General features: G+C 40.4%; 1 protein-coding gene and 1 pseudogene across 4 annotated transcripts; one reads left to right on the top strand and one right to left on the bottom strand.

The window, feature by feature from the left end:
* Positions 1-8,366: 8,366 nt before the first annotated feature.
* On the bottom strand, positions 8,367-9,050 carry LOC123394276 (annotated as a pseudogene).
* A 12,680-nt stretch (positions 9,051-21,730) lies between these two features.
* RAB23 (RAB23, member RAS oncogene family) lies at positions 21,731-60,267 on the top strand. 4 transcript variants are annotated; one of them, XR_006608998.1, is made up of 8 exons: positions 21,731-21,863; positions 28,216-28,430; positions 35,911-35,996; positions 49,181-49,337; positions 51,049-51,131; positions 52,939-53,031; positions 56,872-57,081; positions 57,167-60,267. XR_006608998.1 is itself a non-coding variant. In XM_045088030.1 (7 exons), exons 2-7 carry the CDS (start codon positions 28,276-28,278, stop codon positions 57,225-57,227), a joined length of 693 nt encoding a protein of 230 aa, XP_044943965.1. In that variant the 5' UTR covers positions 21,731-21,863; positions 28,216-28,275; the 3' UTR covers positions 57,228-60,267. The 4 variants fall into 4 exon arrangements, 3 of the variants coding, with proteins under 3 accessions (XP_044943965.1, XP_044943964.1, XP_012901341.2); XM_045088030.1 differs by lacking the exon at positions 56,872-57,081 and having other exon boundaries at positions 57,109-60,267; XM_045088029.1 differs by having other exon boundaries at positions 56,872-60,267.
* Positions 60,268-71,981: the final 11,714 nt, after the last annotated feature.

Genomic DNA, 71,981 nt, shown 5'->3' with positions numbered 1-71,981 from the left:
AAATCTTTACATTCTGAAGAATGGCATTTTATCTTTGCTATGAGATGAAAAAGGTATACATAAAAATGTATATGAGAAGTTCCATAAAAGATTGAAATCTGTTTTTCACAGGGGAATCAACAATGGAACATCCACCTGGCCCAAAGTTCGAGTATTGGGGGAAAACAAAAACACAAAAACAAACAAGGACACAAAAAAACAAAAAAAAACCACAACAAGCACCTCAAAAATGTTCACATCTAATGAGTTCTGTATTGGCAACCTCATTTAATGGCGCAAAAAGATGTCTTCGCTTCTATTGAGTAGACTTATTTTTTTCCCTAGCAGGTCGGCCCCTTTTTCAAACCAATTTTCTTGTTAACAACCTCCCCCTATGAACCTTTAGTGGTTTTCCTAATAACATGTAAAATGAATAGCCTTCCTTTTTTTGAATAATATTTCAGATTCTCTATATGGTGTACCATTTGAGTACAAACTCTAAACTGACTATGAAGTCTTGAAAAATTCATCGCTTTCTTTCAGCATCCCTAACAGTGCATTTACCAATCACATGATTCATCTCTTTGTCATTTAAACACTAGAGTCCTGGTGTGGTTCATATCTAGTGCCAAACTCAGGTCTCTCTCCTCTTTGAGTCCACCATTAGTACTTGGGGGCCCCCCCCCTATCACTTTATCATGTCATGAAGAGTTCTGTGAACTGTTAAACTGTATATCCAGCACATAACTGAATATGGTGCTGGATCAGGTGGGCCTGCCTGCCTGAAAAATTTTGTGCGTGTTTATAACTAGAGGACGACGTTCGGGTGGGTGGCCATCAGTCTATTAGGCGTTCCTGCCTCAGCTCGGGTCTTGGTTCCAGGGTCCTGGTAGATGAGAGCCCCACGTCAGGCTCCCTGTTCACCTCTGGGTTAGGAGTCTGCTTCTCCTTCAACCCCACACTCCCCCTGGCTTATGTTCTCTCTCTCTCTCGGGTCACTGTCTGTCTCTTTCTGTCAAATGTAAATAGATAAAAATATTAAAAAAAAAAAAAAAGATTTTTTTTCTTGTTTTTCCAGCCACATTTGTCCATGCAAGAATCTTAACCAGCTCTTTGCTTTTACTAGCCTCTTATAAACACAAGAGTTCAACATATATTTAGTATCTTGATAAAATAGAGAACACGCTAGTAACTATAAAAAAAATTTGTGACTCTCAGTACTATTTGGGGTTTCTTTATTAACAGGTGGATGGCTGTTGGGGAAAAGGCAAAAAATGTGTGGTTGGGATGGATAGGGTTGCCTTAAATGGAATGGACATGTGATCAAACATTAGTAAAGTTGCTCCTTCCGTGCCCCACTTAGAGCAGCAGTCAAGGATTAGATCCCCTTCCATTTCTGATCTCATGTTTCTTTTTTTTTTTTTTTTTAAGATTTTATTTATTTATTTGTGAGAGACAGAGGGAGGTGAGAGAGCGAGCGAGCACAGGCAAACAAAGAGGCAGGCAGAGGCAGAGCCAGAGGAAGAAGAAGCAGGCCTCCCTGCCTCGAGCAAGGAGAGTCCGATGTGGGACTCGATCCCAGGACCCTGGGATCATGACCTGAGCCCGAAGGCAGCTGCTTAACTGAGGCAACTGAGCCACCCAGGGCATCCCTGATCTCGTGGTTTCTACGGCCGTATCTCAACACTGAGAATAAGTCTGTCACTGTTCATTTTGCAAAAGTTGGCAAACTTATATATGGGTAATGTATAACAAGAAGTGCCCCTGAAACTAACCAGCACTTGGCAAATATACAGGATTTTCTTTTTTCTTCCTCTCCTGATTCCACAGACTTTTCTTTAGTGACTGGGGCATGATCATGTGAATGTGTAGTAAGTGCATGGGTGTGTTGTACACTTCGGGGAATTAGGGGAAAGTTGGTGCTTCTGTAGTTTGATATGGGCTTTATACCACAAACCTAAACTCATATAAACCTACAGAGATGTTTCCTTTAAATTCAGGAAAAAAAAAAGATCTTCTGTTTAATAAAGTAAAGCGGACTTTAGTCAATATAATACGAAGAAAGAGATTAAAGCTCAGCTCTAATTTTGTATAGATGATACAATCATCAGTCTAGAAGAATCAGGGACACCTGGGTGGCGCAGTAGGTTTAAGCATCTGCCTTCAGCTTGGGGATGATGATCCCAGGGTCTGAAATGGATGTGGTTTCACATTGGGCTCCTTACTCAGCGGGGAGTAAGACATAAATACGAGAGGGTAAAGCAATAAAGTTAATAGGAAGAAGGGTAGGAAAACACCTATGAGCTAGGATGGGAAAAACCTGAAGTAAAAACTTCGAAACAGCATAAACTGTAAGGCAAAATAAAACCAAGTAAAGATTAATCTGATCACTTCAAAGTAAGGATTATCTATTCAGTGAAGGATATCCTGAACAAAATTCATATTTGATAGGATGGAAGAAGATGATTATAATGTCTATAAACTAACATGGGATTAATTCCTTGAGTACGCAAGCCAACAAGAGGACAATAACCCCTGTTTTGGAGAAGGGGAAAACAAAAACAGGAAAAGGCTATGAACAGGTTAACAAAAATACGAAGAGACATCCAAAATTATTAGTATCGAGAGACACATGCAAATTAAGTATGAACATATCACTGTGTACTTTAGTAGACTGGCAACAAATAGGAAGTTGGAAAAATGCTGAGTGTTGGTCGGGCGTGTGAGGACACAGGGGATCCTGTGCTTTGCTGCTGGGGAATATTGCGAAGGAGCACAGGATAGCCGCCCCCCCCCCCCCGCCCCCGCCCCCCTGCCGCCGAATGTGGCCCTTTGCCGTGTAGGTTTATTTAGAGCTGAAGGCACTTGAGAGCCTGCAGACTCCCAAGAAATTTTCCGCCCCGCCCCTGAACCACACAGAAGAATCTAAGTTAGGGGTCTTTCCCAGGATAGAATAAAGGTTATAAGCAGAGATAAATTTTATCTGAGTGGCTCATCTGTGTGGCGGGGCAAACATCTAATTACCCAAACATCTGCTCTTATCACCCTGTGAAATGTAACCCTAACCGTAACCCTCACCTGTACCCCCTTCTCCTTCATTTTAAATAACATATACCTCATTTTGCCTGTCTTTGGAATTTCCATGTCTATGTGAATTCCCTGTATGTACACTATTAAATTTTGTTTTCTCCCCTGTTAATTTGTCTCATATCAATTTGCTTCTTAGTCCAGCTAAGGGGACTTGAAGGAGGAGGGTAAGAATGCTTGCTTGCTTCCTGACAATGGTCTAGTCTAGCCATTCTGGAAAGCCGTGGTAGCACTGAGTTAAATTGAAATTGAGGGTTGCACTTACGTTGTGTCTTAGCACTTCTGCCCTGGGGGTCTATTGCAAGGAGATTCTTTTTGAAGTCCATGTATTTGCTGAAAGCGTTTTGTTTTGTTTTGTTTTTTGTGGTGATGAAAAATGAGGAGACAAAGTGAGTGTTTCCACTGGGAGAGCAGAGGTAAAATCAGGTGGATGTACATGGAAGGCTATGCAGTAATCAGAAGTGACTGATTAGATCTTTAGGTAGGAAGCTGGATGGTTCCTAACAAAATAATGTTGAGTGAAGAAAGAAACAATGAGATATCGTAAATTGAAAATAGATGAAAAACGCAAATATATATATTGTGTTAAGAACAAATACAAAATAGAGAAACACTGATAGAATGATTGCCATACGAGTGGGGAGGAAGGGTGGGAGTGGGGTCGGGGGATTTAAAAAAAAAAAACAGAGGGTTTTTGCGCCTCGGTGGCTCAGTGGGGTTAAAAGCCTCTGCCTTCAGCTCAGGTCATGATCTCAAGGTCCTGGGATCGAGCCCCACATCGGGCTCTCTGCTCTGCGGGGAGCCTACTCCTCCCCCCCTGCCTGTTTCCTTTCTGCCTGTCAAATAAATAAATAAATAAATATCTTTTAAAAAAATAAAATAAAACAACAGAATGTTTTTTTTTTTTTAAATTTTAAAGAGGGATAAAGAATTTTTGGGAAGTATTCCTAGTGATCTTTAAACTGTTGGAGCAAATGAGATGAGGAAAAGTTAAACTTCCATGTGGTAACTTTTGTTTTCCCAATTCATATAGGGTGGAAGCTTTGAGAGAGAAGCAGCAACTGCTGTTGAGCAAGAGAAAGAAATTCTCCTGGAAATGATCCACAGCATCCAAAATAGCCAGGACATGAGGCAGATCAGCGACGGTGTGAGAGCATTTCCACAGAGGGGAGCTCATCTTTTCCATTCCTTTATGGGGTTTAGGTCCATTTTCGTTTAAACTTGAGGAATTTGTACAGTTGGCTTCAGAATCTCCCATGAGCGTGGACAGCAGCTGCAGCTGTCGGCTTATTACAGGAGCCACTTACCCAAAGGGCACCTTCTGGCCTGCCCCCCCTCCCTCAAGGGCATGGTTGGAGATAGTCAAAAAGGCCTCCAAGCTCTGGGAGAGGTGGTCCCAAGCAGTAAAAGGCGATGGCCTTTGATGTCAGGTTCACATTCCTAACTTCAGTTCCTCAGAAGTTACTGGACGGTAGAAGCTTCGTAAAAGCAGAGAAGACAAAAAAGAGAGGGCTTGGAGTGTAATTTAAGGAGAGGGAAGGAGAGAGAATGCAGAGGAAAGAAATTATGGGCCCAGTAAAAACCCCATTAATATAAAAACATGCTATCATTTCTATATTAAAAGCATGACTGCCTGTGGAGGAACAGGGCACTTGTGGTTTCCTCTCACTGGCAGTGTGTTCTTGCCAACCTGGTTGCTCTGGTGCCTCCCAAGACAAGCTGAGGGGCCAGCGGCTGGTGCCATGAGTGTGCCGTTCGTCTAACTCCAGGCCCTGAACTCTTAGACATACACAGCAGGGTCAAGATCTAGCCAGTCTGTTCACCGTCCTGGCCAAAGAGTGATGAATTAGGAAGAGAGTTACAGAACCAGGACAAAGAGGAGGTTGCTGACTTTTTCATATAAATAATGAAACGTGGATCCCTTTTCCCACATTGCCTCTCTGTGCTGGTCAAGACTTAAACCACTGGTCTGCTTAAATTTCCCTGGCAAGGATGAAGTCAGTGCCTAATTCTGAGGCCAGCTGTTTCTCCACTATCATGGCTAAGTTTGCTCAGCCAAAATTGTGGCGTTGTATTTGATTCACATGCAAAATATGCCACCCCAAAGTATGGTTTCTTTGGCATAAGAATTATTTCAAGCTGATTATTTTTTGAGAAGCTGCCAGACGCAGGAGAAGCTCTGGAAACAGAGTAGAAGTTATTCTTTTATAAGGGAAGTTCAAATGTATAAAGGATATTTCCATTTGTAAATGTGCCTCCCTCTGTGTACCAGGAAGAGAAGGATGACTGTAAATCCAAGAAACTCTTATCTCTGCAGAGGGCCCACCTCCTGAATCTGCAAAACAACCTTAACCCTGGTTTATCCTGCTTTTCCCCAGTAACCTCACTCAGGAGGGGAGGGCCTTCCTCAACGTCTTAGTCCTTAGATGAACATGGTTTTTAGAAAGGTAGTGGCTTGGGCCATCTGTCTCAGGGAGGTGGGCCATCTCAGGGTCCTTGAAAATCTCCCATGTATATGTGAAATACACACATCCGTAAGCTTCTGGTTTTCTTCTTGTTAATCTTTTTATTACAGGGTTTCTCAACCAAGAACTCAGAAAGGTACAGGGGAAAGGAAATATTTTTCCTCCCCTACATGCACCTTCTTAGGATACATACATCATGTCTGATGTCTTCTCTAAGCAGCACAAAAACCCTGGTCAGGTGCACTATTCACTCTGTTAAGACTTAAACTCCATTCAAGTTACACATGCACACCTGCCCAAACTTTTTCAAATGTGACTACTAGAGAAGTCATCTGGTATCCCATGCATAAAGACTTAGGGAAGGGTCCCAGGTGGCTCAGTCGGTTAAGCATCCAACTCTTGATTTTGGCTCAGGTCACGATCTCAGGGTTGTGAGATCAGTCCCCATGTCAGCCTCACAGGCTGAACATGAAGCCTGCTTGAGATTCTCTCCCTCTGCCCCCTCCCCTACCTGCATGAAGATGTGCATATTCCCTCCTCTCCCCTCTCTCTCTTCTTTCTCTCTTTCTCTCAAAATAAATAAATAAATAAATAAAAGAAGAAAGACCTTCAGGGAAAGGTATTCTGCAACCTCTCTCTGTAATATAATACGGTTCATCAGTTAATCTTATGTGATATCATTTTGACTTTTACCTTTAAAAATTTCATAGCCAAGGCACTTACAGAAAATAGCTTTAGCCACAAATAAGTGCCTTTAGTGTTCTCAACATTGGTAAGTTTATGACTTATACTGATGGCTGTTTCAAACTTTCTACGTTTAGGAGAAAGAGAAGAATTAAAATCTGACGGCCAACCCGTTTGATGGGACACATCGACGAACCCTCACCGTTGAAGTTTCAGTAGAAAAACAATTAGGAACCCCAGCAGCAAGCAAGAATCCCTAAAGCATGCCACCAGGATCATTGATGAGGTGGTCAGTAAGTTTCTGGATGATCTGGGAAATGCCAAGAGTCACTTGATGTCACTATACAGTGCGTGTTTCTTCCGAGGTGCCACCTGGGCCTGTTGACCAGAAGTTTCAGTCCATAGTAATCGGCTGTGCTCTTGAAGATCAGAAGAAAATTAAGAGAAGATTAGAGACTCTGCTTAGAAATATTGAAAACTCTGACAAGGCCATCAAGCTGTTAGAGCATTCCAAAGGAGCTGGTTCCAAAACTCTGCAACAAAATGCAGAAGGCAAATTTAATTAGTTTTGAAACAGAGGAGCACTCACAAATAATGACATGAAAATGATTAAACATTAGTTCTTTGTGTTAGTTGTAACATTTGATACCGATTGTTGTTTCACATGAGGAAAAAATACTCCAGTGTCATCAGTTTTGTGAAAAACACAATTAAACTAGAAATATTTTAATTATCTTTCTAGAAGTTTTTAGATTGAATTCTTGTCTTATATTAGGCTCTAGCACCTAATATATATAATATATATTTTTTACTGTACTGTGGATGAATATTTACTATATAGGAGAGAGTAACTGCTCAGCCAGGGCCAAAAGCATTCTTGTTCTTTCCTGGGCTTTGTCTGGCAAGGAGACACTTGGGCACATGGGGCATTTGGATAACTAGAAATTCTTGACCTTAAGCAGCATGCAAACTTAACCACTATTAACCTCTACTATTAGCTAAGTAGTGTGTTCAGAAGGACGAAAGGAATCACAAAATAAGAGTCTTTCCCAACATCAACCTTTTCATAAAGTACTTTTTTTGGATATTGTTATCAAATTATTTTGAATTTCAGATTTATGCATCTGATAATATGAATATATTTCTTGATATATATGAAAACATGACACAAAATGTGAGAGAATTCACATCTAATGTTATCACTGTGAACAACTATATGTCCACTTCATCTTTTTCCAAATACATAATTTCTCTAAATTTTTAATCATTATGGAAATACAATGTTGTAATTTGCCTTTTTTTTTAAAATGCTGCCTATAAAGTCTACTTGTCAACTTTAAAAACCTCTATTCTGTATAGTTGTATAATTTACTTCCCCACTCCCCTTGCTAGACATTTAGGTTGTTTCCAATTTGTTGCTTATTCCTATAACATATTTTATATACAGAGACTTTTTTCCTTCTTTCTTTTTTTGTTTTTGATTTTCTTTTCGTGTATAAATTCCCAGTAGTGGGATTTACAGGGTCAAAGGTTATATTCATTTTCATGGCCTGACATATATCCAAATTTTTTTGTATGAGTTATGTCAATTTGTACTGTCTTTAGTAATTAAAATGTAGCTGTTTCACTAGAAGCTTTCCAGAGTTGAGCATTATTTTTTCTAACATTAGATATGAAACACTTTAATTTTGTTTGCATTTTATTTCCTAGCAAGATTGACCAATGTAGGGCCCCTGGGTGGCTCAGTTGGTTAAGCGACTGCCTTTAGCTCAGGTCATGATCCCAGAGTCCTGGGATCGAGTCCCGCATCAGGCACCCAACAACATGGGGAGTCTGCTTCTTCCCTCTGACCTCCCCTCTCATGCTCTCTCTCACTGTCTCTCTCTCTCTCTCAAAATAAATAAAATCTTAAAAAAAAAAAAGATTGAACAATGTATGGATTATTCTTTTATCTGTGATACATGAAGCAACTATAGAACACTTTCATTTGTTTGAAGTAACTAATGTTGTTGATACACAGAAACCTCAACTGCTCCTCAAATACTACTTCAAAATGAAATATATCAAATTCAGTCTGCATGAGAATGTAGGTATTCTTTCACTGGGGGGAAAAAAGTCAAGATCCAGATTGGCTTTATATATTTAGATCTCTCAATGCAAACAATATTGAGCTTCATTTTCTGGGCAAAATGTCAAATTAGTCTCTCTTCATAAAAAGCAATTACAATCTGAGAACATTATGGTTTTGATTACCCTAAGTCTGCCTCATCTAAATCTTTCCATTTCGTGGGAAATAGTCATTCTCATTGATAACTGTGGTAAAGCCTCTTAAGACATTTGTCAGTTGACTCCCATTTGCTATCTTCAGGTTCACTGTCAGATAAAGGTTTTCTTTTTGTGCCATCTTTATCAGCTTCTTGAAAATTAAGAAGCAACAATTAAGTTTTCTTCAGGTTCTCAAGGACTGTCAGCATCTTTAAATCCCTTCCACCCTGAGAAATACTCCCCTCTCCCATTCACTCTGTGTCAGCCTAGGACATTTTCTTTCTTCCGTTTTTTTTTTTCTAAGATTTTATTTAATTATTATTACAATTATTATTTAATTATTATTACAGCAGACTCCCTGTGGAACCGGGAGCCCAACATGGGGCTCCATCCCAGGACCCTGGGATCATGACCTGAGCCCAAGGCAGCTGCTTAGCCGACTGACCCACCCAGGCACCCCAGTCTAGGACATTTTCTACCACAAACTATTTGGGCTCTACCTCCTCAACGTTTGTACTCTTCACATTGTTCTTCTCCCATTTTTTGCAATGGAGTTTTATTGGAGGCCATTCATTCTCACTGACCTGAAGAGCTGTGATCTACCATCTCCAAGCTGCCTCAGTCCCTAGCCTACAGCCAAGGGGATCAAGGAGCAGGGACCTGAATGTGTTGATTCTTTTTTTTTTTTTTTTAAAGATTTTATTTTATTTGACAGACAGAGATTACAAGTAGGCAGAGAGGCAGGCAGAGAGATAGAGAGAGGAGGAAGCAGGCTCCCTGCTGAGCAGAGAGCCCAATGCTGGACTCGATCCCAGGACCCTGAGATCATGACCTGAGCCGAAGGCAGCGGCTTAACCCACTGAGCCACCCAGTGGCTGTTGATTCTTAACATTTTTATTTATTATAAGAATGGAAGTAGGCCCCCTGGGTGGCTCAGACAGTTGAGCATACGAATCTTCTTTTCTTTTTTAAAGATTTTATTTATTTATTTATTTGACAGACAGAGATCACAAGTAGGCAGAGAGGCAGGCAGAGAGATAGAGAGAGGAGGAAGCAGGCTCCCTGCCAAGCAGAGAGCCTGATGCTGGGCTCCATCCCAGGACCCTGGGATCATGACCAGAGCCAAAGGCAGAAGTTTTAACCCACTGAGCCACCCAGGCGCCCCCAAATCTTTTTTTCAGACCAGGTCATGACCTCAGAGTCATGAGATGGAGCCCCACCTTGGCTCTGAGCTCAGCACTGTCTGCTTGAGGTTCTCTCTCCCTCTCCCTCTGCCCCTTCCCTGCTCAGTTTCTTTACACCCATCCCTCAGATAAATAAATACTTAAAAAAAAAAAAAGGGGGAAATTTAATTGCTTTTTAAATGATGGAACTACCAAGAGTCACACTTTACTTTCATCTGTCTTCTTTTAGATAGATAATAGTTTGGGACTATAATGGAATTCGGAGTATATTTGTCTTTTAGTCATATGTTCCCTAACAACCCCATTCCAATTTCATACCCTATTTCTAGAACGGAGCGTACAATCTTAGGGCAGCCCTGCTGCTGTCCCTCATGAGAACTGCTTCCCAGGACAATGTCCCCATTCCCACCCTGGCTCTTCTCTTCAGCTGGCAGGACCTGCCAAGGAGTTGACAGAAGAACACTCAATGATCATCAACTAAGGACAGAATGGCAATACTGCCCAGTGTAAATCTGACAAATGTAGAATTGACCCTCCTCGTATTTTAATGTAGGAACCCTTGACATTAAAAAAAGAAAAAAAAAAAAAAGATGAAGGAAAAAAATTCTGAAAGCTTTCAGAGGGCTAGGAAGGAAGGAAGAGAGCTAACTGTAGTGAGTGACCTGGGCCTTGCCCCTGTGCTTCCTTCCTGGTATTGGGAAGAGTACTGCATCCTCTAGGGGGCACTCTTCATACTGTCTTCCACAGGAATGAATGCCGTCCTTCAGGGATACGTTAGCCATTAGCCCAGTGAGCTGAGCTATTCTGCAGAGGAACGGGATGAGTGCAGACTGGATCCTCTGTATTGATGCGGCTAGCACTCCAACTCAAAATGCTCAGAATCCACCCTAAAGAGATGATCAACTAATAGAGAACTCTGCTTCAACACTTTAAAATTGCAAAGTATGAAAGAATTTAACAACCTCTGAAAGTAAATAGGGTTAAGGATCCAGCAAACAATTACATGTGATGATTTTCAAGTAGCAAATACCCATGCATGTGTCCCTTTCAAATGACTGATTGTGACAAATGCTCATACATTTGGAGCGCACATATGTGATAATGCTATTTTTGAAGGCTGGATTTTGTAATTATTCAAAGACAAAAACGAAAGCAAAAGCTGAGAATTTTGGAAGAGAAAAGGCAACAAGGACAGTAGTGAGCTTGAACTTGTTTCTATCTACTCAGAAGAAGCAAGCAAATGAAATGGACCTCTGTTTAGGGACACGACCACATTCTTCAGTTTTCAATCATGACCAAAGAGTAAGCAACTTGAATTGGGCCACACCAATCTTCAATTATCCAACTCAAACCACTAAGTATTGGTAGCGCCTGGCTGGCTCAGTCAATAAAGCATGCAACTCTTGATCTCAGGTTTGTGAGTTCAAGCCCCATGCTGGGTGTGAAGCTTACTTAAAAACTTAACAAAAATTTTAAAAAAAAAAAAAAAAACAACTAAACTAAGTATTGTAGCAAGCATATGTCACTTGCATATAGTTGGCATTCGAGTCACGATGGCATTCGCTAACAGCTGTTTGGTGAGGGCCAATTTCAGTATCTAGTCCAGCTTTAATATGCAACTAAATTGGGCACAATTTAAAAAAATGTGCAGGAATTCGACAAAGGCTGTCAGAAAATATTGAAAAACCTGGCACTGGAAAACTGACCTAGAATTTGGATCCCGGCAGTATTATAAATACATCTCTAAATGTAATCACCAGACCTCGGGACTAAAGATGGCACAGCCCTAGGACAGAACACACGCAGCCGCTTTAAGCTTTGCTGCAGAAATACCTGGTGAGCTCCCAACTCTAGCTCTTATCAGGCAAGGGCCCCAAGAATGCCCCTGTAAAGTCGGAATGATAATAATGCTCCTGTGAGTTAGAACTTTAAATGAGATGCAGTATGCAAGGTGCTTAGCATGGTGGCTCACACAGAAAACACTTGTTAAATAAATTTGGACAGGGGGCACCTGCCTGGCTCTGTTGGTGGAGCATCCAACTCTTGATCTCAGTGTTGTGAGTTCGAGCCTCACATTGGGTGTAAGGATTGCTTTAAAAGAATGCGGGGCGGTGGGGGGAGGCACCTGGGTGGTTGAGTCAGTTAATCATCTGCCTTCAGCTCAGGTCATGATCCGGGGGTGCTAGGATCAATTCCTAGTACACAATGTCTTGTGTACATGGAAAAACTTTTTATCATCCTCAGACCTGCCCAAGGAGCCCCCCAAAATAACTTCTCTTAGGCTATTCTGATCTCTTAGAGCATATCTTGTCAAGAGAAGCCCAAAACAAATTGAGATAGAGCACAGAGGCTCACAGACACAGTTCAGAGCTTTGGCAGGTTATGCTGAGATGCTGGGTGTGGTTCTCAAGGAAGGAGCCTGGCAGGGCCATCCTCTCTGCTCCCCATGTCTGCTGCTGGGCTGTAATGGCTCACTGCAAAACAAACGCTAGATGTTATCTTTTCTCTTTCTCTATCTCTTTTTTTTTTGTTAAAGCAAAAATCCTCTTTGGGTTTTTTTGGTTAGTGAAAGCATGTATTAATGTAGGTCTTCCATACAAGCTAGGTAGCATAATGGAAACTTGTGAAAAGCAGGGAATAACTATATTATATCTGTTCATCCACAACTTTATTCACAAAGTATTATTAACCTGTTAAATTTTGTCAGTTTGATATAAGAAAAATTATATCATTATTGTTTAATTTGTAGCTCCTTTATTGTACATATTAATACACTTTCATGGCAGTTGACTACTCTATTTCTTTCCAGTATCTCACTCTATCATCTTTGCACATATTTCTATGCAGTTGATGGTCTTTGGCTTAGTGCTGAGTAAGAGTTCTTTGTATATTAAAGAAATTAGCCATTTATCTGTCAAATGTTGAGAGTCCTTTTTCTTAATTTGTTATTTGTCTTTTGCATCATTATTTGTAGTTCAAGGTAAGGATTTTTTTTCTTTTGTTTTTTAAAGATTTTACTTATTTATTTAACAGAGAGAGAGAGAGAGAGAGAGACCACAAGTAGAGTGAGCAACAGGCAGAGGAAGAGAGAGAAGCAGACTTCCTGCTGAGCAAGAAGCCCGATTTGGAGCTCCATCCCAGGACCCTGGGATCATGACCTGAGCCAAAGGCAGACGCTTAGCTGACTGAGCCACTCAGGTGCCCCTCACAGTGAGTTTTTGAGACTAGTATTTACCAAGAAAAAATAAGACAATCTCTGACTGTGGAGGCCAAGAAAAACAAGGCTGTACCCATCCCAAGCCTTGACATAAGTATGGCCATCTTGGCCCTGGCAGCCATCTTAGGTCTCTGGGACTGGTAAATGACCCCTGGCTCCAGGAAGACTGACTGGAGCAAACACAATGATCAATCAGGAATAGGCTGGCTTATCGTTGTAATGACTCATGTCAGGAATAACATGGCTTGATGTTGTAGTAGGTCATGTCAGAAAGAAAAAGGAAAAATAGGAACATAGGGCTAGAAGTCATGGCCCAATCACCTACTGACACCCCTGCTCTGACTGTAAAACTGTAAAAACTCTGACTGTAGTCTGGTTTGGGGTCTAAGTCCCTACTCCACTGTGTCGGGTATACTTGGGCCCAAGCTTAAGCTTGCTGAATAAACCCTCGTGTATTTACATCGGTGTTGGCTCCTTGGTGGTCTCTTGGACTTGAAAACTCAGGCATAACACTGACTACATCAAACTAAAAACCTTCTGTATAGCAAAAGAAACAATAAACAAAATGAAAACACAACCTACAGAATGAGAGAAAATATTACCAAACCTTCTGATGAAGGGTTGACATCATATAAAGATCTCCTACAACTAATAGGAAAAGTCCAGGGACTCCTGGCTGGCTCAGTCAGTAGAACATGTGACTCTTGATCTTGGGTTGTGAGTTTGAGCCCCACATTGGGTGTGGCTTCTGAATATATACTATCTATGTGATGTGGGAATAACAAGTTGAAAATTTAATATAATATCAATCTCATTTGCTTTTAAATGTAGGGTTATTCATATATTCCATCCTTATTTTAAGAATTTAAATCAAAGGGACACCTGGGTGGCTCACTTGGTTAAGCAGCTGCCTTCAGCTCGGGTCATGATCCCAGCATCCTGGGATCGGGTCCCACATTGGGCTCCTTGCTTGGCGGGGAGCCTGCTTCTCCCTCTGCCTCTACCTGCCACTCTGTCTGCCTGTGCTCACTCTCGCTCCTCTCTCTCTGACAAATAAATAAATAAAATCTTTAAAAAAAATTTAAATCAAAGAGTGGGTAACAACATGGTGACTGTTGATTAAGCTCTTAGAAATGCAGTTAACTGGACTGCCTGAGTGGTTCAGTGGGTTAAGCCTCTGCATTCTGCTCAGCGGGGAGCCTGCTTCCCCCTATCTCTATCTCTGCCTGCCTCTCTGCCTACTTGTGATCTCTCTGTGTCAAATAAATAAATAAAATCTTAAAAAAAAAATGCAGTAACTGCCAGATCATTGGAAGGATGTCTAAACAAATGTTCTAATAGCTGTACGAGGAAGGACATTCCACAGATACACTAGGAATCAGAAAGTTGCCCAAATAGTACAGCCCTTTCAGAGAGGACTTCTCTCAGCACACTACTTCAACAAAAGCACATTTATATACAAGAATGACCCGGCAGTGAAGAACAGGAAAAAAAAAAAAAAGATTTTTTTTATGTTCTAATAATTGATAAGCACCCTAAACCCAAAAGTGTATATGATGGTACAGACTAGTCCATATGAGACAAGAACAACTGATGACAACCAAAAAAGGAAATCTAGAAACTTGTACTATATTCCCTAACTCACATTGGCTGGGGATTACAGGTAGTACCATAGTGACCACTATCAGCAAGTTCATGTGATATTGTGATGAATAAGAAGTATATGTTTGGCCTTTGTTTCTATTCCTGGCATAGACTTCCTAAAAACTTTGGAATATCCTAAATGTTGACAGCAGCAGAGGTGTCTCTTGTTATGTTAATGAGGTGGATTTTGCTTGCCTCCTAAGGAGGGAGAGCTGGTTGCCAGGAGAACCAACCAGGTGATTAGAGGGTTGGAACTTCAAGTCTCACCTCCTGCTACCCAGACGCCCCCTCCCACCATTACCTCTGGGAGGGGAGAGGGCTTGGAGGTTGACTCAGTCACGAATTGCCAATGGTTTAATCAATCATGCATATGTAGTGAAGCCTCCATAAAAACCCAAGAGGACTGGGCCAGAGAGCTTTTGGATGAAGCAATGGAGATGTGGGGAGAGTGGATGCCCGGAGAGGGCATGAAGCACCTTGCTCTTCCCCTACCCATCTCTTCCATCTGGCTGTTCCTGAGTTATATTCTTTTATAATAAACTGGTAATCTAGTTAAGTAAAATGTTTCTCTAAGTTCTGTGAGCTGCTCTAGCAAATTAATCAAAACCAAGGAAGAGATCATTGGAACCTCTAATCTGAAATGCGTTGGTCAGAAGCACAGGTGATAACCTGAGCTTGTGACTAGCCTCTGAAGTGTGTGTGTGGGGGATGGGGGTGGAAGACTATCTGGTAGGACTGAACCCTTAACCTGTGGAATCTTAGGCTATCTCTAGATGGAAAGTGTCAAAACTGAGTTACATTGTAGGATACCCAGCTAGTGTCCAAGAATTGCTTGGTGGGAAAAACCCCACCCACTGGAATTAGGAGCCAGAATCTCAGTGGCTGTTCAAAAAACCTGTGAATCATTCCTGACATCCCCCCTCTTGTCCCTGTTTCATAGCCAAGTCCTATGGAGTCTACCTCCAAACCTAAAACCGAATCCATCTGCTTTTTTTTTTTTTTTTTAATTATCTATTTATTTGACAGACAGAGATCACAAGTAGGCAGAGAGGCAGTCTGAGAGAGGAGGAAGCAGGCTCCCCGCCAGCAGAGAGCCCAATGTGAGGCTCGATCCCAGGACCCCGAGATCATGACCCGAGCTGAAGGCAGAGGCTTAACCCACTGAGCCACCCAGGCACCCCCCATCTGCTTTTTTGTACCACCCCTGTGACCACCTCAGTGATGCCTCCATCAGCTCTCACCTGGACCAGCCTTCCATGGGGCTCTTCGTTTCACCTGTTCTGTGCTTTCATTAGACAGCAGCCAGAGGAATCTGCCACGTGGATCTCCTTATCCCTGCACTAAAAACCCTCAAGGGCTTCCCAATGTACTTGCAATACAATCCACTTTGCCTATCCTGACCCACATGCTCTGGCCCCTGCTTCCCTCACAACTTCATTTTATACCACTTTCCACCTTACTCCTGCACACCAACTCCTTTTCAGTTCCTCAAACCCACCAAATTATTTCCTGCCTCTGGTCATCGTACTTGTTGCTCCTTCTAACTTAAAATGTTTTTCTGCCCATTCTTTAGCCAGCTAACACATTTATCCTTCAGATAACTGATGAAATATTACTTTATTGGAAAGGTCTCTCTGATTCTCCAGTTTAAATTAGGGCCCCTTTTATATACTGGTTATTTTGTTCATGTATGTAATTTTTCTTTAATGTTTTTCTTTTTACTCATCTACAGTTCATGATCTCTAAAACGTTTGTAGCTCATAGAGTCAGACACACGTAGAAAAACTAGCAAGGGACAACGGATACTTTTTGCTGGGTCAGTGAAGGTACTAAATTTGAACAATCAGTAAATGACTTGAAAATACAACGTTTCAGGGGTACCTGGCTAGCTCAGTAGTAGAACATGAAGCTCCTGACCTTGAGATTGTGAGTTCCAGCCCCACCTTGGGCATACTGATTACTTAAAAAAATTTTTTTTTTTAAATAACTTTTTTACAGTGTTTCCCCTAAATAGTTTTGTATAACTCATTTCTAGACAACAGCAGGTAAAATTTCTTTCAAAGTCTTTTAGACTGGGGTGCCTGGGTGGCTCAGTCAGTTAAACAGCCAGTTCGTGATTCCAGCTCAGGTCATGATCTCAAGGTCCCAAGATGGAGTCTTGCATGGGCTCCACACCCAACAGGGAGTCTGCAGGACATTCTCTGTCTGTCTGTCTCTCTCCCTCTCAGCTTCTCCCCCCATCCCCAGCTCACACGCACATTCTCTCTCTCTTTCTCAAATAAATAAATAAAAATAATTATAAAAACCATAAACAAAAGCAAAACAAAAAACCAAGTCCTTCAGACTAATTTCATTGCCATTTTGGCTATAGCACCACTGCAGCATTTTTTTCCGTGTAGGCTTTCATTATGTCACTGAAATAAGCCCTACAGTCTCTACTGTGTCCTTGGGTATATCCTTGAGTCAAATAAAAAGGAGACTTAATTGCAGTAGACTGTCCAAAATCCCATGGATATGGAAAAGGCCTTCAAAAAGTTTTTCTCCGATTCGAATCCTCACATTCATTCTCTGCTACCATTAGAATTTTCTTTTTCTTTTCTTCCATTTAAAAAATTGTAAGATATATTTAACATAAAATTCAGCGTTTTTGACCATTTTTAAGGATACAGTTTCAGGGTCATTAAGCACATTCACACTGCCATGCAACTATGGCCACCATCCTTCTCCGGAACATTTTTCATCCTGCAAAATGGAAACTCTGTACCCATTAAACACTAACTCCCCATTCTCTCCTCTCCTCTGCCTTTGGCAACCACTATCTATGAATTTGACTACTTTAGGTACCTTCATCCACGATGTACTATGTGTCAGAATTTCATTCCTTTTTGAGGCTGAATAATATATCATTATATGTTTGTTGTTGTTTTTTTTTTAGTTTAGGGTGTTTTTTTTTTTTTTTTTTTTTTTTTTAATCTCCACACCCAACATGGGGCTCAAACTCCCAACCCCCAGATCAAGAGTTGCGTGGTTTTCCTTCTAAGCCAGCCAGGCGCTCCATTTCATTGTATGTTTATGTTTATATGACATTTTGTTTATCAGTTCATCTGTTGATGCATATTTCAGTTGCTCCCACTTTTTGGCTATTGTCAATAATGTTGATATAGACATAGTAACAAACATCTCTTTGCCTCCTTGCTTTCAGTCCGTTTGAGGATATAGTCAGAGGTGGAGTTGCTGCATCATACGTTAATTCTATTTTTAATTTTGTGAGGGACTGCCATACTGTTTTCCATAATAGTGGTACCATTTTACATTCTTACTGACGGTGCACAGAGGTTAAGATTTCTCACCATTGGGGCGTCTGGGTGGCTCAGTGGGTTAAGCTACTGCCTTCGGCTCAGGTCATGATCTCAGGGTCCTGGGATCGAGTCCCGCATTGGGCTCTCTGCTCAGCAGGGAGCCTGCTTCCCTTCCTCTCTCTGCCTGCAGTTCTGCCTACTTGGGATCTCTCAAATAAATAAATAAAATCTCTAAAAAAACAAAAGCAAAAAAAAAGATTTCTCACCATTGTTTGTTGTTTTAAAGCTCTTTTATTTTTATTTTTTAAAAGATTTTATTTATTTACTTGACAGAGATCACAAGTAGGCAGAGAGGCAGACAGAGAGAGAGAGAAGGAAGCAGGCTCCCCACCAGGCAGAGAGCCCAATGCGGGGCTTGATCCCAGGACCCTGAGATCATGACCTGAGCTGGAGGCAGAGGCTTTAACCCACTGAGCCACCCAGGTGCCCCTTAAAGCTCTTTAAATTTGTTTTTTGTTTTAAAACAATTTTTTAAAGATTAACACATAATGTATTATGGGTTTCAGGGGTACAGGTCTGTGATTCATCAGTCTTACGTAACACCCAGTGCTCACCACAACACATATTCTCTACAATGTCCAGCACCCAGCCACCCCATCCCTCCTACCCCCCAATTTCTCACCATTCTTGCCAACACGTATTATTTTATTTATTTTGTTTTGTTTTGTTTTAAAGCAGCCATTCTAGTGGGTATGAAATAATATCTCATTGTGGTTTTGATTTGCATTTTACTAGTAATGAGTGATATTGAGCCTATTTTCGTGTACTTATTAGCCAATTGTACATCTTCTTTGGAGAAATGTGTATTTAAGTCCGTTTGCCCATTTCTTTTTTTATTTTGTTTTATTTTATTTTTAAAGATTTTATTTATTTATTTATTTGACAGAGAGAGAGAGAGATCACAAGTAGGCAGAAAGGCTGGCAGAGAGAGAGGGAAACAGGCTCCCCACCGAGCAGAGAGCCTGTTGCTGGGCTCGATCCCAGGACCCTGAGATCATGACCCAAGCTGAAGGCAGAGTCTTAACCCACTGAGCCACCCAGGCACCCCCATTTGCCCATTTCTTAATTGGATTTTTCCTTTTCTTTTAATTGAGGTGAGTACATTACTCAAAGAGACTACTAACCAAATCATGGAAATAAATCAATTGGCTACTTGACATTAAATTTCTTGTTAATAATCACTATGTTTACATTTATAAAACTGTATCACAATTATATGGTAAAACAAATTAAAAATTAAACATTTTATTGTATTTTATTTAAGGTGTTTTATTTAACTGAGAGAGAACAGAGTGTGAGAGAACACAAGTTGGGGGGCAGAGGGAGAGGGAGAAGCAGACTCCCCACTGAGCAGAGAGCCCAATGTGGGGCTTGATCCCAGGACCCTGGGATCATGATCTGAGCCAAAGGCAGATGCTCAACTGACTCAGCCACCCAGGAGACCCTAAAATTTAAAAGTTTTAATTTTACAAACTACTGCACATGAACTATAATTCACCCACAGAAAAATGTACATAGAAGAGTACAGTTTGGTGAATTTTCACAAATGAACACACATGTGTAACCAGGGCCAAGATCAACAGAGAGAGCCTTACTAACACCTTGGACTCCCTCACCAGTCACTATTCCTTTTCTGCCAAGGTAACCATTATCCCAAATTTTAGCAGATAAGTTTTCCTGTTTTTGTGCTGAAATGGACTTAGTAGGTACTTTGTGAGCCTTATTTTCTCTCTCTCTCTCTTCCTTCCTTCTTCCTTTCTTTTTTCTCCTTCCTTCATCCTTCCTTCCTTTCTTTGATTTATTTTGGAGAGTGCATGCATGCCTGCTATCTGCAGGGAAGAGGGGCAGAGGGAGAGAGTATCCTGAAGCAGACTCCCCACTGTGCTCAGCACCTGATCCCAGGACCCTGAGACTGAGAACTGAGCCAAAATTGTGAGCAGGCTACTCCACCAACTAAGCCACTCAGGTGCCCTGGACCTTACTTTATATGCTCAAATTTACATTTCCGCAGTTAAGCCATTTCATGTTGGTTGTTTTAGGTCAGTCTTCTCATTGTTGCATAGTATTCCATTATATGAACACTGAATTTATTAATTTATTCTGTTGTTTATGGTCTTTTGGTTATTTTCATTTGAGAGCTGTTAAAAAAAATGCAGCTGTGAACATTCTTGTTTGTTGGTGCACCGTTAAGACCTCATTTCTCCTGGCTGGATTTGTAGAGGTGAAACTGCTTGTTGGGTCACAGGGTAGCTACTTTGGTAGATAGAACCAAACTGATTTTTTTTTTTTTAAAGATTTTATTTATTTATTTGACAGAGATCACAAGTAGGCAGAGAGGCAGGCAGAGAGAGAGGAGGAAGCAAGCTCCCTGCTGAGCACAGAGCCCTATGCAGGACTCCATCCCAGGATCCTGGGATCATGGGATCATGACCTGAGCCAAAGGCAGAGGCTTTAACCCCACTGAGCCACCCAGGTGCCCCAGAACCAAACTGATTTTTAAAAGAGTTGTTCTAGCTTACATTCCAGAAGCAGAGTAGATGAATTCAGTTACTCCACATCCTTGTGGTGTGGGAAACAAAGGCAAAAGAAAAAATTAAATTTCCTTACTACTTAGAACCCACTGACAAGTCCTTGAGACAGGCAGAGTGACTTTCCACTAGGAACTCAGTTGCCTTTATGTTAATGCTTTGCTCAGGGCAAAAGGCCATCTTAGCTTAACATTGTCCTGACCTCCCCTCCCTGCCAGGATCCTGTAAGTCTACTTTAATATATAAAGATTCCTTTGGACACTTCCTTTATCTTCATCCCCCAAGATACATGTTGACAACCATCCTTCAACCATGTAGCCCACTGATAAACAACTGACGGGTCTCATGATGACTGAGGTTTTATTAGATGGTAATAAATGACATTTTCCTAAGAACTGCTAACCCCCTCAAGGTCCTAAAAATCTTGCTTCCCAAATTCCTTGGAGACTTACTATCCCTAACCCCCTCCCAACTTGAAAGTACATAATGGGTCACTCCTCATGATCCCAGTGTAGCTCTTTCTGCCCACTCCTGTGCCCAAGCTTTAATAAAACCACCTTTTTGCACATAACTCTTTCTTAGCCATAGGCTCCAAACCCCATTTCCTACTTCACTTGGGAGTATTTTTCCGACACTTGGTGTCTTCCTTTATTCCCTTTTCTATTGTATTTTGAAATAAAAAAACAACTCAAGCAAAGTTTAGATTGCTTTTGGGGGGACCTTTTAGTTGTTGGTTTGGTTCTCTGAATTGTTAACCATCTAAGACATCTACTTTGTCCAGTCGCAAGGTGTTGACTGTGAGTGCGTCCTCCGTTTTGCTCAGCACTTTTCGCTCACTCTACCCCTTGGATGTCATCGGGTGAAGAAAATGAGGTGTGCGTCCTAGGCGGAGCAGGTCCTTTGGGTACTCTAAAAGTCTGGTCACTTAGTAGGCGAAACTTAGGCGGGCCTTCGTCTGTCGGTTTTTTTTACTAGGGTCCACGATCTGGGCGCTCCCGCCCGCCGCCGGTCTCCCCACTGCCGCCGGGTCCCGGGAGGGATCGGGAACGCGAAGGAGCCGCCCTGCGGGGCACCAGCCAGAACAGGGGTGGAGCGGGGCGGGGGACCCGGTCCGCGCGGAGCATGCGCAGACCAAGCCCAGCGCATGCTCCGCAGAGCGGCGGGTCCACAGAAGAGGGGAGTCGAGTCTCCTGCGCCCCTCCACCCCTGCCGGAGTTGCTGCAAAGGCGCTTGTTCCGAGCCCCGGCTTCCAATAAAGTTCGTTAAAAAAAAAGTCATAGTCATTCTTAAGAGAGCGAAGGAGGGCGCGAGCCAGCCGGGCGGCCCCGCCGGGGTTGCTGGCGCCCTGGGAGGAGGAGGAGGAGGCGGTGGCGGCGGCGGCGGCAGCGGTTGCGCCGCGACCAGGAGGAGCCGGTCGCGCCGGGCGGCGGGTCCGCGGCCGGCGGGGGACGGTGAGTAGCGGCTTGTACTCCGGACAGCGGCGCTGCTCTCACTCGCCCTGTGCAGCGGCTGAGGGCTCCCCCGGCTCGGCTGAGGAAGGACCCGCTTCTCCCTGGGGTCCCGGGATCCCGGGATGTGCCGTACCCCGGGGACTGTAGAGGGGTGTGGGGGGCAGGGGCCTCTAGGCCCGGGCTCCCATCCCCCCGGCCCGGGCCGCGGAGCGCCCGCTCCCCAGCCGCAGAGCGCCGTGCCCAAGTTCCCGCGGGAGGAGGTGGGCGGCAGTACCTGCCCGGCCTCGGCTCTCAGCGCCCCGCGGCCCGGGCTCCCAGGGTGTGCGTCCCTGGCATTGCCCCTTGGGCGGGAAGCAGCGAGACGCAGCGGGGGCGAGGCGCTGGCCTCCAGCTTGGCCGAGCACCCAGCTTCTCGCCTTCTCCCAGCGCCCACATGGGGAGGGGGCGACCCAGGCCGGGGCCGTCGCCAGCAAGGGGCGTCAAGTGCCGGGTTCGGCTTGATCGGAGGCGGGGTCTCAGGCTCTGCCCTGGGTTTTAGAATCCGCTCCTTCCTGCGGCGGGGCCCCTCCTTTCCCGCGGCCCCACCCTTCCCTAGTTTCTTGCTCAGACTGCTAGAATATGAATGAGCCAGACTGCACTATTTCATTGACACTGGCTGCCACAGAATCACTTAACTCGGAGAACAGAGGAGCCGAGGAGCTCCCAGACGGAAGAACTTGAGGGTGTGTGCGAGCGCATTAAAGAGTCTGAAAGGGTCGTTTCTTGAGGCTTTATGTAACTCCTAACGTTGTCTAGGTGATTTCATCGAACCTAACAAGCTTTTCAGTGTTATAAACACAGTCGTACCTGGACTTAAGTACCTTTTCTAATTTATTAGACTGCATTGGTTGGAAACCTTTTTTTTTTTTTTTTTGAATTTGGGGAAAACGGCATTTAGAAAAGAGTATTTATGCAAAGCGTTGCTGTAAGCTTTTTAATTATGATACTCAGCATTATCTTATTTTCTAAGAACTTAGCTGTTTGGATAGAGTGCTTTATGTTTATAGAGCAGTAGTAGCTGGATAATCACCAGACTGGCTGTGTTAAAATCTGATTGCTCTTCTCTTCTTTTAAATTTTATTTTTAAAATTTTATTTTTAAAATTATACGGTAAACTTGTCTTTTTAAGGGGTGTGCAGTTCTATGAATTTTAGATTAATGCTGTCACCACGACAATCAGGGCATAGAATAGTTCTACCCCCCCCCCCCCCCCCCCCCCCCCATGCTTATCCTTTCATATCCTTCCCTTACTCCTAACCTTTGGCAATTACTAAACTTTTCCAGATGCCATGTAAGTGGAATCATACAGTATGTAACCTTTTGATGCTGACTTCTCTCAACTCAGGATTTAGGAGTGCCTTTAGGATTCCTTTAGGATTCCTCCAAGCTGTTGCGTGTATCAAGCATTTCTTCTTTTTTTATTGCTAAGTAGTGTTCCGTTAGACGGACGTTCCGCAGTTTGTTCATACATCCACCTACTGAAGGAGATTTGAAGTGTTTTCAGGCTTGGTGATTATGAATAGAGCTGTTATAAACATTCGTGTACAGGTTTTTGTGTGAACACAAGTTTTCCTTTCTGGAGGGTATTGCTAGGAGTGGGATTGCAGGATCATAAAAAGGATGTTTAACTTTATAAGGAACTGTCATGCTGTCATGTGTTTCCAGAGTGGCTGTTAGCATTTTGCATTCTTACAGGCATCTTTGGAGAGTACCCATTGTTCCACATTCTTGTATGCACTTAGTATTGTCAGTAATTTTAAATTTAACCATCTCATAGGCATGTAGTGGTATCCCATAGTTTTAGTGTACCTTTAACTAATGACCAATGATTTTGAATATCTTTTCATGTGCTTATTTTGGCATATATAATCTTTGATGAGTCTCTGGGCAAGAGTATTTATTGCCCATTTCTGAAATGGTTGTTAGTTTTCTTATGGGTTTCTTTTTTTCTTATGTTGAGTTTAGAGGGTTCTTCATATGTTCCAGATACAAGTGGTTTGGTAGATATGTGCTTTGCAAATACTTTCTCACAATCCGTAGCTTGTCTTCTCATTCTTTTAACAGTATCATTCATAGAGCAAATGTTTTTAATTTTTGTGAAGACTAGTTTAACAGTTTTTCCTCTTGTAAAATATTTCTTCTAAAAATTATTGTTTTATTTTTTATTATTTTATTTTTTAAAGGTTTTATTTATTTATTTGAGAGACAGAGACAGTACTTGAGCACAGCGTGAAGGGAAAGCAAGGGGGGAGGGAGAAGCAGACTTCGCGCTAAGCAGGGAGTCCCACCCCACTCTGGGTTCCAGGGCTCAGAGATCATGACCTGAGCCAAAGGCAGGTATTTGACTGAGGCACCCAGGTGCCTCTGAGATTTTATTTTATTTATTTTTATTTTTTTAAAGATTTTTATTTATTTATTTGATAGAGAGAGATCACAAGTAGGCAGAGAGGCAGGGGGAAGCAGGCTCCCCGCTGAGCGGAGAGCCCGATGTGGGGCTCCATCCCAGGACCCTGAGATCATGACTTGAGCCGAAGGTAGAGGCTTAAACCACCGAGCCACCCAGGCGCCCCATCTGAGATTTTATTTTGAAGTAATCTCTACACCCAACATGAGGCTTGAACTCACTAGATCAGGTGGCAGATTATATCGACTGAGCCATCCAGGTGTCCCTACAGTTTTACTTTTATTATTTATTTATTTTTATAGTTTTACTTTTAGATCTATGATCCATTAAAAAAAAATTATTTGTATAAGGTATGAGGCTTAGGTAAATGCTTTTTTACATATGAATGTCCTATTTTCCACCACCATTTGTTGAAAACAGTCTTTTCTTCATTGAATTGTTTTTGTACCTTTTGTCAAAAATCATTTGGCTGAATTTGTGTGGGTCTATTTTGGGGCCCTCTGTTCTGTTCCGCTGATTTATATATCTTTCTCTTTACCAGTATCACACTTTCTTGACTTGTATAGTTTTATGGTGTCTTAAAAGTGGCCAGTATGATTTCCTCCGATTTTGTTCTTTATTTTTTTTTTTTTAAGATTTTATTTATTTATTTGACAGAGATCACAAGTAGGCAGAGAGGAAGGCAGGCCAAGAGAGAGGAAGAAGCAGGCTCCCCATGGAGCAAAGAGCCTGATGTGGGACTCGATCCCAGGACTCTGGGATCATGACCTGAGCTGAAGACAGAGGCTTTAACCACTGAGCTACCCAGGCACTCAGATTTTGTTCTTTTTAAAGATTGTGTTAGCTATTCTAGTTTATTTGCCTTTCCAAATAACATTCAGAAATGTAAAGAGAAAGATTATGTTTAGAATCAACTGCAGAAAATCCTGCTGGTGCTTTGGAATTGGATTAAACCATGGATCAATTTGGGGAGAAGTGCTGTTTTTACTTTGTTGAGTGTTCTGATCTGTGAACATGCACATCTTTTCATTTATGTAGGACTTTGTTTCATTAGTGTTTTATAGTTTTCAATATATAGGCCCTTCCTGTACATGTTTTATTAAATTTACACCAAAGTATTTAATTTTGGGGGAACTTTTATAAATGTCACTTAAAAATTTTGTTTTCAGGGATGCCTGGCTGGCTCAGTTGGAACAGCATGCGACTCTTGATCTTGGGGTTGTGATTTCCAGTCCCATGTTGGGTGTAGAGACTACTTAAATAAAACAAATTTAAGAAATAACAATGTAAATTGAAAAATTGTACATTGTTAGGGTATAGAAATACAATTCAGTGTTGTGTGTTGCTCTTGTATCCTGTGTCCTTGCCAAACTTATTTATTAGTTTTCGGATTTTTTTTTTAATTCCTTGGAATTTTCTGTAAAGACATTCGTGTGATTTGTGAATGTGGACAGCTTTATTTAATCTTACTCTTCTAAGAGTTTTACTTATTTTTTGTCACCTAGTTTCTGTCTAGGACTTTTGTGTATGATGAATAGGAGTAGTGAGAGTGAGCATACTTACCTTGTTCTCAGTCTAAGGGTTAAAGCAGTCAAGCTTTCAGGGGTGCCTGGCTGGCTCAGTCAGTAGAGCCTGCAACTGTTGCTCTCAGGGTCCTGAGTTTGAGCCCCCTGTTCTGCATAGAGTTTACCTGAGGGGGTAAAAAAAGGCAGTCAGGCTTTCAGAGTTGAGTATAATGTTAGCTGTGGAGTTGCTCAGTCCAGTAAGCAGCTCCCCCTTGATTTTGGCTCAGGTCATGATCTCAGGGTCATGAGATGAAGCCCTGCATAGAGGTTTAAGATTCCCTTTCTCCCTCTCCCTATGCCCCTCCCCCTCTTAAAAAAATTGACAACTTAGCTGAAATGGACCAATTCCTTAAGAAGCATTAACTACCACAACTCACTCAATATGAAATCAATGATTTGAATAGTCCTATAACTATAAAGGAAATTGAACCTGGAACTTAAAAACTCAGAGAACTCTCCAGGCTCAGGTGACTTCACTGGATAATTTTACCAAACTTTTCAAGAAAGGATACCAATGATATACATTTTCTTCCAGAATATAGAATAGAAAGGAATACTTTCCAACTTATTTTATAAAGTCAATATTATTTTGATACCAACATCACACAAAAATAGTACCAAAAAACAAAAACAACTGGACAAAGACACACAAAAGTCCTCAGCAAAATATTAGTAAATCAAATCTAGGAATATATAAAAGGAATAGCTAGGACCAAAAAACAAAACAAAAAACAAACAAACAAAAAAACCCCCACAAAAACGAATAATTAAGACCAAGTAGGCTTTATTCTGGGAATGCAAGGCTGGTTCAATACTCAAAAAAAAAAAAAAAATCAATCGATGTAATCTACCAAATTAACAAAGTAAAAAAGAAAAACCTCACCTCCCTATCAACAGAAACAGAGGAAATATATAACAAAATTCAACATCTGTTTGTCAGAAAAATAGTAAGCAAACTAGAAACAGAAAAAGCCTTCTATTTCTAGTTTGCTCCTACCACATTCTTCTTTTCATTCTGTTACTCTATTTTTTTTTTTACATCATTTAATTATGTTTGAGGTGAAGCCCTAGAACCTATACTTTAACAGATCTTCCTAGATGATTCTTATGATTATGCAAGTTTGTGAAGCGCTAGGGACAATTACTGAAACTCCATGGGGAGTGGGGAGGAATGTTCTTCCTGTTTCAGACTTGTTTTGTGTAGTGGTTGTGTAGATGGATTTTCAATTAACGGAGTTGGAATATAATACTATAACATATAATAGTAGTCAGGAACATAACTAGTAATTTTCCTAAGACATGTGAAGAAATTGACTTTCTGTTCTTTCTGTTCTTTTAAATCTTAAGTGCAAACAGTACACATTATATTACTTTCATTATATTAGTAACTCTAACTAGTCTGAAACTAAGAAAGAATATGTGATGTAAGATTATTTGTAAAGGAGTCATTGTAACCTGAGCAGTAAAGTACTGTAAGAGTCCAGTGCTGTCACATACTTGTATATTATTACACACAATTTTTCTTCGGGGTTCTTTTCTAGGGATATTAATTATTACCTCTGAGGTCAAACAAGCAGTTTCCTTAGATTTTGTATTTATTGCCCATGTGGTGTAACTATGGAGGATTTACTATGTTGTATAAAACTAAACTGCTTTTTTTTTTAACTACCATTTTTTGAATACTTAATTTTCACTGTGCTAAGTGCTTTATATGTACCATTGATCAACAATCTTCTGAGGTAAGTATCCTCAGTAAACTGAAGCTTAAAGAGGTTAGCCAGTAACTTTACTTAGCCCAGAACTAGTAAGTGGCAACTTTACATAAAACCTCAACTCTAACACTGCAGTCTTAGTCTTAGTCTTAGTATCACTGAAAGATAGAACTATGCAGTCTAGGCATTTATTAATACCTGGGTGTCATGTATTGTGTGCTATTATTCAGGATTCAGAAATGAATGATGTTATTGTTCCTCCTTTCAACAAACCTACATGATCTAAACAGGGTGGTAGGGGGACCTCCATCATGGAAAAATTCTTGCAATGCACTATAGTTATTTCTTCATAAAGCAATTATAGCTTATTTTGTACAATTTTTGGGTTGTCTGGGTGGCTTGGTTGGTTAAGCATCTGACTCTTGGTTTCAGCTTAGGTCATGATTTCGGGGTTCTGGGATCTAGCCCCACGTCAGGCTCTGCACTCAGCAAATCTGCTTGAGATTCTGTCCCTCTCCCTTTGCCCCTTCCCCTGCTCACACATTCTCTGTGTCTCAGATACATAAATCAACCTTTAAAATTATTTTATTTAATTTTTATGTTATGAAAAATAATTTCATTTTAAACCACAGATTGAGAAGATCTGATCACCTGGAATTAAAGTTGGCTCAGAAACCTTTTCAACTGCAAAAATGTTGGAGGAAGATATGGAAGTGGCCATCAAGATGGTGGTTGTAGGGAATGGAGCAGTTGGAAAATCAAGTATGATTCAGCGATATTGCAAAGGCATTTTTACAAAAGACTACAAGAAAACCATTGGAGTTGATTTTTTGGAGCGACAAATCCAGTATGTACTTGGCCATTTTATCCCCTCAGTGTTGATTTGTGAACTCAGTATAGCCCAAAGTTAGGATCCAGTCTGGTGGCAATGGCTAATGAGATAGTTGGTGGTGGTTTTCAAATACTCAGTCCTGTGTGTGTTGTTTTGTTTTTTCTTTTTCCTTTCTCTTTAATGTTTCAAGTTTGTATTTAAGTTCTAGTTAGTTAACACAATATATCTTTATCCTCCTTCTCACTGTTCATCTATTTTCCCCCCTTTTTTCATATGCCCCTCCCTACCCTTCCTGTCTTGTATCTGTTTTATATTTATGGGTGGCACCTAGCTTACTTCTTAAACACAAACTGATACTTGACTCTAATGAGATTTCTGTCCACTATAAGCTCAACTGGACATTTTGCAGGTTCAGTTCCAGACCACCACAATAAAGCGAGTCAAATGAATTTTTTGTTTTCTCAGTGCATGTAAAAGTTATGTTTACATTGTACTGTAGTCTGTTAGGTGTGTTAGTTATGTCTAAAAAAATAATGTATATACCTTCATTTAAAAATACTTTCTTGGGGTGCCTGGGTGGCTCAGTGGGTTAAGCTGCTGCTTTCGGCTCAGGTCATGATCTCAGGGTCCTGGGATTGAGTCCCACGTCTGGCTCTCTGCTTAGCAGGGAGCCTGCTTCCCCCTCTCTCTGCCTGCCTCTCTGCCTACTTGTGATCTTTCTCTCTGTCAAATAAATAAATAAAATCTTTAAAAAAAATAAATAAAATAAAAATACTTTCTTGCTTAAAAGTGCTAACCATCCTCTGATCTTTCACGAAGCCTTAATCTTTTTCCTGGTAAAGGATCTTGCCTTGATGTTGATAGCTGCTGACTGATCAGGGTGGTGGCTGCTAAAGGTGAGGGTGGCTGTGGTGATTTTTTAATATAAGACAGCAGGGCACCTGGGTGGCTCAGTGGGTTAAAGCCTCTGCCTTTGGCTCAGGTCATGATCTCAGGGTTCTGGGATCGAGCCCCACATCCGGCTCTCTGCTCAGCAGGGAGCCTGCATTCCCCTCTCCCTGCCTACTTGTGATCTCTGTCAAATAAATAAAATCTTTAAAAAAAAAAATATATATATATATATATATGAAATATAAGACAACAGTGAAGTTTGTCTCATCGATTCACTCTGCCTTTCAGGCATGATTTCTCTGTAGCACATGATGCTGTTTGAGGGCATTTTACCCATGGTAGAATTTCATTCAAAATTGAAGTCTTCTTAAACCCTACTGAACCACTATATTGTATACCTGAAACTAATGTAACACTGTATGCTAGCCTTACTGGAATTAAAATTTTTTTTTAAGTTTTTTTTTTTTAAAGATTTTATTTATTTATTTGACAGGCAGAGAGGCAGGCAGAGAGAGAGAGGAGGAAGCAGGCTCCCTGCTGAGCAGAGAGCCTGATGTGGGGCTTGATCCCAGGACCCTGAGATCATGACCTGAGCTGAAGGCAGAGGCTTTAATGCACTGAGCCACCCAGGCACCCCTGGAATTAAAATTTAAAACTCAAAAAAAATCCCTCAAATGCTCTGCTACTTAATCAATTCAGTTTATTTAATATTCTAAATCCTTTGTTGTCATTTCAACAGTCTGCATAGCATCTTCACCAGGAGCAGATTCCATGCCATGTTCTTTCATAGTAAGGAACTCCTCATCTGTTCGGGTTTTATCACAAGATCAAAGTAGTCAGTCACATCTTCAGTCTCCACTTCTAATTCCAGTTCTCTTGCTGTTTCCACCCTTCTGCAGTTACTTCCTCCATAGAAGTCCTGAGCCCCACAAACTCATCCATGAGAGTTGGAATCTACTACTTTTTTTTTTTTTTAAGATTTTATTTATTTATTTGACAGACAGAGATCACAAGTAGGCAGAGAGAGAGAGAGAGAGAAAGAGGGGAGAAAGCAGGTTCACTGCAGAGCAGAGAGCCTGATGAGGGGCTTGATCCCAGGACCCTGGGATCATGACCTGAGCCAAAGACAGAGGCTTTAACCTACTGAGCCACCCAGGTGCCTCTGGAATCTGCTTCCAAAGTCTTGTTGATATTTGACCTCTTCCAGTGAATCACAAATTTTTTTTTTTTTTTTAAGAATTATTATTTATGTATTTGACAGAGAGAGAGAGAACACGAACAGGCAGAGTAGCAGGTGGAGGGAGAGGAAGAAGCAGGCTCCCTGCTGGACAAGGAGCCCTACATGGGGCTCAATCCTAGGACCCTGGGATCATGATCTGAGCCCAAGGTAGTCGCTTTATCAGCTGAACCACCCAGGCGCCCTGAATCACAAATATTCTTAATGCCATCTAGAATGTTGAATCTTTCCTATAAAACTTTCAATTTTCTTTGCCCAGACACATCAGAGGAATCACTGTCTGTGGCAGCGATAATCTTTACACAATGTATTTCTTAAATAGTAAGGCTTGAAAGTCAAAATTACTTCTTGATCCATGGGACACAGGATGGATGCTGTATTAACAGACATGAAAACAACCTTCTTTTATTGTATATCTCCATCAGAGCTCTTAGGTGACCAGTCCATTGTCAATGGTCAGATTTTGTGGAGTAATGTTTGTTCTCAGCAGTAGGTCTCAATAGTGGGCTTAAAATATTCAGTAAACCGGGTGCCTGGATGGCTCAGTTAGGTAAGCTATCTGCTTTTGGCTCAGGTCATGATCCTGGAGTCCCAGGATCGAGTCTCACATCCGGCTCCGTGCTTGGCAGGGAGTTTGCTTCTCTCACTGACCTCTCTCCTCTCATGCTCTTTCTCTCTCTCAAATAAATGAAATAAAATCTTTAAAAAAAAATTTAGGAATGGGGTGCCTGGGTGGCTCAGTGTGTTAAAGCCTCTGCCTTCGGCTCAGGTCGTGATCCCAGTGTCCTGGGATTGAGCCCCGCATCGGGCTCTCTGCTCAGCGGGGAGCGTGCTTCCTCCTCTCTCTCTGCCTGCCTCTCTGCCTACTTGTGATCTCTGTCAAATAAATAAATAAAATCTTTAAAAAAAAAATTAGTAAACCATCAGGTAAACAGATGTGAGTAGTAAATTTAGCATAATTCTTAAAGGCCCTAAAATTTTCAGAATGGTAGATAAGCATTGGCTTCAACTTAAAGTTACCAGTGGCATTAGGCCCTAACAAGGGAATCAACCTGTCTGTCCTTCGAAGCTTTGAAACCAGACACTGACTTCTCTCTAGCTATGAACATCGCCATCTCCTTCCAACAGAAGGCTGTTTCATCCACATTGAAATGCTGTGGCTTAGTGCAGCACCCCCAGGAATTCTCTCAGCCAGAGCTTCTGGGTAACCTGCTGCAGCTTCTCTGTTGGCACCTGCTCCTTCACCTTATACTTTTAAGCTACAGGGGCCTCATCTTTCCTTCAACTTCATGAACCCTTGTCTGCCAGCTTCAGAATTTTCTTCTGCAGCTTCCTCACCTCTCAGCCTTCAGAGAACTGAGGAGAGTTAGGACCTTTCTCTGTATGAAGCTTTGGTTTAAGGGAATATGTGGCTGGTTTTGTCTTCTCTCCAGATCACCAAAACTTCCTGTGAGTCTGTATTGCTCTCATATCATCTGTGTGTTCACTGTGGTAGCACATTTGTTTGTTTATTAAAGTAATCTCTGCACCCAACTTAGGGCTCGAACTCACAACCCTGTGATCAAGAGTCCTGTGCTTTACTGACTGAGCCAGCCAGGTGCCCCTGGAGTAGCACTTTCAACTTCCTTCAAGATCTTTTCCTTTGCATTCACAACTTGGCCAGCTGGCACAAGAGGCCTAGGTTTTAGCTTATCTCAGCTTTCAACATGCTTTCCTCACTGTATTTAATCATTTCTAGCTTTTGATTTAAAGTGAGAGATGTGTGGCTCTTCCTTTCCCTTCAACATTTAGAGGCCACTGTAGGGCTATTAGTTGCCTTAATTTCAATATTTCTATGTCTGAGGGAATAGGGAGACCCAAGAAAGGGGAGGGAGATGGAGGAAGGGCTGATGGGTGTAACAGTGAGCGCACACATGACATTGGTCCACTTAGTTGTCCATCGTCTGTGGAAGCAGTCTGTGGAACCCCAGGACAATTACAATAGTAACATGAAAGATCACTCATAGAGATCACCGTAACAAATATAATAATGAAAAAGTTTGAAATATTGCAAGAATTACCAAAAGGTGGCACAGAGACACAAAGTAAGCAAATGCTGTTGGAAAAATGGTGCTGATAGAATTGCTGAAGGCAGAGCTGTCATAAACCCACAATTTGTAAAACACACCGTCTCTATGAAGCACAGTAAAGCGAAGTGCAGTGTAGTAAGGCCTGCCTGCTTTATCTCGAAGGACAGTTACCTGTCTCTCGGAACAGTTTTCAACTATTGCAGCATCCTAAGACTCTTTTTAAAATTAATAATTAATTAATTAATTAATTAATTAATTTTTTAAAAAGATTTTATTTATTTTTTTGGCAGAGAAAGATACAGGGAGAGAGGGAACACAAGCAGGGGGAGGGGGAGAGGGAGAAGCAGGCTTCCCACTGAGCAGGGAGCCCTATGCGGGGCTCCATCCCAGGACCCTGGGATCATGACCTGAGCTGAAGGCAGACGCTTAACAACTGAGCCACCCAGACTTCAGCAGGAAGTAAGCTTCTCCCTCTCCCTCTCCTTGTCACTCCTCCTGCTTGTGCTCACTCTCTCTCCGGCAAGTAAATAAAATCTTAAAAAAAAAAAGTAACAATTTTTGTTTTTTAGTTCTGAGAAAGATTTATTTATTTATTTGACAGACAGAAATCACAAGGAGGCAGAGAGGCAGGCAGAGAGAGAGGAGGAAGCAGGCTCCCTGCTAAGCAGAGAGCCCGATGCGGGGCTCAATCCCAGAACCCTGGGATCATGACCTGAGCCAAAGGCAGAGGCTTTAACCCACTGAGGCACCCAGGCGTCCCCAGAACTTTTTTTTTGAACTTTTTTTTTTTTAAGATTTTATTTATTTATTTGACAGATAGAGATTACAAGTAGGCAGAGAGGCAGGCAGAGAGAGAGGAGGAAGCGGGCTCCCTGCTAAGCAGAGAGCCCGATGCGGGGCTCGATCCCCAGACCCTGGGATCATGACCTGAGCCAAAAACAGAGGCTTTAACGCACTGAGCCACCCAGGCGCCCCTCTGAGAACTTTTTTTAAAAAGGATTTTACTTATTTGATACACAGAGAGAGAGATCACAAGTAGGTGGAGAGGCTGGCAGGGTTGGGGGGAAGCAGGATCCCCGCTGAGCAGAGAGCCCGCTGCGGGGTTCAATCTCAGGACCTTGAGATCATGACCTAAGCTGAAGGCAGAGGCTTAACCCACTGAGCCACCCAGGTGTCCCTAGTCCTGAGAACTTTTAAAGATATTTCATTTCGGGGTGCCTGGGTGACTCAGTGGGTTAGGGCCTCTGCCTTCAGCTCTGGTCATGATCTCAGGGTCCTGGGATCGAGCCCCGCATCGGGCTCTCTGCTCGGCGGGGAGCCTGCCTCCCCCCCTCTCTCTGCCTGCCTCTCTGCCTACTTTTGATTTCTGTCTGTCAAATAAATAAATTTAAAAAAAAAAGATACTTCATTTCATTTCATTATAGTTGACATACAATGTTAACATTAGTTTCAGGTATACAGTGGAATGATTCAACTTATCTCTATAGGTTATGCTCTGTTCACTACAAGTGTAGCTGTGTCTGTTCCCATATAATGCTCTTACAGTGTCATTGGCTATATTCCCTGCACCTTTTATTCTTGTGATTTATTCATTACATAACTGGAAGCCCGTGTCTCCCAGTCCCCTTCACTCATTTTGCCTATTCTTTCACACCCCAAACATATTTGAAATTGTAGGGACAAACTGACAGGTATTAAAGAAATAAGTAACATTAAACAAATCTGACTAGCCTAGACATTAGCATTAAAGATAGTTGTGTTCATTGTTTTAAAGATTGTTAAATTTCTAATTTGTATTCTATTACCATCTTTTTTTTTTCTTTTAAGATTTTATTTATTTGACAGAGATTACAAGTAGGCAGAGAGGCAGGCAGAGAAAGAGGAGGGGGGAAGCAGGCTCCCTGCGGAGCGGAGACCCCCGATGCGGGGCTCGATCCCAGGACCCTGGGATCATGACCTGAGCCGATGGCAGAGGCTTTAACCCACTGAGCCACCCAGGCGCCCCCGCTATTGCCGTCTTTTAAAAATACTTCTGTTTACTTCCTTTCTCAGATATTTTAAGGGGATTCATTTTAAGCCTTCATGGTGTGTTCATTTTTGTATTTGTTATCTGAACCAAATTAATATTTTAAATATACAGTTGATCATTATTTGTAGATTCCATGTTTATACTTTAAGTATACTATTGGTTCTCATTATTTATAGGTTCCATATTTGCAACTGATCTACTTGCTAATAGCTGTTTGTAATCCTAGAGTCAGTACTCCTAGTGCTTTGGTAGTCGTTTGTGGATATGCACAGAGCAGCAAATATTTGCTACGCTACATGCACATTCTCAACTTAGGTCAAACAAGGCAACCCTCTTCCTTCTTTTTTCATCCCTCGCACTATAAACAAGTGTTTTCTCATCTCTATTTTTGTGCCACATTTTTTAACTTCTTGTTGATGATGTTGCTGTTTAAAATGTCCCCCAAGCATAGTGCTGTCTAGTTTTCCTAAGTACAAGAAGGCTATGATGTGCCTTATAGAGTAAATATGTATGCTAGGTACACTTCATTTACGCATGAATTACAGTGCTTTTGGCCTTGAGTTCAATGTTAATGAATTAACAGTATTTATTAAATAAGTTATCTTTAAACAGAACCACAAAAAACCAAGGTTGTGTATTGATTTGTTAGGTGAAAATGTAACTAGTTGTCACAGGAACCTAACTTTGTATTACCCCTAGGAATAGTGTTTCAGTATTTGATAATTTAGTGTTTGCAGTGATTTTATAGAACATAACCACTATGAACCAGACAATGCACTTATAACAAAAGAAGAGTAAATTTTTAAGTTGTAGGGCAACCAAGCTTCTTTTCTCCCTCCTTCTCTCCCTCCCTTCCTTCCTTTTTAAATTCCTTTTTCGCTTCCTTTTTTTGTTTCTTTTCCTTCCTTATTCTTATCTGGGACCCATTAGAATGTTATAGCAAGAGGACAGCAAGTACTAACCTAAGAGAATCCCCTTCCCAGTGCTGCTGGTCCTCAGGCCACCACTGTCTTTGACTATTGTTAAAGGAGAAAACAGGACAGGTAGACTTAAATCATGTATGAAGTTATAGCTTCGGAGGAATGTTTTTCCCCCTTTAGTTTCACTACTGGTGGTGGTATCAGCATTTAAAAGCACTCAGACTTTTTAAGGTGAAAACCAGCAGTGCAGTTTTAAAACCTTCAGATTTGAAAAATAGAAATATGCACAAAGCTATGTTACTAAAGATGTTTTCTTTACATATGAAGATAAATTCATCTCTTGTTTCAGAGTCAATGATGAAGATGTCAGATTAATGTTGTGGGATACAGCAGGTCAAGAGGAATTTGATGCAATAACAAAAGCCTACTATCGAGGTAAATTGTGGGGTTCGTTTATTTGGGTGTGTTCTTTTGGCCAAACAAAGAACTTCACTTTTTTTTTTTTTTTTCCACATAGAAGAGTTTCTTACTAAGAAGACTTGAATTAATTTCAAAGTATTTTTAAAAACCTCTTAGGTCCTCATTATTCCCCTAATGATCTTGTTGAGTGGTGAATAATACTTTCTACCATGGATAGTTCTTATCTGCCTTGGAATTATATGACTCATGTAGGCATTCCCAGTTCTAATCAGTTAGAAAACTGTTCAGTGCCTACCTCTGACCACATGGAGATGACTCTATGGTCAAAGAGTGGAAACCGGTATGAAAAAGTGAAGTCCCTGCAAATAAGATGACACTTTGTTAAGATGCATGAAATTGCATGGATAAAGCCATCTTGGTACTATGAGAGTTCAGGGATGTGTGAGATCATGCGAAAGGAAGGAACTCCATCTGTAGCACTGACGAGTCTAAAATGCGGGGTTAAATTCCTTAAGGAAAGCTGAAATTTCTAAATGGAACCTGAAGTTTCCATTAACATTTTCCTCTGAAATTTTGTCCTTTTGTTTTGGAATTTATGACAGCATTTTCAGTGTTTCTCTGCCTTATTGCTAATGGTGATTGTCATGAGAACAAAGTAACCAAAGGCTCCATATAGTCCCAAGTGGCCTTAGAAACTATTGACGCTTGCATATATAGATTGTTTTTTACCACTTTTGAAAATGTGGGGAACTTGTAATAATGGCCACAGAGGTCTAATGAAAATATAATTACACTAACGTATAAACAACCAAAGACGTTGCCTTTCTTGGTACCAGGGAAACCTGACTTCCACTGACTCCTCTAAGAAGACGTTCTGTTTCTTGAGAAGAGAGGTGCACCTCTCAGGTCTCACTCTAACAATGTCTCACTACTTCTCATTCTGTTTACTGTGTCTCTGAAGGCTTCCTGGGGCAGTAGTTTTGACTGTTGCTCTCCTGTGGATGTTAGTTTGGATGTGGAGCACCTGTAACATGGTGTGAGGCAGGAATTATGTTCTTATGGCTCAAAGCTCTTAGATTAGATGGCATTTTTATCAAATCTTTAATTTCATGAGCATTGACACTATTGATTAACAGGCCTGGAAATTAAAGTTAATTCTTAAATTTTATTTAAAAAATTTTTTTGAGATTTTTTATTTATTTGAGTGCAGAAGAGTGCACAAGTTGGGAGGAGCAGGCTTCCCTTTGAGCAGGGATACCGATGTGGGCTCCATCCTAGGACCCTGCAATCATTACTCCAGCCAAAGGCAGATACTTAATCGGCTGAGCCACTCAGGTGCCCTAAAGTTAATTCTTGAGTAAAAATTATTTGTATTTTTGGGGCGCCTGGGTGGCTGAGTGGGTTAAAGCCTCTACCTTCAGCTTGGGTCATGATTCCAGGGTCCTGGGATGGAACCCCGAATCAGGCTCTGTGCTCAGCAGGGAGCCTGCTTCCAACCCCCCACTGCCTGCCTCTCTGCCTACTTGTGATCTCTGTCAAATAAATAAATAAAATCTTTTAAAAAAAATTATTTGTATTTTCTTAGTGGGGTTATTACCACCACACCCCCTCACCCCATTCACATGGAAAAAAAACAAACAAAACCCCTAGTGGAAATATAAAAAAAAGTAGTAGGAGTACATGAGATTTTCAACGTTTTCACCTAGCTTTTTTCTCTAAATTCTCATTATGAAATATATGTTCTTTTGTGAGGAAAAGAAACAGGTTGGGTTCTTCCTTTTTTTTTTTTTTTTTTTTTAAGATTTTATTTATTCATTTGAGAAAAAGAGGGAAAGAACAGGGGGAAGGGCTGAGGGAGAGGGACAAGCAGATTCCTACTGAGCAAGGAGCCCAGTGGGCCTCCATCCCAGACCCTGAGATCGCAGTCTGAGCCAAAGGCAGATGCTTAACTGACTGAATGAGCGGATGCCCTTGGGTTCTTGGTTTTTAAGCTTTTGACAATTCGAATGGCAGTATTACTTTTTAACCAGTATGGTTATTTTTGGAAAATGGATTTGTCATGTGTATCTCTAATCTATAAAAGCAAAACTGTGTTAGTCTATAATTATCCCAAAATAAAGTTTAACTTGAAAAAAGGCAAAACTTGTCAAATGTCAAAAATGATTTGATTTGCACATAAATAGAAAAGAGAAAATGTTGGAACTGTACTATTAAGTAGATCACTTGGATCCTTGGTTTAAAAAAAATAAAAACAGACCAGGTAGCTAAAAATATTTTGTAGTTGAGGAATTCATGCTTTCTTAAGTTTTATCCCATGAGACTATGGATGTTCAACATTATAATCTTCTAATTTTTAAAATTTGACTCATCTGGCTTGTTGTATGCTTCTTATTTAGTACTTTTTTTTTTTTTTTAAGATTTTATTTATTTATTTGACAGAGAGAAATCACAAGTAGGCAGAGAGGCAGGCAGAGAGAGAGAGAGAGAGAGAGAGAGGGAAGCAGGCTCCCCGCCGAGCAGAGAGCCCGATGCGGGACTCGATCCCAGGACCCTGAGATCATGACCTGAGCCGAAGGCAGCGGCTTAACCCACTGAGCCACCCAGGTGCCCCTATTTAGTACTTTTTAGGTGTGCACAATATCTGTAAAAAAACTTTCTTTGTCAGAATCTAAAAAAAGGACCCATAATTGTTAGTATTTACTTGTCTTATCTTAATTTACTGTGGGTGCTATTTAAATTTTTTTCCACTTTGTTTCATTTGGGCTACAAGGCGTCAAGCAGCTTTGGTTTCCTACACTTAACATTTTATTTTATTTTTAAAGATGTTATTTATTTATTTGAGAGACAGAGGAAGACCGCACAGAGGGAGAGGGATAAGCAGGCTCATGACCTGAGTCCAAGGCAGATGCTTAACTGACTGAGCCACGAGCATCCCTACACTTAACGTTTTTTTTTTTTTAATTTTTAATTTTTTATAAACATGTATTTTTATCCCCAGGGGTACAGGTCTGTGAATCAGCACTCACCAAAGCACATACCCTCTACACTTAACGTTTTAACTTAAAAGTGATCTTAAGCATATAAATAGATTATCTCTTAATAGCTTTTCTTAAGAGGGTATGTGTGGTGGTGAGCACTGTGTATTGTGTCAGACTGATGAATTACAGACCTGTACCCCTGAAATAAATAATACGTTGTATGTTAAAAAAAGAAAAAAGCTTAAATGTAATTTTTAAAATTAATTATTTTTATTAACATATAATATATTATTTGCCCCAGGGGGTACTTAGGCATTTCACAGCACTCACCATATCCCATACCCTCCCCAATGTCAGTAACCCCACCACCCTCTCTAAAATGTAATTTTTTTTTAGTTAACCATGTTAAAATGGCAAAGAGCATGGGATGCTGAGACAGGTCTTGAGTTTCAGCTTCTTTTTCTAAGTTATAAGAATAAACATCACATCCCAAAATGAATTAAGGAATAAACAGTGACAATTATATGTAAGTTTGGGAAATGACATATTGAATATTCTTAAATGATTTCCTTTGGGATTCACCAGAATGCTTTGGTTGCTGAGAAGAGAAAAGCAACCTCAAAGTAACTTGAACTACAAAGAAAAGTAGAAGTAGCGTAGCTTTTAGTTATAGTTTGTTCTTACTCTAACCTCTGATTCTCCTGACTTGCCACACTCCCTGTGTGGGGTTCCTCATGCTGAGTTTCCTCTTGGGGGCCAGATTGGTACCAACAGCGATGGAAGCCACAGGCTTTGTTCATATCCTTGGGGGTAGGGGTTAATTCCCACAACAATGGATCAAAAGTCCTGAGCTTTTATCTGATGAGATCACCCTGGAGCGCATCACTTTAAGTAGAGGAATGTGATTACCCTAATTGGCTTGGTGCACTTTGGGCCTTCTCCCCCAGAGAAGAGGGTGGGTTCTTCTGCCTAAACCATATGGCTATTATGAGGGAGAGGCTGCTGTGAGGGAGAGGTGTTCTCAGGGAGGGAGGGTAATTGGATGCTAGCTAGGAAACTGGATAATCATCTGCTACTAGTTCAGGTTCAAATATGATAATATAATTAAATAGAAACGAAGACTAGGAACAGGATGTAACGGCTGGGAAGAATGCATTAAGATACCGATTTATTGATGGAAACACCATGCCTTACAAAATTAGGACTTACTGATTTATGTCCTAGAAATGTATTATTCAAAATACATAAAATTTTAAAAAATTTATATTTAAGAAAATTTTTATTATAATTCATTTTAAAAACCTACCATATAAAAAAACCATTGTTAGGGGCACCTGGGTGGCTCAGTAGGTTAAACCTTTGCCTTTGGCTCAGGTCATGATATCAGAGTCTTTGGATCAAGCCCTGCATCAGGCTCTCTGCTCAGCAGGGAACCTGTTTCCCGCTCTTTCTCTGCCTACTTGCGATCTCTCTCTCTTTTTCAAATGAATAAAGAAAATCTTAAAAAAAAAACAAAACAAAACCATTGTTTAAAGACACCGTTATATTCTTAGAATACTGCATTAATTGTATAGGGAGACATGTTGAAACATGACATTGTAAAGAATAGAGCGTAGATCATGTTAGAAACCCTTATGGGATCCCAAGTGATTCCTCTTAAATTCTTTAACCCACTGAGCCACCCAGGCGCCCCGATTCCTCTTAAATTCTTAAGAAGTCTATCTAGATAGTAGACACCATACTTAGTACAGAAAGTTATGTACAGTATAAAACATTTTCATTATAGTTTTTTTACTGTGATTTGTTTCTAAGAAAAAAATGGTTTTGACTGACAATATGGGGAAATGAAGTTATAAACTTGAGACCTGTTATCTGAGATTATGCTCATAAACAGAAGGAAACATTTTTTTTAAAGTAACATCTTTCATGAACATAAGTGAATATAAATTGTTGGAAATGAAATAGCTCTGGACAAGAAGCTATTTATAAATTTCCATTATAAATGCAAAATTAAGGGACAGCAGAATTAGACTATCCAAATCTTTTAGATATGGTTTAAATTATATGAGCATGGAATCTGTGATAGATTGATTCATTAAATAATTTGTGTGCTTCACATTTTATAGATTATCAATAAGAATAAGGGTCAGGCATTTGAAATCCAGAATAATAACTATAATATATATAATTTTAAAACCTGTGTTTCTGATTGGCCTGCCTTATTAAATTTTATGCCATGTTGTATAGAGCATTGTTTTTTAAACTGTCATGTGCACATTAATTCCCTGGGGAGCTTGTTAAAATTCAGTCTCTAATTTAGTAGACAAGTGGATGGCTCTGAGATTCTGCATTTCTGCAACCTCCCAGGTGACCCTCATGCTGCTGGTCTTCAGCAACACTTTCAAGACTAGAGGCCGTCTTTTAGGGTCTTTCAGAATTTTTTTTTTTTTAATTTATTTGATAGACAAGTAGGCATAGAGGCACGCAGAGAGAGAGAGGAAGGGAAGCAGGCTCCCCTCTGAGCAGAGAGCTCCATGCGGGGCTCGATCCTAGAACCCTGGGATTATGACCTGAGCCAAAGGTAAAGGCTTTAACCCACTGAGCCACCCAGGTGCCCCTATGGTCTTTCAGAATTTGAGGACAGAATTTTCTCTAAACATTATGTATCTTGAGTATTTTCTGAATTACATTCAGAAATAGTAACTTTTTTTAAAAGATCTTATTAATTAGAAATAAGTATTTGCCAATGGTGATCTTATAATTGACACCAAAATTTTATTCAGATCTTTATATTCCTGATGTGTGGATAAGTGGAATAGTTTGTTAATTATTTGAAGTGATTCTTTTGTGGGTGTTTTACTGTTATCCGTGATGCAAAGTAACTTCTAATGGTTTGATTCTTAGAGTAGGTATTATTGAAGGAAGATTGACTGGTAGGAAAATAAAGGTCTTTTTAAAAATACATGGATGGGGCACCTGGGTGGCTCAGTGGTTTAAGCCGCTGCCTTTGGCTCGGGTCAGGATCTCGGGGTCCTGGGATCGAGTCCCACATCGGGCTCTCTGCTCGGCGGGGAGCCTGCTTCCCTCTCACTCTTTCTGCCTGCCTCTCTGCCTACTTGTGATCTCTGTCAAATAAATAAATAAAATCTTTAAAAAAAAAATAAATAAAAATACATGGATACGGGGCACCTGGGTGGCTCAGTGGGTTAAGCCTCTGCCTTTGGCTCCTGTCATGATCTCCAGGTCCTGGGATCGAGCCCCGAATTGGGCTCTCTGCTCAGCAGGGAGCCTCCTTCCCTTCCTCTCTCTCTGCCTGCCTCTCTGCCTACTTGTGATCTCTGTCAAATAAATAGATAAAATCTTAAAAAAAAAAAAAAATAGATGGATAGGAAACACTGGCTACCATTAAGTATCAAGGGTGTAAGATATGTCCAAATGATTGCAACAGAGAAATTAAAGCATTATTAACATTTTTATAAGAAACTTTATTAACTTTCTTTCCTTTTTTTTTTTTTAAGATTTTATTTATCAGAGAGAGAGAGGGGGAGAGAGCCAGCACAGGCAGACAGAATGGCAGGCAGAGGCAGAGGGAGAAGCAGGCTCCCTGCTGAGCAAGGAGCCCGATGTGGGACTCGATCCCAGGACGCTGGGATCATGACCTGAGCCAAAGGCAGCTGCTTAACCAACTGAGCCACCCAGGCGTCCCCTTTATTAACTTTCTTAAAGATGACTGGTACCAACATAGAACTGGAGGTCAAAGGAAGAAAAAGAAAGGATAACAGTATAGGATCATTTTTCAATTTAGAATACTTATAGGGGTGCCTGGGTGGCTCAGTTGGTTAACATCTGCCTTCGGCTCAGGTCGTGATCCCAGGGTCCTGGAATTGAGCCCCGCATCGGGCTCTCTGCTAAGCGGGGAGTCTGCTTTTCCCACTTCTTCCCATTTGTGCTCTCTCTTGCTATCTCCATCTCTCTCAAATAAATAAATAAAATATTTTAAAAATATTTATAGTAGTTGGTATGTTGAACAGAGTTCATGAATTTACCAAAATGCAACTTCTGTTTTGTCTCTCACCATCCCTGTGTTTTTAGTAGGCAGTAGGGGGAGAGAAGGTTCTTTCTTGATCCTCAAAGAAAACTCCTTTCAGCTCATGTCTTTTCTGGTCACTGTGGTCACTCTAAAGTAGTTTTTTCACCTGCCTCATAGTTATTTCTAGTCATAAACATTATCCCATTTTGGTGGTTAGAATAGCCAGTCTTGTGTATTAATCAAAACTACAAATATAATTTAGCATTAAATCTCTTATCTTCCCTGGGTTTTTTTAATAGGCAAGTTAGTATCTACACTCTGGGAAGAGAATTTTGGTTGCTTCCTTCCTCTAACTTTTCTTTGACTTGCTGGAGATATGTTTTCCTTCTCTGCAGTCACGCCCAGGGGAAAATGGAACTGGGAGACCTAAGCACTCTTTTTTTTTTTTTTTTTTTCTTTTTAAGTAATCTCTCCGCCCAACATGAGGTTCAAACTCACAACCCCGAAATCAAAAGTCACATGGTCTGATCTGCTAAGCTAGCCAGACGTCCCAGACTGGAGCACTCTTGCAAGTGCTTTTATTTGATGGTGGGGGCCCCCCAGGTGGCAGGTGTTCCAAGATGATTCTTTCTCTAGGGACTGTCTTGGATTCCTCCAAGGTTCCCATTTTGGGGGATATACATGTATACTTGATTTTTTAAAAAAGATTTTATTAATTTATTTGACAGAGAGAGAGAAAGAGAGAGATCACAAATAGGCAGAGAGGCAGGCAGGGAGAGAGGGGGAAGCAGGCTTCCCACTGAGCAGAGAGCCCGATGCCAGGCTTGATGCGGGGCTCGATCCCAGGACCCTGAGATCATGACCTGAGCTGAAGGCAGAGGCTTAACCCACTGAGCCAGATGCCCCTGTATACTTGATTCTTGCAGTTTCTTTTCCTCCTTGCTGCCTTTTGCAGGAGTTGCGTTCCACCTCTACCCTCTGTGCTAAACTCCTATCATCCAATAAGCAGTCCTATGGGACATGAGTTAAAAATGACCCCATGCTAGATTATCTCTGAAATGTGGCTTACCTCTCTCCATATGAAATTCCTGTGCATTCTTTGCCTTGCTATCGACAGGAGCACAGTTAATCCCACAGGCAGCTCTTTTCTTTTTGTCTGTTGGTCTTGCCTTTTTGCTGTTGTTCCCAGCCATGCATCTTCCTCAGGTTTGAATCAAGGCACCATCAGTCCAGAGTGCCCCCAACTGCCAGGAACACATCCCAGGCTACTTAAGTAGTCTTACTAAAGTCCATTCCTTCTAGATTAAGATGAAGGAGGTAATAATAGTACTTTTCCCCATAGCACCCCACCTTAAGGGAGAAAGAAAGGGGTCACCTGGGTAGCTCAGTTGGTTAAGTTTTTGACTGTTGATTTCAGGTCACGATCTCAGGGTCATGGGATAGAGCCCCATGTTGGGCTCCCTGCTCAGCGGGGAATCTGCTTATCCCTCTTCCTCTACTCTTCCCCCCTACCCCCCTCACTCTTACTCTTTCTCTCTCCCTCTCTCTCTCTCTCTCTCTCAAATAAATAAGTGAATAAAATCTTTAAAACAAGAGAAAGAGAGAAGAGTTAGTGTGGCCAGCACTTCCTCTAAAGAAATCCTTTCCCCTTCTTGTCAGTTCTTAAAAAAAAAAAATTCTTGAAGTGCCTGTGAGGGAGTTCCAAAGTTGTATAGTGGATTTATGGGTATTTCCTTTGTGAATTCTGCAAAGAATGATCTTCTCACACTTATTTGGAATCTGGTATTTGTCATCTGTCTTATTGTCATCTCAGTCAAAATTTTGTATAAAGGGTCTTTAACTTTTTAAAGTATATAATTGGGCTCTTTTGGTGGGGGAGGAAGGAGGTTCCTAAGCCGAAAAGAACCATAATGCATCACAATTTCACAGAGTATTTATATATCTGAGTGATAATATTCAGTGAGAGGAAATTAAAATAAGTTGTCCATCATTTCTCAGAATTATTGTATCTGCAAAAGTAACCCACAAAACAGTTCTTAGCACAACTTGGTGGGCTGGTTTATTTGGTAGGTGATCCCAGGGAGAGGGGGGAGAAAATGGGAAAAAACCTATGAAGGGAGCATTAATGAGCTAATTATTACTGTAGGCAATTGGAGAATCAGTCCCTGTGAGGAACCATGTAGCCATGCCTCAAGATAGTCCCTCCAAAGTGATGCTGAGGTTTTATCCCATCTCCCATACCTTCAAATTCTCCCCAGAGCTATCAGTTTCCCTTAGGATGGGCTAGCCCAAGAGTCTTTCTGAAGCATCAGTAAAAGCTCAGGTTCAGAAGAGCTGGTGTGGGGTGCCTGGGTGGCTCAGCCAGCTGAGCATCTGACTTCGGCTCAGGCCGTGATGTCAGGGTCCTGGGATCGAGCCTTTTATCAGGCTCCCTGCTTCTCCCACTCCCTTTTCCCCTGCCTGCACTCATGCGTCACTCTTTTTCTCTCTCTCTCAAATAAATAAAATCTGAAAACAACAACAACAAAAAGCTGAGTGCCACCTGCAGCATATGCTTTGAGGATATTAACAACAGGCAGGAACTGTCCACAGCTATGGTGAAATTCAGGTGTCTCTACCCATATTCGTGTTTACCTCCCTTGATTGCTTAAACATATGCAACAGTACATCTCCCTTCTCTTTAGCCTAGCACTTCAGTACTTCTCCGCTTTCCTTTGGTCTCTCCCCACTCAGTCTCCCACTAAGTAATTCTGGGGTTGCTATGGACATACTTTTTCTTTTATCTGTTGGTTTATTGATTTTTTAAACAGCATTTTGGGGTGCCTGACTGGCTCAGTCCCTAAAGCATGTCACTCTTAAGCTCGGGGTTGTGAGTTTGAGCCCCGGGTTCGGTGTAGAGATTACTTACAAATAAAATCTTAGAAACAAAGAAAGATTTTTTTAAACAACATTTTGCTTTTCTGAGTTAATCATTCTTGCTGCCCATATCTCTGGCACCATCTTCTCAGCTTTTTTATACGTTATTATTAAAGTATACTTCCTCTAAGAGTTTCTTGTTTTGTATTTTTTTTTAAGTGTCTTTGTCTTTTTTTAAAGACTTTGTATCCCTGCAAATACCCTAATGGGCCCTCAAAGAACTATTGACTGGATATAAAATTCTAGGTTTTGTTTGTTTGTTTGTTTACGATTTTATTTATTTATTTGAGAAAGAGAGTGAAGGAGCACAAGCAGGAGGAGCAATAGAGGGAGAGGGAGAAGCAGGTTCCCCACTGAGCAGGAAGCCAGATACAGGACTGGATCCCAGGACCTTGGAATCATGACCTGAGATGAAAGCAAATGCTTAACCATCTGAGCCACCCAGGTGCCCTAAAATTCTAGATTTAAAGCTAATAGAGTTTTATAATAAATAATAGTAAATAAATAAAATCCTTTTTTATTTATTTTTTTTAAAGATTTTATTTATTTATTTGACAGAGATCACAAGTAGGCAGAGAGGGGGAAGCAGTCTCCCTGCTGAGAGAGAGCCCGACATGGGGCTCAATCCCAGGACCCCGAGATCATGACCTGAGCTGAAGGCAGAGGCTTTAACCCACTGAGCCTCCAGGTGCCCCTAAATAAAATCTTTAAAAAATAAGAATAATAAAATCTTTTTTTTTTTTTAAAGATTTTATTTATTTATTTGAGAGAGAGACAGTGAGAGAGAGCATGAGCAAGGAGAAGGTCAGAGGGAGAAGCAGACTCCCCATGGCGCTGGGAGCCCAATGCGGGACTCCATCCCGGGACTCCGGGATCATGACCTGAGCCGAAGGCAGTCGTCCAACCAAATGAGCCACTCAGGTGTCCCTTTTTTTTTTTTTAAGATTTTATTTATAATAATAATAAAATCTTAAAAAAAAGTTTCTTAGTCAAAGTGTAATGAAATAATGTTTTAATTTATTTTATTTATAGTTTAAGTAAATATTAGAGTTCAAGTAAATATAAATTTACTTACTAGTATATAGTGTGATCTTGTCAGTGTTGGGGGTTATTTTATTTTGTTTTTTTGAGAGAGAGAAAGAGGTGAGGGAGAGGGAGAGAGAAAATCTTAAGCAGGCTCCATGCCCAGTGTAGAGCCAGACATGGGGCTCTCTATCTCACTACCCTGAGGTCATGACCTGAGCCAAAATCAAGAGTCTGTCACTCAACCCACTGAGCCACCCAGGCATCCCTTGTCAGTTTTTTTTTTTTTTTTTTAATATTTTATTTATTTATTTGACAGAGATCACAGGTAGGCAGAGAGGCAGGCAGAGAGAGAGGAGGAAGCAGGTTCCCTACATAGCAGAGAGCATGATGTGGGGCTCAATCCCAGGACCCTGGGATCATGACCCAAGCCAAAGGCAGAGGCTTTAACCCACTGAGCCACTCAGGCGCCCTCCCTTGTCAGTTTTATTTCTCCTTAAATTCATGGAAAGTGTTAGGGTGCTTTTGTCTGTGTTGTACCTTGTCCCCTGCCCCATTTTTATATTAATTTAGACAATTTTTATAATTAATACAGTCTTTGATATAAAAACCTGTTTTAGAGTAGGAAAGGTTTTCCCATATGAAGCCTCTGCTTTTATAGTAATAATGAATTGATGGTTTTTCTCTTTCATGCTCTTTTGCTTTCTACTACAATATTCCCGTTGGTGGTACACACATGTTTTTTGGCCATAGAGTATCTTAGGCAGCCCAGTCTTATTAGGAAAGTCCAATACCTGAGGGATCTAGAAGGAAAGAGTAACAGTAAGAAACGTGCCTTGATTCCAGAAAGTCCTCTTGATCCCAGGGTGATTTTCTCTTGTTGCCTATGTATCTGCTTTTGTCACCGTGCTGCCTGATTAATGTAACATCTAATCATTTATAAAAGAACTTTCAGGGGTGCCTGGCTGGTTTAGTCAGTAGAGCATGTGACTCCTCATCTCAGGGTTGTGAGTTCAAGCCCCACATTGGGTGTGGAGCCGACTTAAAATAAAAGGGCTTCTTTCAGAAGGTTGCCACTTAATGTGGTAATTCAAAGTTAAAATATTGTCATTCAGCATGGAAATTACAATATAGTCATTGAGTAATAAGAACTGTGCAGTTAAACAGGATAAAAAATGATGGGCACCTGGGTGGCTCAGTGGGTTAAGCCGCTGCCTTCGGCTCAGGTCATGATCTCAGGGCCCCCGGGGATCGAGTCCCACATCGGGCTCTCTGCTCAGCAGGGAGCCTGCTTCCCTTCCTCTCTCTCTGCCTGCCTGTCTGCCTACTTGTGATCTCTCTCTGTCAAATAAATAAATAAAAATAAAAATAAATGTTAAAAAAAAAAACCACAGGATAAACAATGAAATTAAACCTTTTCCTCTATTTTAAATAAATAAATATATATATATATATATATTTTTTTTTTTACTTTTTTTAACCTTATGGTACTGATTCTTAAATTATGTTCATTAACATCACTGGTATTCTGCTACTAAAATAAAATAAGAAAGTTTTTTTAAAAGTAAATAGAATGAGAAAATTATGATTTTTCTCAAATTTGCTGAAAAATTCAGAAGCAAATGGTAGATATTAATAGGAAGAATTTGACAATAGCTTGTCATTCTTACTTAGCTTACCATTCTTTCTTGACTTTTTTTTTCTTTTAAAGATTTCATTTATTTATTTGACAGAGAGATCACAAGTAGGCAGAGAAGCAGGCAGCGGGGTGGGGGTGGGGCAGAGGACCCCCTATGGGGCTCGATCCCAGGACCCTGAGATCATGACCTGAGCCGAAGGCAGAGCCTTAACCCACTGAGCCACCCAGGCATGCCTCTTTCTTGCTTTTATAATATTCAATATCATTATTTCATGGTGTTCTGAAAAGAATATGTCCAGTTTTTTTTTCCAAGCTTTTATTTAACAATTAGTTAATAAGAATGAATAGTTAATAAGAATGTACACAATTTTAAAAACCACTGGTTCTTGGAATTAGAAAATAGAATTTGTATGTTAAAACATAAACAGTGCTGCAAAGGTGAGCTCAATATTCATTTACATAAAAATGGTTTTGCTAAACCTAAAACTAATATAACATTGTATCTTAGTTACACTTCAATTAAAAAAATGGTTTGAATAGGTAAAAGTTACCCTCATCCTATATAGGATTGCTTCATTAATGTAAATAATATTCTTATTTTGTGACCTTACAGGAGCCCAGGCTTGTGTGCTTGTATTTTCTACCACAGACAGGGAATCTTTTGAAGCAATTTCCAGTTGGAGAGAGAAAGTAGTAGCTGAAGTTGGAGATATACCAACTGTGCTTGTGCAAAACAAGATTGACCTCTTGGATGATTCTTGTATAAAGAAGTAAGATGTCAACTTTAGAGGGGGAGGTGGTAATTCTATAAAGTTAAAACCTGTTTTAATTTTTGTGTTGATTTAAAAATTTTAGGAAACCCTTTATAGAGACTGCCTTAAATTTAAATTTTCTGTGAGCTATTCTAGGTGATTGGTTTGGGTTTAAAAAAAGTTCATATGAAATCGTAAGTAGAGAAAATTACAGGAAATAAATTTTGAAGGCTCTTTTAGAATTCCAGTTTTAGGTCTTATACCATAAATCCAGCTCTTGATGTTAAAGCAAATCTAGATTTAATGTTAAGAAAAACATCCCTGTATGTTTTAATATCTAGAGCAAGTAGCTAATCTATGTTGATGAGTTTAAAGGGGTAAGTAGTTCAGATTCATATTGTTTTGTGTATTTAGAAATACTATTCAAATTTGTGAACAGAGCATTTGAATAATTTCTGTCTGTATTTGCTAGCTTTGAAAAGTCTTTGGTTTTTATCTTGTTTGTATGTTCTTAATATTAGTTATCTGTTGTTGTATAACCAATGGACCCAAAACTTAGTGGCTTAAAACAACAATTATTTATTATTTCAGTTTCTGTGGGTCAGGGATTTGAGAGTGGATTAGCCAGGTAGTTCTGGTTCCAGTTTTTCGTGAACTTGCAGTCGCGATGTTGCCCAGGATGGTAGTCGTGGCAACCTCGACTGGGGCTGGAGGATCCACTTCTGGGACGGCTCCCTCACTTGGTTGTTGTCAGGAGGCCTTAGTTCCTTGCCATGCGGACCTCTCCCTAGGGCTGCTTGAGTGTCGGCACAGCATGGCAGCCAGCTTCCCCCAGTCATGGGATTCAAGACAGTACAAAGCAGAAGCCATAATGTCTCTTATGACCTCATCTCAGAAGTCAGATACTATCCCTTCTGTGTATTACTGATCACACAGATTAACCTTGATTACAATGTAGGAAAGGCTACATGAGGATTAAAAACCAGGAGGAAGGTAGGGGGAGGGTGGAATCATTGGGAACGATTTTAAAGACTTTTTAAAAAAATTTATTTGAGAGAATGAGAGAGAGAAACAAGCGAGCATGAGAAGGGGGAAGGTCAGAGGGAGAAGCAGTCTCCCCGCTGAGCAGGGAAGTGGATGCAGGCAGGACCGGATCCCAGGACTCCAGGATCATGATCTGAGCTGAAGGCAGTTGCCCAACCAACTGAGCCACCCAGGAGCCCCCTTCGGGAACAATTTTAGAGCAGAACTACCACAGTCTTAGTAAAACTGTGGAGTCAGATCAGGAGTCATAATAAAACTAAAATTAGGAGCATGCTCTCATAGACACAGTTAATATGATGACTTGGATTTTGGCAGCAAAGTAGTTTCATAGCCAGTATGAGTAAAATAAGGAATGTAGCATAGGGTTTTCAGAGTGCACTTAAATTCAAATGTTTTTAAAAACAAGAAAGTAAGTTAACTTAAGTATTATATAAAGAAAAGAGATATTTAGCCATTTTAAGGCTCGAGTTCAATGACTATAGAAATGACAGTATAGTGGTGTTTATCCCCCAGGAATACTGAAAACTAAAAATCCTGTCTCAGCACTGTGAACATAGCTTTCAACTGGGCTGGAAGGTCTGACACCCCCTACCTGCAAGCTGTATTCAGTAAATGTAATAAAAATGATCTTTTAAAACAGGCTATCAGAAAGTACCTTTTTTTTTTCCTTTTAATCAATATATAGTGAAGAAGCTGAGGCACTGGCAAAAAAGTTAAAGCTAAGATTCTACAGAACGTCAGTGAAAGAAGATCTAAATGTGACTGAAGGTAAACTCTTTTAAAAAAAATTAATAGCAGAAAGTTTTATTCTACTTACATTTTTTCTGTTGTGGTTTCTAGAAATCATACATGTAATAAGAACAGAATTTTCTTGTCAACAATCAAGTAAAATTTAGAGACATGATGCTTCTTTCTTAGAGTCCTTAACTAATTACCAATGACTCTGAATACTTGTTACTCCCTATAGAAAAACTTTAGTGGGTTTTGTTTTGTTTTGTTTTTTATCTTTAAAAATATAACTGTATATATATGAGTGTGTATGCATGCATGTGTTTTTCATGCATACCTCTTCAAGTTACTGACTTGTTCAAGAACTCCTTTGTAGAGGTTATTCCATTAGATGGTTACAGTGACCTTAATTTATTGGTGTGGGTGTCTTTAAAAAGATTTATTTATTTGAGAGAGAGAGCAGGGGAGGGGCAGAGGGTATTATCAACCAGACTCCCTGCTAAGTGCAGACCCAATGTGGGGTTCAGTCCACAACCCATGAGATAATGACCTCAGCCAAAACGAGGAGGTGGGTGCCCAACCAACCCAGGCACCCCTCATTGTTGGGGGGGTTTTCTTTGGTTTGCTTTTTTTTGTTTGTTTGCTTTTTTTAAGTAATCTTTGTCCCTAGCATGGGGCTCAAACTTATGACCCCTAGATAAAGAGCCCCATGCTCTACTCACTGAGCCAGCCAGGCACCCCGACCTTAATTTGTTCAGTAATATTTCCCAGTTTAATAAATTGACAGTAGAAGAAGGCAATTATTTTTCTCACTCTAGAACTGCTACTTCTTTTATTAGATTACAACTTGATTATTACTCAAATGTCTTCTAGGTAGTTTTTTTCACCTAAAGGAAGGAGATATCTTGGGCATCTGGATGGCTCAGTAGGTTAAGCATCTGTTTTTGGCTCAGGTCATGATCCATGGTCCTGGGATCGAGTGCTGCATTGGGCTCCCTGCTCAGCAGGGAGTCGGCATCTGCCTCTGTCCCTCTGCCTGCCACACTCCCCAGCTCATGCTCATGCATGCCTTCTCTCTCTCTCTCTCTCTCTCAAAAATAAATAAAATCTTTTTTAAAAAGGGAACAACTTTTCATTAGTGTAGTGTTCTGAATTTTGATTCCTATTCAAGTACCTAAAACTAATAACTATAAGTATTATTTCTTTGCTACTAAAATGCCATATGTATTTATTATGACCATTGTACTTAGGTATTACTCAAATAATTTTTTTTTAAGATTTTATTTATTTTGGGGGCGCCTGGTTGGCTCAGTGGGTTAAGCCTCTGCTTTTGGCTCAGGTCATGATCCCAGGGTCCTGGGATCGAGCCCTGCATCGGGCTCTCTGCTCGGCAAGGAGCCTGCTTCCCTTTCTCCCTCTGCCTGCCTCTCTGCCTACTTGTGATCTCTGTCTGTCAAATAAATCTTTAACAGAAAAGGAGCACAAGCAGCGGGAGTGGCAGGCAGAGGGAGAGGGAGAAACAGGCTTCCTGAAGAGCAGGAATCCTGATGTGGGGCTCAACCCAGGTCCCTGGGATCATGACCTGAGCCAAAAGTAGAGGCTTAACCCACTGAACCACCCAGGAGCTCCTGCTCAAATAATTTTTAAAAGTTTAATTTTTTTAACTAGATCGTATACTTCCAATTTAATTTTAATGTGTTTAGTAAGGATGAATGAAAGAATACAGGTATTTCAAAAATAAATAAATGTTTTTAGGAAGTATACAATAGACAGTGACTGATACTAAATAACAGATTTTACATGCGTAAATTATACTGACCTGGTAAGATTTTTGTTTTTATTCTAGTTTTTAAATATTTGGCTGAAAAATACCTTCAAAAACTCAAACAGCAAATAGCTGAGGATCCAGAATTAATGCATTCAAGTAGTAACAAAATTGGTAAGTACCCAAGAAATTTTAATCCCATATTTACATAAATTTTCCATTCATTATTATCATATTTATTTATTTTTTTAACCATCTCTTAATTTTTTTTTTTAAAGATTTTATTTATTGATTGATTTGACAGACAGAGTTCACAGGTAGGCAGAGAGGCAGGCAGAGAGAGAGGGAGAAGCAGGCTCCCTGCTGAGCAGGGAGCCCGATTCAGGGCTTGATCCCAGGACCCTGGGATCATGACCTGAGCCGAAGGCAGAGGCTTTAACCCACTGAGCCACCCAGATGCCCCCCATTAAGTAGGTCCCATGCCCAACGCAGAGCCCAGTGCTGAGCTTGAACACAAAATCCTGAGATAAAGACCTGAGCTGAGATCAAGTCATATGATTAACCAACTCAGCTACCCAGGCACCCATATTTACTGTTTTTTAAAAAAGATTTATTTAGGGGCGCCTGAGTGGCTCAGTTGTTAAGCGGCTGCTTTCAGCTCAGGTCATGATCCCAGGGTCCTGGGATTGAGCCCCGCATCCAGCTCCCTGCTCTGCAGGAAACCTGCTTCTCCCTCCCCCACTCCCTCTGCTTGCGTTCCCTCTCTCGCTGTCTTTGCCAAATAAATAAATAAAATCTTAAAAAAAAAAAAGTTTATATATTTTAGAGAGCAAGTGCAGAGAGGGGTAGAGGGAGAGAGACATTCAGACTCCACACTGAGTACAGACAGAGTCTGATGTGCGGCTTAATCTCAGGACCCCGAGATCATGACCTGAGATGAAGTTGAGAATTGGATGCTTAACTGAATGAGCTACCCAGATGCCCCTACATTTTTATTTATTTTTTATTTTATTTTATTTTTTTAAAAGATTTTATTTATTTATTTGACAGGCAGAGATCACAAGTAGGCAGAGAGGCAGGCAAAGAGCGAGGAGGAAGCAGGCTCCCCACTGAGCAGAGAGCCTGACAAGGGCCTCCATCTCAGGACACTGGGATTATGACCTAAGCCGAAGGCAAAGGCTTTAACCCACTGAGCCACCCTTGTGCCCCACCCCTACATTTAAAAATATATATATAATATGTTCATTTCTTTAAGAAATGTGATTGGAAAGTATTAGATCAGCAATTATTAAAACTTAGTATCAGGTCTCATATTAGAAGGTATATTGAGTTAAAATATTTTTTTAACCATTTAACTTTCTAAATCCGTTTTATGTATTAAGAACAGAAATAAAGACTTTATATATAAAGATCTGTCCTATGTATAAAGGAGGTCTTAACACTTGTTCTTCTGAGGAATACTTGTACTGTCTCCATACACTTTACGGGTTTTTGTTTTGTTTTTGTAATGTTAGATGCCTACAGAGAGGCACCTGGGTGCCTCAGTTGGTTAAGTGTCTGCCTTTGGCTCAGGGCACGATGTCCTGGGATTGACTCTTGCATTGGGCTCACTGCTCAGCAGGGCACTTGTTTCTCCTTCTACCCCTTCCCCCTGCTCACAGACTCTCTTTCATACTTTCTCTCTCTCTCTCAAATAAACTAAATAAGATCTTTAAATAAATAAATGCCTACAAAGTCTAATATTTCCTGAAGACCTAAGTATGTTGTCTTCTCTGTGACAAGGTCTCACCATGTCTTACTCTTTGCTTTGGCTTCCAGGAAGCTGAGGTCCGTATTTTCTGTTTCTAAAGCTTCTCTGTAATTTCTTAGAGACTTCATATCTGTATTCTGTCCCTAACCCCCCACTACATACATTATTTTCTTGACCTCTTTTAACTCCCCTTCCCTCTTGGTTCTGGCTTCTTCTTCGTTGTTATTTTGTCATTTTTATTGCATATGTTCTTATCATCAGACACCTCAAGTGCTCTGTGAAACAAAATAGGACAGTTGTAATAAGCTGCTGTCTGGTCTTATCTTCTGGGCTCCATTATTGTCTCTTCCAGTTCACTGAGTAAAGCCCTTTGATAGATTCGTATTGTGGAGAATATTAAATGCAGCTCTCTTCATTCTGAGATCTAAAGACAGTATCGGGGACACCTGGGTGGCTCAGTGGGTTAAGCCTCTGCCTTCGGCCCAGGTCATGATCCCAGGGTCCTGGGATCGAGCCCCGCGTTGGGCTCTCTGCTCATCGGGGAGCCTGCTTCCCTTCCTCTCTCTCTACCTGCCTCTCTGCCTACTTGTGATTTCTGTCTGTCAAATAAATAAATAACATCTTTTTAAAAAAATTAATAAATAAAGATAGTATTGTCCATTCTGTGTAGCCTGATGCCCCACTATTATACATGGACCCCGTTTTCCAGTTCTGCTAAAGGTCTTGCTGTTTCTTAAACATTCTAGGACTGTTTTCTTCCTTTTTGCTTAGAGAATGACCTCTCTCTTTTCCCATCCCTGCCAAAGAGCTATTCATTACTCAAGGACTGTCTAGAAAGCTTTCTTTGCTCACTGTATATCTAGCAAGAGCCATGACCACTCTGCTTTTCTTCTGAGAGAGATCTGAGTCCAATGCACTGCCAGCTGTCCCATTTTACCTTTCTTATCAGTTTGTCCTTTCTCATACAGTAGCTATAATTGGTCCTTCCTTGGAACCATCTGTGGACTCTTGGGTCTCTTTATGACACTTAAGGTAGAGTATCTAGCATTTCTTATTTGTATATCAGCTCACCTCACTTATTAGAGTATAAACTTCTTGTGGGCAGGAATTGGTCTTAGTCATCTTTGTATTGCTGACCGTGTCTCTGGGCCAGACTTTGTGTATCATGGATAATAAGTAGTTTATAAATTAGAGATTATAGTTTATTATTATAGTTTAAGATTATAGATTTATAGCTTAAAGATTATAGCTTAATCTATAATCTAGAGATTATAGAGATTACAGTTCAAAATGAAACTGTAGGGGCGCCTGGGTGGCTCAGTGGGTTAAAGCCTCTGCCTTCTGCTCAGGTCATGATCCCAGTGTCCTGGAATTGAGCCCCGCATTGGGCTTTCCGCTCGGTGGGGAGCCTGCTTCTTCCTCTCTCTCTACCTGCCTCTCTGCCTGCTTGTGATCACTGTCTGTCAAATAAATAAATAAAATCTTTTTAAAAAAATTATCATATTTACTGATTCCAAATTTCAGAAATAGATTGTTAGTGAAAAGATGCAGAACAGTGTGTACAGTTAATCACCATTTTGGTAATTAAGGGAGAAAAAGGAATGTTTATGCCTTTTTACTTAAATATGCATAAAATATCTCTGGAGGGATACGTGGGAAAATTGATAACACATGCATGCTTTAGGGAAAATAAACTGGTGATTTGAAAGGGAGACTTTTTATTTTTTAAAAGATTTTATTTATTTATATGACAGAGAGAGACATAGGGAGAGAGGGAACACAAGCAGCGGGAGTGGGAGAGGGAGAAGCAGGCTTCTTGCTGAGTGGGGAGCCCAATGTGGGGCTTGATCCCCGGGCCCTAGGATCATGACCTGACCTGAAAACAGATGCTTGATGACTGAACCTCCCAGGTGCCCTTGAAAGGGAGGCTTTAATCCCTTTTGTATATCCTTTGAACTTTGACAAGCAATGTATATTTGCTATTAAAAATAAATCCAATGTGGGGCATCTGGCTGGCTTAGTTGGTAGAACATGCAACTCTTGATCTCAGGGTTGTGAGTTTGAGCCCATGTTTACTTAAAAAGGTGGGGGTTTAGAGTTTACTGTAAGAAATTTTTTAAAAATATATTAAATGAAAACAAAAGCTTGAAAATACAAATATGGAAAATATTACTGATTTACTAAGATGCTGGATGTACCATCTGTAATTGGTAACCCTGAGCTCTATCAGTATCACTCTGTCTGTTTTCCCTCAATTTATACAGGTGTCTTTAATACATCTACTGGAAGTCACTCGGGTCAGAATTCAGGTACCCTTAATGGTGGAGATGTCATCAATCTTAGACCCAACAAACAGAGGACCAAGAAAAACAGAAATCCTTTTAGCAGCTGTAGCATACCCTAAAACACTTTAGGGAGGAAAAAAAGTTGAATTATATTGTGCAATTCAGTAAGAAACACATCCAGCTGTCATGGTATGTTACAAGATTTTTATTTTTTAGCAGACTTTGCACCTAATGGCTCTGTGAAAGTTGACAGACTTAAAATATTGTTCTGCAGTGCTTTTCAGATGGAGCGAGATCTTTGGTGGAAAAATTACTGCCTTGTGGACTCATTTTAATTCTTTTACATCAGACGAAGCTTCTCCTGTTTTTGAAGGAATGCTATAAGAAATGTCCCAAACAGGTTTTGCTGAATTTTAAGTGCTGGAAAACATAAGTGGAATGCCTGAATGTATTGGTACAGATTTAATATTTGTCCAGGAAAGATAGCAAGCATTGTATTTCCGAAATTGGTTATACAGCTTTTCTGGAAAGGGGTATTGGAGTCAAATACATACAAAAAAATAATATTGAAAGGTAAACCCTAAGTCTTGCCAGACTGCATGAGTTTGTATTTTGGCAATGTTAATTGTGCAATATCTGTATGGTGTGGAATGTGGAGGTCTGCATGCAGATATCTGGTACTGAAGTATACTGAAGGGATATTCAGTATTTAAGGAAACCTAGAATCTAATTCGTTAATTCATACAATCATTTACACATTGTGTGTATGTTGAAAGCTTTTATTTTCAAATAAGAAATTCCAGACATATATTTTGCAAAATGAGCTCAGATTTTAAAAGTGCTTTGTGCCAAAAATATCATACCTAATTTTTACAGTGCTTTACTATCAGAATTTATATTGTTTATATCTTTAAAAAGCAGTTTTCCTTTCTGACAGGGTAGATAAAAGAGGAGTATAAATGTTTGAATGCTTAGAGTATCTCCCAGGTGAGACATGTTGCAAACTTTTTCCTGTGTGCACCCATGAGCAGTGGGGAGCTTGTGCTGGCCGCGCCCTTCTGAAGGTCAAGTGCCCCCTCGGTCATTCCCAGGGCCTGTGAAGTATGCTGGTGCACCTTTTGCTGCTGACTGAAAATGCAGTTTGGAACTTATAAGATTATGCTAACAATTTTTTTTTAAATGAAGAAGGGAAGTTCTTTTGTCTTAATCTGCATTACGGATTTTATAATGCCCTGCAACTCGAAAGCATCTTTTCATTTACACATTTTTGTATGGTATTTTAAGATTATCACTTAAAAATTTCTATAAACTTCAGTTTGTATAGCCCCTTCTCAAGAGTTCTGTCAGTACCGAATACAAAATAATTTCTTTTGAGAACTGATTCTCATAGGTCATCATGCGGCAGAGCATACATTTTTTGACTTGGGACAGTAGCTTTCCAACTAAGATACTTGCATGAACTCTGCTAATAAGTGATTATCATTCATCAGTGACTTTGTTTTTAACCCCTTGTGATATATCTGGTTTTTATAGGATTTCAAGACATGTAAAAATAACTTTTCTTAGAAAATGTGTCATGAAAGTCGTTTTTCATTATTTGTACTAAATGCATAATGTTGTATGTATTTTCCTCCGTCTGTTTCTCTGTCTCTCTCTTTTTAAGTCTTCCATCTGTACCATCCGCATCCCTCTGTCCAGGTGAATGTTGAGAAGATAATAGAATTTCCTGGTGCATGTCCTTGCTAAATGGTCAAGAATGAATATTTGCTCTTCATAATATTGAAATAATCTGGCATTATCTACTTTAAAGTAATATAAGATGTTAATTTTTATGTCATCGTTGTCTCCACTCCCATTGCTGGCAGTGGGATAGGTGTTGGGGGGATATAACTCCATTTCTAACAATGGGTACCTGGTAATGATTCCTCTTTCCTGTTCTACTCTGTTCAAATACAGTTTCTTTAACTTTTGCACAAAACATTTTTTGTGGTAAATCATTTTGTGGTCTTTAGTAGCCCCCCCAAGAAAATAATGTAATATGTTGTAGTTCTGTTTCATATTAATTAAATGTGTGTGGGGAAAAGATTGTTACTTTTCTATATGAAAAAGATAATCACTGTTGATGGTAGAAGTTTCCTGATATTTGTAATATAATTGTATGTATTTAGTTTTGTCCTTTTTTCTTTTTATAGGAACTGAAGAGAGATCTTTTTTTACACATTTGAATTTTTATTTGCACTTGTGTATTTTAAACCTAACCATAATTGGTCATTTTACATAACTAAGTAGGTCTGAAAATCAGTCAAAAGTTATATATTAAATATTTTCTCAATTCTAAAACCTCCAACATTCACATTAAATTGCCTCCCAGACCCTTAATTCTATTAAATGACCTTACTGTTAGTTTGTAATAAATAATGGATACTAAAGAAAACACTGTGGAAGACGATGGGGTGTTGTTTGTGCTCTCATGCACGTTTGTACAAGCTGGCTGGTTTTTAGTATACAGACAGAGAGCTGTGGAGTGACTTCTGAATTGCAGAGTTCCTCAGCCCAGTCAATTACATAGCTTATAGACTAGCCCAGATAAGGCAGTATACGGTTGACCCTTGAACAAGGCCAGTTTGAACCATGTAGGTTCACTTAGATGCGGATTTTTTACAAGTACTGAAAATGTATTTTCTCTTCCTTATGGTTTTCTTAACATTTTCTTTTTTCTGACTTACTTTATAATAATATGGTATATAATACATACAACATACAAAATATTTGTTAATGGACAGCTTATGTTATCAGTAGGGCTTTCAGTCAACCGTAGGCTATTTGTAGTTCAGTTTTGGGTGAGTCAAAAGTTACATTTGTATTTCCCACTGTGCAGGGGCCGGTGCCCCTAATCCCTGTGTTCAAGGATCAACTATATTTTATCTTAATTAGTGCCATGAGATGAAATGTGTTACCATTAATTTAGTACCTATTATCAGGTGGGAACTATACAGGGTACCTTGCAAACATTAATCTTTACAACAATTGGTGAGTATTATTATTCCCTCCCTTTTTTTCAAAAGAGGAGGAGAATGAAGAGCTAAGTTTGTCAAAGTCACATATTCAATAGCAACAAAGCAATTTTCTTTCCCATTTTGTAACTATTATGTTTATATAGCCCAGACATAAAAAGATGTGCTACCTTCCATTATACTTTACAGTCTAATACATATGAGTGAATTTGATACTGCTTTATATATGCAGTTATATTTTATGGAGGAATTACTACTGCTAGGAACATTTTAAGCTTATAAATGTTCTATTATAATATTGATTTCTTGATGCATTGTTTTAAAGACAGAATTAAAATAATAAAGAATAACTATTTTTCAATCAAAGTCTAATTTCTCATCTGAAATTATGGGGAGGGAAGTATCCTAAAAGACTGATTCAATCATATTTTAGTGTATATTTGATAGTTTCATCCTAAAAATTAATTAATTAAAAATGTGAAGAAAAGCTTTCGGATTGGGGTTATGTACATAAAGAAAAAAATAAGTTAACCGCTATCAAGTACATTATAAAAGGCTATGTAAAAGGAAATCCTGGCCAGTCATTTTTTCATCAAAGTAAAAGACCAAAGTTGAAAGATTTGGCTTGGTTATTTTGATTATTAAATGCTACAGTCATTTTAATGAAGTAAGTTAAGCAATTTCTATAAATGAAAAAGTTAAGTAAAAAAAATAGGGGTGCCTGGTTGGCTTACTTGGTAGAGCGTGCAACTCTCAATATCGGGGTTGTAAATTTGAGCCCCACATTGAGTGCAGAGATTACTTTACAATCTTCAAAAAAAAAAAAAAAGATTGTTATCCATGCTGAATGCCAACTTGGATTCAAAAATTGTCATAAAAATGTTTATTTTCCTAATTCTTATATCTCTTGGAGTTCAGTTTTTCATATATTTAGGTGGTAGATTCACTTAAATATACATTTCTATTTTTTTTTTTTAAGATTTTATTTATTTATCTGACAGAGATCACAAGTAGGCAGAGAGGCAGGCGGAGAGAGAGAGGAGGAAGCAGGCTCCCCGCTGAGCAGAGAGCCCGATTTGGGGCTCCCTCCCAGGACTCTGGGATCATTACCTGAGCCGAATGCAGAGGCTTATCCCACTGAGCAACCCAGGCGCCCTACATTTCTATTTTTTTTTTAATTGTTTAAGAGAAATAAAAGGCTGAGTTTGCTTTATTCTTGTTTTTTTTATTGTAGTATGTGTGACTCCTCTATAAGTCTTATATTCTGTCTTTGTGTTATTAAATGTGTATATGTATCATCTCTTCTATTTAAAATGTTACTCGAATTTTTCTACTTTCAAAATTATGAGAATACTTTGCTCTTCTGTTAGACTGTAAGAAAAAAAACAACATGTCATACCAGTCTTGAAATTTCCTAGTATGGCTTTTTTACAGATTTATAAATTACACCAGCTAAAGCAGATTATAAACAAACACTTAAATGTGTGATACTTATTGCTGAGAGGAAGATTTATTTATTTATTTATTAAAAAAATTTTTTTTAAGATTTTATTTATTTATTTGACAGAGAGAGAGAGTACAAGCAAGCAGAGAAGCAGGCAGAGAGAGAGGAGGGGAAGCAGGCTCCCCGCTGAGCAGAGAGCCCGATGTGGGGCTCAATCCCAGGATCCTGGGATCACGATCTGAGCTGAAGGCAGAGGCTTTAACCCACTGAGCCACCCAGGCGCCCGAGAAAGGAGATTTAAATGAATGGATGTATTATGTACATGATTGGAAAACTCAGTATTGTTTTGTTGTCAGCTCTTTCTAAATTGATCTATAGATTCAGTGCAATTCTTTTTTTTTTTTTTAAAGATTGATTTTATTTATTTGACAGAGAGAGATCACAAGTAGGCAGAGAGGCAGGCAGAGAGAGAGAGGAGGAAGCAGGCTCCCTGCTGAGTAGAGAGCCTGATGCGGGACCCGATCCCAGCACCCTGAGCTCATGACCCGAGCCAAAGGCAGTGGCTCAATCCACTGAGCCACCCAGGCGCCCCAATTCAGTGCAGTTCTAATCAGAATCCCAGCAGGCTTTTTTTGAAAAAGTTTTAAGTTTATCTTAAAGCTATGTGATGAACCTAGGATAGCCAGAACAGTTTTGAAAAAGAACAGAGTTGAAGAACTGAGACTCTGTGATTCTAAGACTCCATATGAGTACAGTAAGCAAGACACACAGATCATTGAAACAGACTAGAATCCAGAAATACACCCATGCAAACATGGTCAGGTGATTTTTTTTTTTTTTAAGATTTTATTTATTGGGCCTCCTGGGTGTCGCAGTGGGTTAAAGCCTCTGCCTTTGGCTCAGGTCATGATCCCAGGGGTCCTGGTATTGAGCCCCAAGTTGGGCTCTCTGCTCGGCGGGGAGCCTGCTTCCCCTCTCTCTCTGCCTGCCTCTCTGCCTACTTGTGATCTCTGTCAAATAAATAAAATCTTTAAAAAAAAAAAGATTTTATTTATTTGACAGAAAGAGACATAGTGACAGAGGGAACACAAGCAGGGGGAGTGGGAAAGGGAGAAGCAGACTTCCCGCCTGGCAGGGAGCCTGATGCAGGGGTGATGTCCCAGGACTCTGGGATCGTGACCTGAGCCAAAGGCAGACACTTACCTAACTGAGCCACCCAGGTGCCCCAGGTCAAGTGAGTTTTAACGAAGACTTCATAACAGTTCCATGGGGAAAAGCACAGTGTGCTGGAATAACTAGATATTTTGAATCTCAGGCCTTAACTCATATTATCCTCAAAAAATAATTTGTGGTAGATTATTAACCTAATCAATAAAAGCTAAAACTAAAGCTTCTAGAAGGAAACTGGAAGTATCTTCACGACCTTAGGTTAAGCAAGTATATCTTAGGACCCAGAAAGTGTTAATTGTAAAAGCAAAATTAATAAGTTGTACATAATAAAAATTAAAACTTCCTCAACAAAAGACTGGTTAAGAAAATTAATGGATAAGGGTGCTTGGGTGGCTCAGTGGGTTAAGCTGCTGCCTTCGGCTCAGGTCATGATCTCAGGGTCCTGGGATGGAGTCCCACATCGGGCTTTCTGCTCAGCAGGGAGCCTGCTTCCCTCTCTCTCTCTCTGCCTGCCTCTCCATCTACTTGTGATTTCTCTCTGTCAAATAAATAAATAAAATCTTAAAAAAAAAAAAGAAGAAAATTAATGGATAAGCCATATATTGGGAGAATGTATCTGTATAATCCTATCTCACAAAGGACTTATAGCTGTGACATATAGTTTAAATACTAACAAAGTAAAATATTTGTATAGATGTGGAGTAACTGGAACTCTGGTTCAATCACTTTGGAAACCTTGGCAATTTCTAGTAAAATTAAAAAAGCATCATCTGTTTCACCCAGAAATTTCATTTGGGGGAGTGGGAAAGGGAGAAGCAGAAATTTCTAATTCTCTTTGGTAAATACCCAGAAATTCATTTCTGGGTATTTATCAAAGAGAAATAAAGTCTTATGTGTATGAAAATAATTGTATAAGAATGTTCATAGCAGCTTTGAAATTGCCCCAGACTGTGTCTGGGTGGCTCAATCAGTTAAGCCTCTACCTTGGGCTCAGATGGGCTCCCTGCTGAGCAGGGAGTCTGCTTCTCTCTCTGCCCCTCTTCCTGGCTCCTCCCCCCACCCCGCCCCATGCTCTCACCACCCCACAAATAAGTAAATAAAAATCTTTAAAAAAAAAAAAATAGCCCCAAACTGGAAACACCCCAAATATCTACCAACACATGAATATTTATGCAAATTATAGTATATTAATAAAACAAAATACTAAAAGGGAACATTTAAAAAAAATTTTTAAAGATTTATTTATTTATTTGACAGATCACAAGTAGGCAGAGGCAAGCGGCGGCGGGGGGTGAAGCAGGCTCCCTGCTGAACAGAGAGCCTGACGTGGGGCTCCATCCCAGGACCCTGAGACCACGACCCAAGCCAAAGGCAGAGGCTTAACCCACTGAGCCACCCAGGCGCCCCAAAAGGAACATATTATTAATATATAAAGCAGGAGTCCCCAAAACTTAATTCTGAATGAAAGAAGTCTAACACAAAAGAGTTTGTACTATTTAATTTCATTTATATGGAGTTCTAGAGTAGGCAAATCTAAAACAGTCAGAACAGTGGTTGCCTCTGGGAAAATGCATTGACAAGAAAAAGGCACAGAGAATATTCCTGGGTAAGGCAGATAAGATCTTGATATGGGTATGTGGTAGACAGCTAAGCATTTGCATATGTATGTGCATACACTGCTATATGGGTATGTTAAAAAACATTGAATTATACACTTAAGATCTGTATATTTCACTATACATTGTGCCTCAATAAAAAAATAAATATAATGTTTTTATTATTAGATAATGAAGATTATTGGAAAAATCTTTTCTGGGAAATGCTGCTTTAATGATGGGTTATATTTAAATTAATTATTATTCAGGACTACTTCTAAGATGGGTGATGGCTTAAGCACTAATATTTGGATATCCTTTATGGAAACTGACCAAATGGCCAATGGAATATAAAATCAAGGAACAACCTGAGTAGTAGATAGTCTCCAAAGATGGCCCCGAGATAGTTCTGCCTTTCCCTGTACCTGCATGCAGCTACTTCCATCAGGAGGGAGAGCTTATGACTCCTCTTGAATCTGATGTGGGCCTATAACTGCTATAGCTAATTGCAGAGAAGTAACATTCTGGGATCTCGGAACCCAGGCATTAATAAGCCTCTGCTTCCTCCTTCTGAAACCTAGTGGCCATTCTCTGAAGAAAGTTGACTCAAGTAGAAAGGTCCCTGTAGCAAAAGATAGGGTCCCAGCTAGCAGTCCCGCTGAGCTCCCACGTGTCAGCCAGCGCCAACCTGGAGCCATCTTGGAAATCCCCTCATTCAAACCAACTTCACTAGGGCATATGAAGCAGAGATAAGCTGCCTCACTGAGCCTTGCCCAAGTTGCAAAAATGATTATTGCTTTAAGTTACTGAATTTTGGAGTTGTGTATTACATATCAATTGATAATTAAAACAACTTGCATTAATACTGGGATATGAAGATACCGTCCACATGGCACAAACTTCAAGGAATTTCTCCCACATGGTATATATGGAACCAGATCAAAGGAGGCCATGTAGGGCTTGCTCCTAATTCCTTTCCTGAGGAAGGAGTGCGGGGCTTCAGAGAGTAGAGGAAAATCTGATGGAGTGCTTCACACAAAACCTTTAGGATTTTGGTTGGGGTTGCATAAATATAGATTACTTTGGAGTGAATTGTCCTCTTTGTTATACTGAGTCTTCCTGTTTAGGAACATCATAGTGTCACTTGATTTACTCAGGGGTGTGTGTGTGTGTGTGTGTGTGTGTATTTGCCAAAAAACTTTGAAATTTGTTAACTTCTCTAGTGGTTCATCCTAACAGTATCTATATTGGTCCAGTATTGGGATTTCAAGTAAGTTGTGTTGGAGATTATCTGGATCCTTGGGCAAATCTTTTGGTCTTAAAGAAGGGGCAAAAGATCGTATTTTCTTTGGAGATTTTGCAAGATTTCAAGTATAAACAGTTTGTTGAAGTAGGCAGGAAGCTGTCAGAGAATTTCACTGATGGTGACAGTCGGTTGCTTATCTGTTCCTTGGTACTGCCCCACCCCCACCCCCACCTTCCCACAGTCACCCTGGCAACAGGCACCAGCCCTTTTAGAGCTTTACTGCTTCAGTCTCCTATGTGCTCCTCTTCCCAAGGGCAAGCTGAATGAGCTGCTCCTCTGGCAGACACACCTGGGGCCCTGCTACCCCCATGTGGAGGGTTGGGTTCTGTCATGGACCCCATTCCTTATTTCCCAAGCAGGCTTTTCCGTTTTCATTTATTGAATTGCAGGCTGCTAATTACTCACCCTCCCCCCGCCCCACTAGCCCACCACCACTCTGGTCTTGACTGCACTTTGTCTTGTAGAAATTTGCTCTGGCCTACACCTTCCCTTTTTCCATCTCTGAAACAGAATTTTTGCTATATTTATATTCTACTGGTCATTTCAATGGCATTTGAAAACACCCACCTGAAATGGAATTTATCTTTCCTGAGCAGATATCTGATTATAACCAAATCTTAATGGTTCTGTGAATGCTCAGGTGCTAATTGTAAAGTCTCATCTGAGCATTCAGGACTCCCCAGCATTTTACTCTAGCTCACCTTCTTCCTGTGGGCTTTCATGTATCCGGTATTTTGACCGTTACCATTTCTAGAACATACCCACGGTTTGCCATCTTGGGACTTTTGTATTGATTTCCTGACCTGAAATGTCCTTTCATGTATCATATAGTTGTTGACTGCCTTCTGCATACCAAACACTGTAAATAATAACATCGTTTTTTTTTTTTCTTTTAAGATTCTATCTATTTATTTGACAGACAGAGGTCACAAGTAGGCAGAGAAGCAGGCAGAGGAGGAAGCAGGCTCCCTGCTGAGCAGAGAGCCCAATGCGGGACTCGATCCCAGAACCCTGGGATCATGACCTGAGCTGAAGGCAGAGGCTTTAACCCACTGAGCCACCCAGGCGCCCCAACATCAGTTTTTTTAAACCAGTCATGCTTAGACCTTGAAACTATTTTCTTTGATCAGAACTATATTTTGAGTGCCTCGGTGATAAAAAATATCAAACTTGAAACTGTAACGACATGCAGAGCCCGTCTATTGACACGAGCTGAGTTAGTGCCAGTGGTCCGTGTGTAAGGAAGTGAGCTAAACCGTCGCCCTGAACCAGATCGTAATGTGCTAGGAGGTGAAGGCATGAGCAGTGAGTGTCTGCTAATGATGAGAGTCAGGAAATAACACTGGAGAAGTCTGTGGGTTTGTAGTGAAGAATAATTCCATGAATAATAGGGAATAGAGAGCACGGCAAGAGATAGGTGGATTCTATTTTTGACTAATAGATGGTGGACTGTGACTGATTGTGTCCGCTTCTCTCCACCCTCACATTCATACATTGAAATCCTCATCTCCTGTGTGATGTATTAGGAGGTAGGGCCTTTGATAGGTGACTGGGTCATGAGAGCAGAGCCCTCATGAATGAGATCTGTTCGCTTATAAAGGGGACTCCAAAGGGCTCACTTGCCCTTTCTGCCATGTGAGGACATAGCAGAAGGTGCCTGTCCGTGACCCAGGAAACAGGTTCTCACTGGACACCAAACCTACTGGTGCCTTGATTTTGAACTTCCCAGCTCCCGGAACTGTGAGAATTAAGTATCTGTTGTTTATAAGCCATTCATCCTCTGGATTCTACAGTGTTTTCATAGAGCAGCCCCAAAGAACTAAGACAGAACATGGGTACTGAGAAGCGGGGTGCTGCTGTAACAGATACATAAAAATGTAAAAGTGGCTTTGGAATTGGGTAATGGGCAGAGAAAGTTTTGTGAGGTGCATGAGAGAATGGAATGGACCATGAGGGTGATTCTGGTGAGAACTCAAAGGAATGAGGAGAGCTGGAGAAGAGGCTTCCATCCAATTACAGAATACCCAAGTAATTCGGAAAGAAATATGGATGGTGAAGGCCGCTCTGGTGAGGTCTCAGACAGGAATGAGGAAGCTGTTATTGGAAACCAGAGGAAAGGCCATCTTTGTTATAAAGTGGCAAAGAATTTGGCAGAATTGTGTTCACGTTCTCGTTTTGTTCTACCTTCCACATTTCCAACTGGTCTGCTTGCCTCTACCTCCACCTCTCAAGCGTCCTGCACATTGCTGCCAGAATGATCTTTCTAAATTAAATTATAAAATCTTCTGCTTCAGAGGCTTGCATAATATTCATTGCCATTCTGTCAGACTCTTTAGTATGACCTTGCCTTGATCTTGCTCTCTGGTCTTCACTCTATATCCCTCAATGTGCTCCTTGTTAATCTGCTATAGAGAATAGGTTATAGTTCACAGACTGCATCATGTCATTTAATATCTCTGGGACTTGGATCATTCTGTTTCTTCTAGAATTCTCTTGTTCTCCTTTCTTGCCTTACTTTTTAAAAAAAGAGATTTTATTTATTTATTTGAGAGAGAGTCCAGAGCATGCATGTGAGTGGGGTGGGGGGAACTTTATGGGGATGTTGAGGAGCAGGGGGAAAGGGAGAAGCAGGCTCTCCATTGAGCAGGGAGCCTGACCCAGGACTCTCTATCCCAGGACCCCAGGATCATGACCCCAGCCAAAGGTAAATGCTTAACCGACTGAGTCACCCAGCACCCCACTTTACTATCTCTTTAATGTTCTTTAAGAATTCATTTCAGTGACATCACCCCCCAGGAAGTCCTCCCTTATCATCCCAGGCTAAATTAAGTGTCCTCACTTAATTCTACTTCTAGAATTCTCCTCTAGTGACATGATTATATTTACATCATACCACTCCTTAATCTGTTATTTAAATTTTCGTCTGCTTCAGAGCACCTGTAATGTATCAGGCACCATCCTAAATCTAAGTGGCAAAGTAATGATCAATAAAGACACAGTTCTTGCCCTTATTGGAGCTCAGAGACCAAAGAGAAGACAGACATTAAGCAAGGAATTGTAAGTGCTCCAAAAGAGAAATAGAAATTCTATGGTAAGTGTAACAGGAAGACCTGGGATTTCAGGAATCTTTAGGTTCAGACATTATAGTCCTTCCATTAGACCATGAGCAGCTTGAGATCAGGGGGAACTGTGTTGGTTGTAATGGGCACTTGATAGAGGCTTGTGAGTGAATACACGTGTCTCATGATGGAAAGATCTTCATTTCATGAGGCAGCAGATTACATTTTTTTTTTTTAAAGATTTTATTTATTTATTTGACAGAGAGAGATCACAAGTAGGCAGAGAGGCAGGCAGAGAGGAGGAAGCAGGCTCCCTGCTGAGCAGAGAGCCCGATGTGGGACTCGATCCCAGGACTCCGAGATCATGACCCGAGCCGAAGGCAGCGGCTTAACCCACTGAGCCACCCAGGCGCCCCAGCAGATTACATTTTTAAACTGCTCTAATATTTTTTCTTCTATTGAGCTAAAATACCTTTCCAAAACGTCTATTCATTGTTCTTCATTATGGACTCTGGAGGAGCTCAAGGTAAGTTTATTCTTTCTTCTATGCAGTAGCCCTTCAAATATTTTAAGATAGTAATATGGCCTTGTATATATCCTCTTTGGGGCAGGTGTGGGGTGGGGTGGAGTCTAGTGGTTAAAAATTCCCTTCTTTCAAAGTGAGAGGAAAAAGTATTCGTACTTACTTTGTGATTATCTGTTGAAGATGGTGGATTGAATGCAAGCATTCAACTCCCCTACTTCTCCAAGTTCCATTAAAATGACCTTACAGGGTGTTTAAACAGGCATCTTCAAAGAGAACAGGGAGAGAACAACAACAAAAAGTTCTGGAAGCTGAAGAGTGGATGGATTGGGATAAGTCCTCACTTGTCACAATCATACTATGTCCAGAAAAGCAGAACCATCTACAGGAAGAGGAAGAACCCAGAAGGGAGCCATATTGCCTCACAGACCTCCCAGAGGCTCAGAAATGGGCACTGCCAAGTGTATGAAGCATAACTTTTCAAACTGATGTTTGACATCTGAGGCTTTACTGATAGTGGGAAGACAGCCCCTCCCTCTCCCCACCACTTCCAATGGGTTCTTACATTCTGGGTCAAAATTCTACTGCCCCAATCATCCCAGGCCAGGTACGGACACTTAAGAACAGCTCCTATGCTCCAGAGCCCGCTGAGATTATTTAAACTAGCCAATCCTTTGCCTGCTTACCCAGCCACTCTGAGTCTTCCCATGAAATTGCTGTAAAGGCTGTTTCTCCCTGGCTCCCTCTGTTATCTGCCCAACCCTTGTGCTTCCCCTGTGGCTCTCTGTGGTGTGGCAGTCTTCATTCTGGAAATGGTGAATAACAAACTATCGGTTCAATGGCAGTTATCTCCTGATCTAAATAATAATAATAAGACCTAAACTTTTAAAAAACAAATTTCTGAAAAAGAAAGGTAAAGCAGGAGGATTGTTTGAAAGTGTTTATAAGAAGCACTCAGGTAGGGGCGCCTGGGTGGCTCAGTGGGTTAAAGCCTCTGCCTTTGGCTCAGGTCATGATCCGAGGGTCCTGGGATTGAGCCCCGCATCAGGACTTAGTGGGGAGGGATAAGACTCCACACACAATAATAATAGCAGATGCCTGGGTGTCTTCGTCAGATGAGCATTAAACTCTTGATTTTAGCTCAGGTCATGATCTCGGGATCCTGAGATTGAGTTTCTAGTGGGGCTCAGTGTCCAGTGTGGAGTCTGCTTGTCCCTCTCCCTCTGCTCCTCACCCCTGCTCTCTCTCACTCTCATAAATAAATAAAAAAGTTTTTTTAAAAAGTAGTAATAGTGGGGCGCCCGGGTGGCTCAGTCGTTAATCGGCTGCCTTCGGCTCAGGTCATGATCCCAGAGTCCTGGGATAGAGCACTGTATTAGGCTCCCTGCTCGGTGGGAGGCCTGCTTCTCCCCCTCCCACTCCTCCTGCTTGTGTTCTCCCTCTCTTGCTGTGTAGTGGTCAAATAAATAAAATCTTAAAAAAATAAATAAAATAAAATTTAAAAAGTAATAGTATTGACAATAACTGGTTCTTCATTTGGTTTGGTACAGTGTTCATGCTAATTAAATGAGGTCTGACATGTTAATGTCCTGAGCACAGTCTGGCACCTCATAAATGCTCAATAAATAATGATTTCTTTCTTCTAATATCTATAAACGAAAGTACCTCAAACTTCCTTCATGTCAAAATATAGTAAGGCTTCTAATAAAAGTGTTAAAAATGTCCTGCTATTAAATTATAATACTATATTGTGTTAACAAATAAAAAAGTGAGATGTTTTGATTTTTTTTGTTTGTTTACTAATAACAACTATTCCTTGAGGGAATTATTATAGTATAAATTAGGTTACTTCTAATCACAACTGAAAAGAATTATAGTTGCGTAGCTACAACATGGAAATCAAATAACTTAGAATTGACTTAAATAGTTTCATGTTTTCCTAAACCAATATAATGGTTACCAAATGAAAAGGAAAAACATGCTAGTTAATCATAGCATAAACTTTTTTCCTAATATGGTATAAACTACTGTAAAGTTCTTACTGTATGACATCTTAGGGTATGTATTTTCTTAACTCTTGGAGGAAGATTAGTAACAAACCATGTGCCTGTTTGTGTGTGTATACATGTGTGTGTTTAATCAAGTTGCCGGCCAGACTTTATTTAGAGCCCCTAGAAGCCCAGTCTCTTTACATTGTAATTTTATTGTAATTTAGCAATGATGTAATCTGATCTGTATTTGTATCTGAAGTGATCGCAGTTATGTTTGCCTTGTGTTCTGTTTTAGGAATGATTTCTCATGGAAAAGAACTTTCTAGAAAATCTGTTTTAAATATCTGTTATGAACCTCATAGGTATTCTTAAACAATATGATATCATTCGTTCCAAAACCCATGTCTCCCAGTTGGTATAAACCAAATGCCATCTACCAAGGACAACCATCTATAAAACAGAAGTTCTTAGAAGGTTCCTTAATGTTCAGCCTGCTCTCATCTGCAGTCTCTAGTTCACCATTTCACATTTTTACACTTTCCAAATGTTAGTATTTCATATGCTCTGAAAATGCAAATGGTGATAAAAATGCAAATGGTAGTGGTCATTCACTACTGAATATTTTCCCCTTATTAATTCGGGAACAGGAAAAGGAACTGTGGCGGGGAGAGGAGAAGGAGTGTGTGTGTGTGTGTGTGTGTGATGGTGGTGTCTGTAGAGAGAACTGAGTGCAGAATAGAATGCTGGAACAAGTGGGGAACAGGGATGAAGGATATGGAAAGGAATGGTGCTGGTTCCCCAAGATAAAGATTAAGAAAGTATGTTAACAAAGTATTAGCACAGAATGAAGAGGTTAAATTCTATTTTAAGGGTTCCAGGGGGGCTCAGTCAGTTGAGTGTCTGACTTTGGCTCAGGTCATGATCTCAGGATCTTGGGATTGAGCCCTGAGTTGGGCTCCTTGCTCAGTGGGGAGTCTGCTTCAATCT

This window comes from Mustela putorius, unplaced genomic scaffold (genome assembly GCF_011764305.1).
Source record: "Mustela putorius furo isolate JIRA1106 unplaced genomic scaffold, ASM1176430v1.1 tig00002160_pilon_pilon_pilon, whole genome shotgun sequence".
Taxonomy (NCBI): domain Eukaryota; kingdom Metazoa; phylum Chordata; class Mammalia; order Carnivora; family Mustelidae; genus Mustela; species Mustela putorius.
This window is presented reverse-complemented; position numbering and strand designations above follow the sequence as displayed.

Coding starts and splice junctions, on each gene's coding strand:
- RAB23 (XM_045088029.1), top strand. CDS start 28,276: ATGTTGGAGGAAGATATGGAAGTGGCCATCAAGATGGTGGTTGTAGGG. Junction 35,997..49,180: donor AACAAAAGCCTACTATCGAG/GTAAATTGTGGG, acceptor GTGACCTTACAG/GAGCCCAGGCTTGTGTGCTT. Junction 49,338..51,048: donor GATGATTCTTGTATAAAGAA/GTAAGATGTCAA, acceptor ATCAATATATAG/TGAAGAAGCTGAGGCACTGG.